The sequence below is a fragment of the Malus sylvestris genome, chromosome 10, assembly GCF_916048215.2.
Source record: "Malus sylvestris chromosome 10, drMalSylv7.2, whole genome shotgun sequence".
In the NCBI taxonomy this organism is placed as follows: domain Eukaryota; kingdom Viridiplantae; phylum Streptophyta; class Magnoliopsida; order Rosales; family Rosaceae; genus Malus; species Malus sylvestris.
In genome coordinates, this window is record NC_062269.1 from 8,503,650 (window position 1) to 8,569,831 (window position 66,182).

Below are 66,182 nucleotides of genomic sequence, written 5' to 3' on the forward strand. Positions count from 1 at the left end.
CACTTATGCCTAACAAGAGCTATAGTCACCAACAAAGTCTTTTTGCAAGCCAACAATGGCTTCAATGCATGGTATACGAAGATCAAGCTCTTCAGCTCTCTTGCATCTGCTTCAGACATTTCTCCTCTGTAACAATGCAAACACTACAACTCATAGAAAGCTTCAAACGCTCTTGATCAAGACTGTTCGAAGCAAATTCAATTTATATGGTTCATCCAAACCTTCGACTACTACAAGATGTGGCTTGCATCACAATCTCTCGCTTAACAGTATGGAAGCAAAATTTGTATACGTTGTCTCTCCCACATTTTCAAATTTCTAGTTTTCCCAAAAAAACAAAAACAAAAAACAAAAAAAACAAAAAAAAAAAAAAAAAAAAAAAAAAAAAAAAAAACAACAAAAAAAAAAAAAAAAAAGAAGAGGAAATTGGAAATTGGGAAATTCAACAAAGCTTCATCAATGGAACACAACTACAATCCTCAAAAGCTTTGCACTATCTTCATCAAGATAGTGTGAAGCAAAATCAATTTATGGTGCCAACAAAAGCTTCATCAATGGAGGACAAATATCAATCTCAAAAGCTTTGCATTATCTTCATCAAGATAGTGTGAAGCAAAATCAATTTATGGTGCCAACAAAAGCTTCATCAATGGAGGTCAAATATCAATCTCAAAAGCTTTGCACTATCTTCATCAAGATAGTGTGAAGCAAAATTAATTTATGGTGCCAACAAAAGCTTCACCTATAAAGCTTCAACCCCAAAGCTTCACCTATAAAGCTTCAACACCAAAGCTTCACCTATAAAGCTTCAAAGCTTCACCTATAAAGCTTCACCTATAAAGCTTCAACACCAAAACTTCACTTATAAACCTTCAACACCAAAGCTTCACCTATCAAGCTTCAACCCCAAAGCTTCACCTATCAAGCTTCAACCCCAAAGCTTCACCTACAATACAAAATTACAACACCAAAACATATAAAAGCTTCACACACTCTTCATCAAGATAGTGTGAAGCAAAATCAATTCATGATGCCCAACAAAGCTTCAACACCAAAACTTCACCTACAATACCAAATTTCAACACCAAAACACATAAAAGCTTCACACACTCTTCATCAAGATAGTGCGAAGCTAATTCCAGTGGAGCTGAATTTTGGACATCTTATAGTTCTTGAGCAGATGAACAACTTTCACGAAGGAAATTTTTCTATTTGAGCGACGGAAGTTAGAGTGTTGAAGCTCCAAACATGACGGTCAGATTTTTGCAAGCTTCAAAGCTGCTGCGGTGTTTCGAAGATCTGGAAATATTAAACCGTTAGTTTGTTCTGAATTTTTGATATGTTATGAAAGAGATGATGAGGAACAACTTCGATGAAGAAAGTATGTTGATCTGAACAAGAGAAAATGGAGTTTCGAAGCTCACAACAAGTCTGACGGGTTAACAGAAAATTGATGAACAATTACTCATCATACTTGAATTTCTGAAGTTGTACTACTCCGATGGATCTCAAATTTGGATATGTTGTAGTTCACAAGATAAGGAACAACTTTCATGAAGATGACTTTGCAATCTGAGCTATAGAGAATGGTGTTATCTTGCATCCACTCAGGCTGATTAGTGGAAACGAAAAGCAATTCCACCAAAGAGAAGATGAAAAAGAGAGAAAAGCTACTAATTGCACTTGATCTTGTCTAGTCAATAGCATGCAGCATCAAACACACAAAAGTTGGAAATATTTTTAGATAAGGCATATACGAATGTGTGACATCGAAACAAGGATGCGTTACTTTGACAAATTAGTAACAAGCGAGACACCTCATTCGGCAACTCTTTTCGCCTGAAGACTTGGGGGACTCCCACCATATGCTACTGCACCTTGATACTCGGCAGTCTCACAACCACTCAGTGACTTGGATTTTTCAAGTCTCAAACCGAGAAGTTTTCCTCACTCGGGAAATTAAGGGAACACTACCTCAAACTACACGCTTCACTCACAAAGCTTCAATAATACAGGTTTCAACAAAAGAAAAAATTCAAAGAACTTTCTGAAGAAGGCTTTGGTGTATTTAACACAATATGTTGAAATGAAGCAAAGCTTATTTATTAATATTTTCGATAAGCCACAAATATGTACATATACATGAGTCAAAATAAACAAACAAAAGGGAGCCTTCACAAAGGTTGCTTAGGGGAAGTCTCAGCAGTCAGTAGAGCCCCAGAAAGAGAAAGCACCGGAGGGTGGTTATCCGGAGCCTCAGTACTTGACAAAACCCCAGAAGAATGAGGCATTGGAGGTTCATCATTTGAAGCTTCATTACCAGGTACAGCCCCAGAGGACGAAGGCAATAAATGCCTTTGGAACAAACCCACAAACTGCTGATGATCAAGTAAAACCTTACCATTAGATTCCTTCATCTAGTCAAGCTTCCTCTTCATGTTTGTAGCATAGTCATGGGCGAGCCGGTGCAACTGTTTATTCTCATGCTTGAGCCCTCTAATCTCCTGTTTGAGACTCATCACTTCAGCAACCAATGATTCAACTTGGCGGGTTCTAGCAAATAGGCGTTGGGCCATATTAGACACAGAACCTGCACACTGAACACTAAGAGCCAGAGAGTCCTTAACAACCAACTCATCAGACCGTTTGGAAAGTAGTCTGTTATCTTTGGGAGTGAGAAGGTTCCTGGCCACCACTGCAGCGGTCATATCATTCTTCATCACAGAATCCCCAACGGTAAGAGGACCAGTAGGGGATATGAAGGATGGGCGCCATATGTTGTCTGGAGAAGGCGTGGCTGTCTCTTCTCCAAGGTTCAAGTCAAAATGACGGTCGGAGGGTCCAGACATTTTCAAATGTGTTGAAGAGGGAAGAGGTCAGACAAATCAAGATCTTAGAAGTGCAAGAAGGGAGCTTCTACTGGTAGAGATTCAAGTGTGTTGTGGAACTTAATGCCAGCCTCTATAAAAATCTGCACTCGACGGAGCTTCAGAAATCGAAGAGGCGTTTGCTTTCTCAAAAGCTGGGCTGCTCAGAGACCACGAGGGCCGATCTCAGAAATCGAAGAAGCACCTACTTTTTCAGCCTTGTCAGCACCTGTCACATGCACACTCAGCTTTGCGGAAATTACGGGCAATCTGTCGAATATCTCTGGTGAAGTAGAAAGCACGTGAATCTTACTGTTCAATCACCGCTCTCCACATGCACCATCAACTCCTCGGGTACCACATATAACTTTGTCAAAGATCTCTGACAAAGTTTAGGCACGAGAATTTCGAAGTTCCAGCTACCCTACTATTACCCACAAGGGTAAAGGAACATCACCACTGCTTGACAACTGGAAAGTCCCTATGTGTGTCGACCTCCGTGTTTTGCGGCAAGACAGGTTGGCAAGAACGTCCAACCTTTACTCACATTCGAGAAAAGACTCCCAACATAATTACTTTCTCAAAAACCGAAGTAACACCGCTTTCCGAATCTCGAGAGTCAGATCCTCAACAGGATTGCTTGTTCGAAAACCGAAGAGGCACAACTCTCAGAACTTCGAGAGCCAGATTTCCTTAGATAAAGCTTGTCTGTAATCTTCACACGTAACATCAGCTTTCTAGATACCACATACCATTTTTTCAAAGTGCTTTGACAAAGTTAAAACACGTGAAGCTGGCAGCTCCCACTACATTGCTGTGACCAAGAAGGGTAAAGGAATAGCATTACTACTTGTTATTGGGAAATCCCTATATACATCGACCTCCCTCCTCAACGGACAGGCAAACCTGCAAAAATGTTCAACCCTTTCTCGCATTCGAGAAGGCACCCTCAACATAACCTCTCGAAATACTCAGCTTTATTTCCCCCCGATAATACCTCAGCAAATAGGCCACACCAAGAACAAGAGTATCTCATATCATCAGGGTCGAAAGCAAGAGTATCCCATATCATGCTTTCTCCCTGTCTTTGTCTTTGTCCTTGTCCACACCTGCAGGACAAGGAGAAAGAGAGCAGTCAGTCGGAACCTGAAATCAAACCTCCAATTTGGAACTGACTGCCTGGAACCTTTGCCTGGTTGCTTACTTAGCATTGCTCTCGAGTACTCATCCTCAACTGCTGTCAAGGTCACGAATTCCACCGGCAAATACCTTATGACAGTTGATCAGATATTGGCTCTTTACACTGAAGCTGCCAAGCGTGGATGAGTCACTATGAAGGAATGTTCTGAAGGACCATTTAAATGCAAAGGTTGCACACCACTTCTGCCATGCAAAAGATTGAAGCAGAATGTTCAACGGTGAGCTGAAACAGATCACTACAGCACGACACCTTTCCATACCACATTCATTATTCCGTCAACAGCAAAAGTATCCCATATCATCAAGGTCGAACGTACTCTAGATTTGATGGACTTGTTTTGACCCTCAAATTCTTGAGTCGGCCTTATACTCTGAAGGGAACCAGAAAACCCTCCAGCACAGTTCAAGAATAAGCCTGTGGAAAGTTACTTCTTCAAAAGCAAAAGTATCTCATATCATCTCTTCTCCATTTGCTTCTCCTTATCCTGGCAGCTGAATAAGAGACAAGGAGAAGGAGAACAATCAACCGGAAGCCGAAGTCGAACCTCCGATCCTGGGTTGCTTGCTTGGAAGTTTGACTGCTTACCTTGTCTGTCACCTCTTTCGGCAGATCTCCTAGCTCAGCGACTTGGGAGACTCCTACTATAGGGTTTGTATCGCACTTGACCAAGCCCGAAACTACAAGTAAGCTTCAAGTGAAATTGATACATTACCTTGTGCATCTTCATCGGTTAAAGATACCACCCATGGATGGAGGAAAAGTACTTCCAGAGAAGATGCCACATCTACATATGAGACAGATAAGGCACGTGAAAATGATACCACACTTCAGTACTTAGAAGTTTCGTGATTACTCAATGGCTTGGATCTTGCAAGTCCCCAACCGAGGAGCTTCCCTCACTCGGGAACTTAAGGGAGTACTGTTTGTACCATACTTGACCAATCCCGAAACTATTGAGCACCGGTCAACGTTATACCGTCAAGGACCTAGAAGAGCTTCCCTTCAACCAGGAGGCCAATCACAATGCGACACGTGTCGACATCAGAAGCCAATCACAGCTCGACACGTGTCAACATCAAAAGCCAATCACAACACGACACGTGTCGATGTTAGAACAAAACTAGAAACTCTCCTCTATAAATAGGGATCATTCTCCCACAATAATCTCTAATGTCATTTTGTACTAAACTATTCACTAGAACTCACTAAACCAGAGCTTGAACCTATGTATTTGTGTAAACCCTTCACAATTAATGAGAACTCCTCTACTCCGTGGACGTAGCCAATCTGGGTGAACCACGTACATCCTGTGTTTGCTTCTCTGTCTCTATTCATTTACGTACTTATCCTCACTAGTGACCGAAGCAACCAAGCGAAGGTCACAAAACCTGATACTTTCTGTTGTACCAAAGTCCTAGCTGATTTTGTGCATCAACAACATGGTTGCATGAGTTTGTAACTAAACATACTAAACATGACATTAAAACCGAAAATTAGAGGTCAAATGGTTGCATGAAGAGAATAAGTCAAGTGGATGAGAGATTCATTATCACTTCATGTAGAGGTCAAATTAAACACGTTCTATTGACCAAAAAAAAAAAAATTAAACACGTTCTAAGCTAACCTCAGATTAGTAGAGAAGAGGAAGACCTCGCCCTCAATAACTGAGGTAGCAAATCACCTTAGGTCCATAACAAAGTAAAACCATTGAAAAAAAAGTTCCCAATAACACAAGTGAAACTTAAGTGCCCAGATGGCCAAATCATTTGATGAGAAAAAAACATTACGTTGTTCGGAAGATCTTGCTTCACTAAGGGCAGCAAATCCCACAAGTAACATAAGCAAAATTGGCCTTGATAACTGCCAAGTATACACATCACCAACAAAATGGCCTTCTATTGCTTTTTTCAAACAAAGAACAAAAACAAAAAAAAAAAGAAGAAAAAAAACCCCTCTAGAGGCAATGTGCACTTCCAACCTCACAGAAAGCATTGGAATGATCCTATGAAAAATCAAGAAGGTCTTCCACATGCCACCCGGGCAGCGTCTCCATCAAGTACTTCGATATGCTGCTTGTCGAACCCGAACCATTGTCACTGAAACAATAATTCTCTTCTATCTTGTTGTATGACGAAGATGACATTGTTTGTTCCATTAACGAAGGAGAAGAAGAACTCAAGATTTCGTTCGACGAAACAGTTCTCTGTCTCTTTGTGGATGACTTTGAGGCTCTTGCATCATTAGTTTTTGCGGTCATAACTTCGGAGAAGTTGGAGCAGGCTGATGAAGTTGGATACAAAGAAGAAGCTGCAGAAAGCTTAACACCGGGGAGCAGAAACCTGCTGTGTTTCTGTGTGTGTTCGTTCGATTTGTGAATCGAAAGGTCACATTCCCTACAGAGAATTGCTCTATCTTCTTGACAAAAGAGAAATCCTCGCCTTTCCTACAAAACCCAACACAAAAAATTTAGGACTCAAGGAGCTAAGAATTGGTATCTTCTTCACCAAAAATTATTAACTAGCTACAACACTTTCTTGTCGCCGAAATATAATTTGGAATTATACAGTGATTTTCAGACTCTCGTTTTCTCCAACTGCGCTCCTCCTTGTACAGTTCCTTTATTATCTTTGGAGTATTCAATTCAAAGGCTAAAAAATAAGGAAAACTAATGAAAAAGGTTTGAAAACTTTGAGTTTTAATGATAAGGACAAAATAAAGGGTAAAGTGAATAGTACCAAGATTAACTTTTTAGTGTAAAAATGTGGTTTTTCGTTAAATTAAACAGTACCGGGTGTTTTTCGTTAAAGTTCCCTAAAAAATAAGGAGTGCATGAGGGAAATGGGAGGGCGAATATCACTTCCCTGTAATTTTATCGTCAATAATATCATAGAGAAAGAATGCATCTAGTACTAACCTGACAGATATCACAAAGAGGGGAGTCCTTGAAAGTTGGGTGGAGAAGAGAGAAGCGCTTGTGTTTGCTGGCAAGCTTGTTTACGTGGTGAATTTGGCGATCGCAGACGTCACAAAGAGCGGCTTCATCGGCAGAGCAGAAGACAGTTGCCTCTTCTTTGTCACACACGTCGCACCGGATCTTCATGATCTCTTTAAAATAATTTTCTCTGGAAGTGCAGCTGCAGGATATAGCTGTGTGTTTGAGTAGTAGTTGTTTTAACTGAGTTGGTGATGGGGTTGGAAGGGGAAATGTTATGGGAGATAATGAATGGAGACAAAGAACAAGTATGGGGTTTTGGGCATTTGGCCGATGAGGGATGGACCAGAGAAAGTCAGATAACAGCTAAGAACAACTTGTTCCACAAAAACTGTGGGCGGATGGGTTCATATTGGATGGATGATGTCTCTTTCTCTCCACTGTATTATCTTTGAAGATGGGAAGGGAGGGGAGGCTTGACAAATATTGATCCTAGCCCTTCTCCTCCTAATATAGCAGAATGAGAGAGAGAGAGAGAGAGAGAGAGAGAGAGAGAGAGAGAGAGAGAGAGAGAGAGAGAGAGAGAGGTTAATCCCTCCCTTTATCTCCAAAGAATATGATCTACAAGAAAAGAGAGGGAGAGGTGATATGGATGGAGCACTATTGTTAACTCATGGGAGACCAGATCACAAATTAATTATCAATTATCAATTAGTTAGAGGGTTGCTTTTCATACTCGTTAATCACGCGTGGAAGATTGTCAGCTTTTGATAATTCAAAGTAGAACTTACGTGCATCAACAATTAATTATGTGTATACTCACTATTTTGAGCATCAATTACAATTTCGTATTCTTGATTAGATTTAATATTTAATGGGTGGACCTACTTGTTCACTCACTTGTAATTTGTTTATGGAGATGATTTTCACACACATTGTTTAGCTTTTCAAGCATTATTTTTTATTTATGGTCATCAAATTAAATAAATTAAACGAAAACAAAAGACATGACTAAGCTGAATGTGTAGGAGAATAAAAATGATGTGTATTTTTCATTTGGGTGATGCTACAGAGACTATCTCTTTAAACCATATTTTATAAACCGCATAATGTTGCGGTTCTTGGTTAGATTCATTCTTTAAATTAAAAACATAATCATTAACCATCATATCATATGATTTAAATAATCTCCTTAGCATTTTCCTTAATTTATTTCAAAGTACATATGTCACAATAAGAGCTATTCACATTCGTTATCATCGTCTAACAATCAACTGTGAAAAAAATATCAAGGTTGGAAAATCATCATTTGGTCTTTTTATTAAGAGAACTTTAACAAAAAGCTCCCAGTATTATTCAGTTTAACGAAAAACCATATTTTTACATTAAAAAGTCAATTCTGATACTATTTACTTTACCCTTTATTATTTTGTCATTGTCGTTAAAACTTAAAGTTTTCAAGCTATTTTTATTAATTTTTATTTTTTATTAAAGTAGGAATATGAACAATTTGATTATGACGTCGATAATAAGTCTATGGACAAGTAGGACGGCAGGAGAAACTTTTAGTGTGTTTCGGAACATGAGGTGATACATTATGTATTTATATATAAGTGATGAGATACTTATATTAAAAAATTAACTGCTTGAAAAATAAATTTTTTTATTTATATAATAACACGTAATATAATACCTTTATTTCGAGCATATTGAAATTTTCTCGACAAGTAGATCCTTGACACAAGTATTTTTATTTTATATTAGCAAAAAGTGCAAAAGGGAAATGAAAGCATAAAGACGCAATATTATATGGGATATAGATGCGCAATTTGGCAAGTAGCATTCAATCAATTGATGAAAGGCTATAAAAGCTTTCGATTAGCAGCATTATGTCATTGTCGGCAGCCAAACCACACCAGCTGCAACCTTCCAAATAATCATGTCAAGGAATGAAAATAGTTTGGAAAACGAAAAGGCATTCCAAACTAGAGGGGAAATGGTATTTTCTTCAACACAATAATTAACAAGGCCTAATTTTAAGCAAAATAGAAGCCTAGTTTTTGTTTTATTTTTCTATCAGCATAGGGAATGAGATGAGCAGAGGAGGATATCAGGGTGGTCCCGAGATTATTCAAAAGCTCGGATAATTGGCTGTGAAGAACTCAAAAGACTAATTAAGTTTGGGATGTGGTGGAGTAGAAGAGTAGCCATGGTTGCGGATCGCAATAAAGGTTTTGCAAACACAAATAGAAAGAAGGCTGTTTTTATTATTATTACTTTTTATTATTTTTATAAATGGTTTGGCCAAAACTATGTCGTATTGAGCCGAATCATTTAAAAAAAAAAACAAAAATATTATTCCTACCATCTATTTGTACCATCATGTGTACCATTTCTATTTATACCATAAATGGGGGTAAGGCTAGCCGACATTCACCTCTTCCAGACCCTGCGTAAAGCGGGAGCCTTGTGCACTGGGTACGACCTTTATGTGTACCATTTCTAATAGAGATGAGACTCACATGTGTTGGTGGGTCATACCTCTAGTAGCATAGGGAATGAGATGAGTGAGATTTTTTTTTTTTAGAACAAACGATATTATTTACACTAAGAGGGTGGAGAAGTGAGCTAAATTTTACAATGGACTAGCAATAATGTGGTTTAAACTTGCCTTTGGTGAGAATCGAATCTAAGACCTCTCACTTACAAGTAAAGAGAAATACCACTAAACAGTAATACTAAGTAGCAAAATGAGTGAGACTTTTAGAACTCGAATATGTTGAGAGGTCGATCCCTCATAATGAAATGACTAAAAAAAACTTAATAAACTCACCAATAAAACTGTAAACCTCTAAAAAGTAAACAAATTTAAATATAAAATCCAAGATTTTCATACAATTGGTTTTCTAAGTCATCAATCATTGGGAAGCATTATGCATAAGAAGCCTTGAAGAGTTGATGAAAGCTATTTTTGTTAAAAATGTCTCAAAATTCATACTACTATTTAAGAGGGATAAATGATCATGACAAATTAGACTAAAAATAACTTTTCTAATTAAATAAAAAAGAAAAAAAGAAATCAACCCTTTTGACGCACAGAAACTCTTTAGTAATTAAGTGTAAACTTTCTCATTCAAAACTTCAAATAATGAAAAAGAGACCATTGCCTTCTGTGTTATGAGCATCTCTAAATAATACCCTAAGTTTTTGGGAAAATGGTGTATCTTTTCTATATGTATTACAATTAGGAAAATGCCTAGAAAACAATACAATACGAATTAGTTGCGTTTTAGAATTTTGACTTATGCCCCCCTCCCCACCACAGGAAATTGCCTTACATGTTGCCTCATTCATTTGGTGGGTGAAATTAATTAATGGTTGAATCGTAAGATAAATTAGGGTGCATTTTTGCTCACCCATATTAACTTGGGTGTATGCTCACCACACATCTTCAAGCTTGCCAAGTGTCCCCTTGCTTTAATCCTGGTTAACATTTTCATTTGTTATTAATATTTTACTATAATAATACATTAATAATCATCTTAACATTTATCTTTAAACTTTTTAATCAATATTTGTATCTCAACCGTCCATCTCCCCTCTTCCTCCCCCCCTCCCATCTCTCTCCTCTGTCGCTTTTCCCCCTTTTCTGTCATTTGGGCGAATATCCCAAATCTAAAATCTAAATTCTAATACAAATTTAAAGGGGAATGGGCGAATTGATTTGACGGGGTGAAGTCCATCGACATCGTGAGAAAGGAGCACATGTTGCCTCCATTCACCCGAAGCAAAGATGCACAGATAAGTGAAGAAAATTTGTATCCAGAAGACTGTTCCAAATTGTGGGTGGTTGGCGTGGGGTGGTGAGAGGTGGGAGGAAGCAGATAACAAGTGAGAAGAATAAAGGGTCGTCATTGCTGCTTCAAATGCTCGAGCAATTTCCAGTAGAATATTATACATACATAAAATTACAATTAGGAGATAATTTCTGTGATTCGAAACGTCATGGATGATTTAGTGGAGGAGGACAATTTCTTTGAAACTGAATAAATGCTTCGGGAGGTGAGTTGTAGACGGTTTATTATTTGTCTATTTTTAGTTTATTTTTATTTCTTTATTAAATTAATAAAGAGTAATTAAATCACAATTAACCAAGGTTAAGGCAAGGGGACACTTGGCAAGCTTGGAGATGTATGGTGAGCATACATCCAAGTTAACGTGGGTGAGCAAAAATGCACCTGATAAATTAGGTTTACCTCTCTTTTGACTTGCGTTCTAAAAACAAGGTTCTAAAACACATTGTTGAACTTAACATGTTAGATGAACTCCCAAACGAGATGACGTAACACGATTGACTAATGTGACTTTGTTAGTAAGTTTCAACTAAAACTTTAGGGATTGAAGACACAAATAAGTGAAATTAAAAAAGGGAATAGGGTTTATGTTCAATTTTTGTCAAAAATAAATTTGAACCACATTATTGTCCGTCCATTGTGAAGCTTAGCGCTCCCCCACCTCCTTAATGTAGTTTGTTAAAAAACAAAAATTGTTATTAATACTTTAAAAATCTCATTTAGCATTCTAAATTTTTTATAATACACCTACAAAATATACAAAATAAACTTTTTAAAGTGCTAATAGCAGTTTTTGTTAAAATTAAACAAAAACAAAGCACGGTGATGGTTGGCAGTTCCCCACCCCCCACCGCCCACTCCCATATGCACGTTATAGCATAACGGGAAAGCAGGGGAAAGCAAGAAAAAAATTCCAAACAAATAAAGAAATGGGAAAACCAGTACATGACAAAACAACACTTTTTTCAGGGTTAGATAGGGATGATCTTGACTGAATCATTCAAACATAAAAGAACGTGAAAGATATGTACGACTCGTATTCCTCTATCACCAAAAGATACGCAATTTGTATGTAAGCGTCAATAAGGTTGAAGGAGATAAGAGGGATCAAGCATCTCCGTCGTATCTTTGGTTATTATAATATTATCGAGTCACGTTTTCTTCATCGTCTGATTGCAAAAAGTTTTAGGTTGCGTTGTTTATATATATATTTTTTATACTTTTTGAACACTTCATATTAATTTTTATTTTTTGATCATTTTTTATTCATTTGAATTGATAGTTGAAAATTAAGAAGCATATGTGAAAGGTAAACAGAAATGTATAGATAACATCATCCAATATTTTAACTATTTTTTATGTTACGTACCAATATGTGGCTTAACAATTAGGCAATCTTTAATCGAGGGCTGGTCAGATGGCTCGTTTTAGCCATCTGGCCCTCCAAGATTCCCCAAGATATTAATATTTTAATGAACAGTATAGGGTCATATTTGCCTCCGTCTCCAATCGAGGGCCAGAGGGCCAGAGGGCTCGTTTTAGCCCTATCACAAAAAATCGTCTCCAACTGAGGGCCATAGGGCCAAACATAATTTATTATTTAAATTTAAAAACTACAACAACTTATATTTAAAAACAACAACTTATATTTAAAAACTACAAATTAATTTTAAAAACTACAAATTAAATTTAAAAACAACATTAACTTAAATTTAAAAATTACAACGACTTAAATTTAATATCCATAATCAACATCATCTTCATCATCCGCCATTATAAGAGTATAGTCAGAGGTAAACAATTGCCGCCGAGACATAATTTCTTTTTTTTCCTATCAAAATAGGCCTTACTCATTGGAGTGTAATTCGAAGTGTTCATTTCCATATTCTTATCATCCATCTCTTTTTGTATTTGTTTGGCCCGTTCTTCATGTCTACACTTCATTTCTTCCGCCTCAAGGGCATTTTGCTCCGCCAGTAATCGCAATGAGGCCACCACTTCATGTTGAGTGGCGTAATCATCATTTTCCTTGCCCTTTTCCCTCATCTTCTTTTCGGGTCCAAGCCCTACCTTTCATTGCAGATGAGGCCTTTTTTTTTGAAAAAAAATGAAGGAAATATTGAAGGAAATTATTGAAAAAATATTGAAGGAAATTATTGAAAAATTGAAACAAATATTATAGATGAAGGAAATATTGGAAAATATATTGAAGGAAATATTGAGAAATATATTGGAGGAAATATTGAAGAAGGAAATATTGCAAATGAAGTGAAGAATTGAAAGAACTTCACCATATTTATAGAAGAAAAGAAATGTTTAAAATTAAAAAAAAAAAAAAAACCCAACGGCCAGCTGAGTCAGCTAGCTGTTATATTAAAAAAAAATTCAAACTATTAGTGTCGGTTATAACCGACACTAATAGTAAAACTATATATAAAAAAGAATTTCTCTTTAATGCTGTCGGTTATAACCGACAGCAATAGGAAAACTATATAAATAAAAAATAGCCAGCCCTTTGGCCCTTTGGCTCTTTGAAATTTCGTGGGGCCCTCCCAGATTCTCGAGCTCTCTGGCCTAGCCCTTGGTTGGAGACGGTTTTAGGACTATTTTCAGCTCTCTGCCATCTCTAACCGAGGGCTAGCCAGAGGGCTTGTTTTAGCCCTCTGGCCCTCCAAGATTCCCCAGGATATTAATATTTTAATGAACAGTACATGACCATATTGGTCTCCGTCTCCAACCGAGGGCCAAAGGGCCAGAGGGCTCGTTTTAGCCCTGTCACAAAAAACTGTCTCCAACCGAGGGCCAAAGGGCCATAGGGCAAAACATAATTTATTATTTAAAAACTACTATTTAAATTCAAATCTAAAGGCTAAGTGACGTCAACATGATGTCAGCTAGCCGTTGGTAGCTGACATCATGCTGACGTCAGCTAGCCGTTGGATTTGAATTTTTTTTTGCTATAAATAGGGTGGATATTGGGCTATAATTCACACAACTTTAAATTCAATCTATTTCAATTCAATCTCTTGCAATTCAATCTCTTTCAATTCAAGTTTGCAATGAATTCCAACTTTGGATCTTCATCCAATTCCAATTGGGGGTCCTCATCCAATTCCAAATTGGAAGCAAAATGGGCACAAATGAGACAAGAAGATGAGGAGTCTGATGGAATAGAATTCCAAATTGAAAAAAAATATGAAACAAATTTTGTGAAATAGAAGTTATAGGAAAAAAATGGAATTTAAAAAAATATGAAACAAATTTTGTAAAATAGAAGTTATATGAAAAAAAATATGAATCAAATTTTGTAAAATAGAAGTTATAGGAAAAAAATAGAATTTTAAAAAAAATTGAAACAAATTTTGTGAAATAAAAGTTATAGGAAAAAAATGGAATTTAAAAAAAAATATGAAACAAATATTGTAAAATAGAAGTTATAGGAAAAAAAAATAGAATTTAAAAAAAAATTGAAACAAATTTTGTAAAATAGAATTGAAAAAAAATATGAAACAAAATTTGATTCATATGAAAAGGAAAAAAAAAGGGAAAAAAAGAAGTTTAAATTCATAAAAAAAAAAGGTTAATACAACGGCTACTAGCCGTTATATTCAAAAAAATTCAAACTATTAGTGTCGGTTATAACTGACAGTATTAAAAAATTCTTCTTTAATGCTGTCGGTTATAACCGGCAGCAATAGGAAAACATTAAAAAAAAAAAATAGCCAGCCCGGGGCTGGCTGGCTGGCCGAAAGCAGCCAGCCCTCCAGCCCTCTCTGATCCCGTGGGGCCCTCCCATATTCCAGAGCCATCTGGCCTAGCCCTCGGTTGTAGACGGTTTTAGGGCTATTTTCGGCCCTCTGGCCCTTTGGACCCTTCGGTTAGAGATGGCCTTAGATCATGCCTAAAGATCTAATGTATCTATACAACAATTAGATTGCATAAAATTTATATCACTGAGTAAGACATTATTGTAGCCAAACTCCAAAGATCCATTCATTGTTAAATTTAGTTTCAAAATCTGAGAAAAGTGCATGCATGCATTCATTTATTCTACATTTTATATCAAATCCAACAACGAATGACAATTCATTTTTTGATCAACATGTGATGATGACAAGATTTCTGTATAATTATTCTTATCGTTTTGATAATTGAATATAATTATGATTATTTGGTTGTAAAGTTCCAATACCATCTCCTTACATGGATGGTATTTTGATAAATAAGGAGATGCCTTGTTTTACAAAATTGTTTTTAAGTTTTTCCCCACTGAAGAGGGTGGGTGAATGACAGAATGTGCATGTGTTTTTGTATGACAGACCATGTGAAAAAGTGCTCACTCACCCACCACTTAATGTCTGGAGAAATTTTTCAGTGTGACCGTCACACGAGATGGTACACCACGTGTTACTATATAAATGGTGGGATGTGTGTTAAAAAATAAAATTTCCTACCACTTACATAAAAATAAGTAATGTGCCACTCGTGTTCCCGTCATAACTAAAAATTTCTTCAATGTCTGCACTACTACTTTTGTGATGCCATATAGTGTTTAAGTTGAGTACAAACTTTATGGATCTCCTAAAACAGTCTTCTATGCAAATTGTCTATTTGGGTTGGCCTGCCGTCAGTTTAGGTTTATACTTAAAAATACAAAGTATTTTGGTGATGAGGAGCACGGTGACGGTATACGAATGCTAAACATGTTCAATCTTTTCAGCTCAAATCTGGCTGCTGTCGTCATTTTATGATATCGACAGTTTAAGTCGAAACTTCTCCTTTTATTTTTTCGGCTTTTTCACCATCTTGTAATGTTGTATAATAATTAAATTAAAAATTGTTTAAAGGTTTCTCAGGAAACAGATCATTTAAATTATCGTGTAACTATACATAATGAAAATAAGAGTCGTGAAAGTTTAAATAAGAAGATTCTAGACCAAATACCTGCCAATTATTAAGTATGAACGCTATGATATGCATGTGCAATAGATTTAGTGGTTGAGCACCGTATGAAGTAAATAAAAAAACTATTATATTAATCTAGTCATATCACTCTATACAATGTTAAAAGAGACTTCAAATCCGAGTTTTTCTTTTCAGACACATAAAGTAGCTAGGTATATATTGTTCTAGCTGTACTGGCAACTTATATGCCGAGGGTGTATAGGAGTGACAAAGACCAAAAGCCATCCAATTTGATAATTATAGTCAATACGATCATACGATTCATTGGTGACAAAGTTGAAAAATTGTGAGTTGTGTTATCATCCTAATGACCATGATTCTGTTGCCATCTATCTCTCAAATTGTTGCGCATTATTATTTCAGTGTGCATTTGATTATAAAACTCACTTCTATTAGACTTCAATTTTTCTGATTTAGTGTGTGAGTTTGATTCCTAAATGTTCTCGTTCATTGTAGGAGAGATTTTTCAATGTGCATTTGAAATTGCTTTGAAAGTCTTTTAGTTATCTTAAAAGCACTTTCAAATAAGCTTCTTATATTGTGGTGTTCTAAGAAGCATCCTATTGTGTCCCGCTCTCGTGCTGAATCGGAGTACCGCTCTCTTGAGCATCCCTGTCCTAAGACAACTTGGTTTTGCTTTTTGCTTAGTGAGCTTGGTGTTCATCTATCTTTCCATGTACTCTTACATTGTGATAACCTGAGTGCCATCTATTTAGCGATTAATCTTGTTCATAATGCTCGCATATTGAACTTGATTACCACTTTGTCTGTGTAAAGGTGGCCCCTGATAATCGAAGGAAATGTGACATCTCCTCTGTTGATTGACCATCTTCTCACCAAAGCTCCATCAGCCTTGTCATCATCAGCTTTGCTTCAAACTCGTTCGATCAGACTCGTCTAGTTTTCCAAGGTGGTGGCAGCAGAGGTGGTGATGGTGTTAGATTGGAGAAACTTAACCCCGAATCGTCTTTGTAATTATAGTATATATTATAGGAAAGTTCCAGTTGTAACTACTTTAGGGTTCTTACCTAAATAGAACTAATATAACCCTATATATTGTCAAATCCTACAGTCATATTCCTATAAGTTAAAATTTCTCTATAAAATAGATAAAAGGACTGGAGATACTCTAAGTGGTCATTTGCTAGTAGATAAAATAGGTATTACACATACTCCTTTTTTTTTTTTTTTAACAAATTATATTATCTAGAGGTCGCACTTGGTGCGATGACAAGTACCTTCGCCCGTGAGCGGTAGGTCTCGGGTTCGAGACTTGGGAGCAGCCTCTCCATAAATGGGGGTAAGGCTAGCCGACATTCACCTCTCCTAGACCCTGCGTAAAGCGGGAGCCTTGTGCACTGGGTACGACCTAACAAATTATATTATCTACACTAAGGAGGTGGAGGAGTAGGCTAGAAATAATATGGTTCAAATTTGCATTTTGACGAGAATCAAATTTAAGACCTCTCACTTACAAGTGAAAAGAAATATCGGTAAACCGTAGTACTAAGTGGCAGGATTTACGCATACTTAAATGCTCTTAAAAATGGGCATATGTTATTATGTCAACTTTGGGGGCCGATCACCACTATTTGTCATCATTGAAAACACCTTCAAGACTTTAGATACTAATTGTACTTTATTTTGCAGCTGATTATACTTAAAGCACAACATAAAAGTTTTTATTTTTATTTTTTTAAAGCACTTCAATCCCACACTAGCCCTTACTATTACGCAATTGTTCTATTTTTTCACCCGTCTTATGTTGACATCCGTTATGAATTTTTTTGTTGATACAAGTATAAAGGGTTGGGGAGAATCAAACCTTTCCCATCACCTGTGAAGTTTCTAAAAGAATTATAATTTCCCCACCCGCCATTATTCCTTTGGCATTCCTTATTATGCAACTACAACGACTTTAAGAATAAACACTTCATAAAGCAATTTATAAACACTATCTATTACCTTGCACACTTTTTTTCGAGTCACATTGAGTAAACTAAAAGAAAATCAATAAATAGAATTAAGAAGGTGCATTCGAAAACTCTACGGGAGTTGATCCTACTAAACTTTCACTTACAATATCAATAACTAGAATTGAAAGAAGGTGCATTCGAAAAACTCTATGGAAGTCAAACCTACTAAACTTTCCACTTACAAATACCGAAGAATACCACTAAACCATCACAATAGTTTTTTTTGGGGAAAATTGGGGAACTTTAACGAAAAGCTCCCGGTACTGTTCACTTTAACGAAAAACCACATTTTTACACTAAAAAGTCAATCCTGATACTATTCATTTTACCCTTTATTTTTTCCTTATCGTTAAAACTCAAAGTTTTCAAGTCATTTTTATTAGTTTTATTGAAAAATTGTTGATTTGGATACGTTGGCACGGACCCTTTTCCAAAGCTAGGGCTTTATTAAAGGGCCGATAAATAAAGCATTCTTTGATGGTATAGGCCCCAAAGCTTCTCATCCATTCATCCCCACAAAGCGATAACAGAAGAAAACTCTTGATATACAAACTTGAACGCCCATTACTATTGGTCCCTCCTCTCCCTCTCCCTCTCTCCCGCCACAGCCCGTACCTATGAGCTTCCCTCCAATGGCTTCCTCATCATTACTCACGCCCGCGCCTCTGTCCGTACAAGTTCACCGGTGCTCCTCTTCACATTCTCACTCCCACCAGGTTCCTTCCTGATACAATTCTTCTTTAATCTCCGTATATAGAAGCTAATGAAGCTCTGAGAAAATGTAGTACAAAAGATACATGAAAACTGACTTCTGAGTGTTTTTGGTAATTTTTGTTGTTTTTGGTAATTTCTCTGTCAATATTTGATGACAGTTTTTGGGTTTTCTTTTTCTGTAATATTCTGAGTAGGTGCTTTGCTGCATTGGTTTAACAACGTCATTTCTCAAGAAATGGGATGTTGCGGGGATGTTGTGGAGGCCAAAGCCGTTCGGTTCGAACAATCATACGGATTGGAAGAAAAGGTAATTACTTTTTCTTCTGGCTTTGAGTAATGATTTTCCTTTTCCTTTGGTTTTCCATCATTCCATTTCCATTTCCATTAGAACTTGCCATTACAAAACCTTCTTGCAAAGGATGTCCAATAATTTATAGCACTTATGCGAAGATGTTCTAATTTTTCATTGTGGGACATTTGTGAGATGATAATTGATTTTACAATGTGGGACATTTGCAAGATGTTGATAATTGATAACCCGCCACACTTTGATATCTGATGTCCTCATCGTCACCGCTGTAGAGATACCGGTTTAATAACCTGATATTAGCCCCTTCCTATCTTTGTGGTAGCTCTGGCATGTCTTTACAAGTAACAAAAATGGGGAAGAAAAAAAAAATCTGCCCTATCCCAAACCAAATATAATGGTCCTATGATACAACACCTGCAAGGAAAGGGTACTAAAGAGCTCATACTCTCTTTCTCTCTCTCACTTCAGAAATATGACACTGATGTGATATCTTTTAGGGGATCACTAGGTGGGTATGACAGTGTTCTGAAGGGAAGGAGCTTACATACATCCCCATTTTCGTACTCTATCTACTCTTGGTCTACTATTATTATTATATTAAGATAGAAAAAAAAAAAAAAAAAACCCAAGAGTTGTCATTTAGTTAGTTAAAATAATGATTCTTGCCTGTTGTTTTCTATTTTATTTTCTTTATTGTTGTTTTTCAGTTGGAAAAAGTTGATTAGTATGGTCAGTTAAAGCCGTTAATAAATAATTGTTTGCCTTTTTATAAAGAAAGACAAAGAAAATCAAGAATGGTCATTTATTCATGTTAAGTATCAGAAAAGAAAAAGAGGATCAGGAATGGTCATCTAGCTAGAGGGACTCTGGAGGACTACTTTTACAAGCGTGTTCTATTTTCGGTTTTTTGGATTTTTCCCTTTTCTTTTCTCTTCAAATGTTATGTTGTGTGTTATTGGTTTATTGTTGGAAAGTTCATTTTCGTAGTCTATGTCTCTATATTCTAACATGTTTTGTTCCATTTTATGGTTCCCCTGTCCATGAATCTGGGTGATGGAGTTTACAATACTCAATAGTAAACTTGTGTGTTTCGATCTAATAAAACAGGAGAACTTTGATCTGTGTAGCAAATCAAGATGCTGAAGAAGCATTCAAAAAGACTGTAGAAGTGGATAGGCTGATAGACAAACTGAGGGATTCAAATCCAATTGAAGTACGTAGATGTCTGATTGACTTACTTCCACCAATTATTTCCTTTTTAGCAGCGAATTAAACTGATTTGGATTTGTTTACTTGATGTTGTCCTGTCTCTGGTAATGAGACTATAAACTAGTTACAGAAGTTATTCTATCATCATCTTAAGTAATACTAGTAGTAAAGAGTATTACTTTATCTGAAAATTTGAAGAGACATGGGATGAGACCAAGTTAATATTATAATTTTAAATACACAAATGGCAGTTGTAAGAACAGGTCTTTGTTTCAATTTGTTTCAAATTTTTAAGATTTGTCAGATAAGACGGTAAAGGCAATTCTTTCAATAGGCCTTTTCTGGTAGTGCCTGTGAAGGACTAGGGTATGTAATTAATGAATTGTTTATATATGATTATGATACGAAAAAAGTAATACCTGTGAATTCTAAAATATTTGAATTTCTTTGCAATAGAGTTTCTAGTTTTAATTTGATGTATGATAATATAAAGTTTCAATCATATGGAGCATGTGGGGGAAAGGGGGTTTTGGGATATGAGTTGTTTGATTAACTATGGATTTCTTTACTGCAGCTTTCATTGACTTCCACCCGTAAAGTTATCACTGAAATTCTTATTGCTGGTTATGATTTGTGAACAGCTTCAGAAGCTTGTTGTTCAAAATGTATTGGCTTTTAATGAGGGGTTTTGGATACGGCTTGCGGCAAGAACTGATACCTGTAAATCGGAGGATGATAAAGCACGGTTTTGAACTTGGTTAATTCTATTATTTTTGATGATATTTTTGTTTTTTGTCTGCCTCCTTTTCGAGTTTGTGAAAGAAGGCTTAATCTTTTCCGTTCTTTCAGAAAGACTACGAGGAGTTGGCAATATCTATTATGAGCATAGTGGATCGCCTTGTCCATAAGACTTATGTATCTCTCTCTCTCTCTCTACACCCCATAATTCAAGGGGGATTATTCTTGTTTTTGGTTCATGTTAAATTGTATTCCCGAGTGTTTCAAGTACAATACAAGTTTACATCCTAGTTTTCCTTTCCTTGTAGGAAAAGATAGATTCAGCTACTGATGTCCTCAAAGGGGTTCTGAAACCTGTAGTGGATGATGTAGAAGAAATTCGATGGCCCCCTAGAGATCCTGAAGCTCTTAAGTTAATGGAGAAAGTGAGTCTTTCTTTCTTCCGTTTTGTTTTAATTTATTGCAGTGTTTTTCTTTTGGGTCGGTACTCACTGTTGAATATATGCAATTTGGTTGGCAGAATTTGAATTTGAATTATTTTTTCATCCTTTTGTGTACCTTTGGAGTAAGTTTTTTTATCAACTTATTTTAGCTTTATTGTTACTTGCTTCTCTTGCATTACTGCTTTGGTTTGATAATGATTGTACAGATGTTTACACTTTTGCCATATGTAGAAGATGTTTTTGAGAACTAAACAAGCCTTCCTGCCTGTTTAAATTTGTCGTCTGCATTTTCTGAAATTGCTAATGTTAGGCCATTGATTTAGTTTCAAATCATGTTTCATCAATTCTATTGTGAATATAAAAAAGGCACGTGGGGTTGCATCTTGATATAAAAATCTTTGGCATCTCCATTTCACCTGGAATCAATTAGTTTAATTTTGTGCTGCAACTCTAACATGGTATTCCATGTCAAATTTTATTGGATTAATAAAATTGATCTACGTCTTTGGCTCTCTCTAGTCACACGTGAGGGGGCGTGTTGAAAATCGTAACCACCCCCGCCCCCCGCCCCGCATTAGGTGTCTTAAACATCAATATGCAAAGTTGTGGATATCTCCACCGGTACCAAATTGGTTGGGAATTCAATGCTCCAACAAAAACAAATTGTAATTTGAAGTTGTTTTTTTTTTCTCTTCATTATATTGTTTGTTCAATTTGTTCATCTTTTTCCTTTTTGATCATCAGGAAATATTCCACAGGGAGCAAGAAGGGCAACTAGATGAAGGCTTTCTTGCAGAAGTTAATGCGCAACTACGACAAGTGAGTATGTTTTAATACTTTAATTGCTACTGCCTGAGTATACTCTTCTTCAAACCATAGGATCTTTCATCCTTGGTGTAGTAATGTGCTAGTATGTTCTCACCTTGCCCTCGAATTGTAGTTTCTTGACAATTTGGATTGTGGGTTTTTGCTTGCATTTTTATATTGCATAAGAAGTTATCTTCAGTATTTTCATACACATATTCTTCTTCTTCATCCGTTTTAACTTAAGTGATGCTACTAGAATATACTCAGCTCCACAGTGTTGTCCTTGATATCTTGTTTTCATGAACAATCTCTTCCATTTGATGCTTTAGACATGCTAATTTATAAAGTTCCATACAAAACTTCAGAATTCAAATTCATACCTATTTTGGAATTCTGCTTGGATGCTATGATTTTTTTTTTTCTTGGTCATTTCATATATGATTCAATTTGTGATGTATTTTGTTAGTTATTTTCAGGCGAAAGGAGATGGGGATAAGCCAGGGTTTGAGGCTATGTTACAAAAGGTTTTGCAGCTCTATGCTTCTACTGTTCTATCCAAACGTAGCTATGCAAAGAAAGGTAATTACAATGGCCACATCGCCTTTGCACATGATATCATTTGCTGGATGCATAAAACCAAATAATATGTGTCATCTCATAAACATGCATTTTCAGTAGTATAATTTATGGGTCTCTGTTTCCAATCCTATGCACGTTGTCCAAACAAAAAGAAAAGGAGGAGGGGGGAAGAGGGAAGGCTTAGAGCCGCCCCCGGGGGGGGACACTTTTGCAAAGGTGGCAAACCAAATTTTGCTATACATGATAGAACAATGTTTATATTTTTAATACGTTGCATTATGTACTGTGCTTGTTTTATCTCAGAGTTCGGATTTCTGAATAACAGTACTATTTGCAGGGGATGAAATTCTGAAGCCCGAGAAGCTTCTTGAAACCATAATCAAAGGTGTCTGCCATCATTTATAAAAGAAAAATTGTCATTATAATCTAAATTATCTCGCAGTGTATATAGTTGTTGAAAGCTTACTGGTTCTTAAGAAAGAGATTGTTCTCCTAACCTTCAGTGTTTACCATTGACTAGTATGTTTTCTGCAGTGGTAGTTACTTTATCTTTATGAATTTGTTGCATTATAAATTGATGGTGTTTCCTTGGCCTTGGAGAATCTGGTGTCTCTAGCTGTTGTCGTCTAAAGGAATATATTTAGGGCTTTGCAACATATTTGTGACTCTAGTATGTTGAAGGAATATCCTGAATGTGGGATCATAATGTTGAAAGAAGTGATTGAGAATCCCGTATAATAGAGACATATAGGGCTTCAGTTAGGTTTCAAGGCCATTGAGGGCACCCAACGTTTGTTTTACCCTAATCATCTTACAAGGGTAATTGGAAGAATTAGCTGTTAAGAGTTTTTAGTATTTGTGCTGGAATTTTGTCGTCAATTATTTATACAATCGGTTGTCAGCTTAACTTATATATGCCTCAGAGCTGTGAACATGACTTTCTCTGTGCATTTTGATCATTTAAACTAAGCATGGGGAGGTTGGTTGACCTTTCTGTTAAATTTATAAACAGTTAACTCAGAAACTCTACTTATTTTGATCTCATGTCTGGTAGATCTGTCTCATTCATGGACATTTCATTTGTTGCAGCTCCTGAGGAAGAATGGAACAAGCTGCTGATCAATGGATTGACAATTGGCAAAGGGGAAGTTTCTCCGCAGGAACTCTATGCTGTCATTAAGAAAAGGGTTGAGCGGACTCTGATCCGAACAGTGAGAAACAACCTTGGTCTTTGGATAACCCGTCAACGTTTCAATTTCTATTTTCCAGATGTTGATTTTTTTGCTTTTTGGTTCTTTTCTCTTCGTCAGGAGGGTGGTTCATACCAGCAGCGTATTCTTACGGAGTATTTGAATGGAATCCAATCCAGAGCGGAGCAAATTGTCCAAGTACTTCAGGGCAATCTGTAGTAGTACATGTTCATGATTTGAAAATATGAACTTGAAGATTGGGCATCACAAGGGATTACTGGTATGCTACATTCCCAAAGTTAAGACGAACGATTAAGTTAGATGTGAATACCATGTCAGGTAATGATCTAATGCATACATAATGGTCACAATACTTGTTCTACTAAGTATCTTTCTATGTTAAAGAAATTTTATCCAATTTAGCACTTTTTCTGTCTGGCAAGAATCCAATGAATACAATTATGAATGCTTTTATCATGAAATTTAACAGAATCAGACGGTAGATATGGTGCAATATATAATATCAACATATGTCCAGTTTAAAAATCTTTCTTTTTTACAATTTTGGAATCATCAAATTAGACCAAGTGCACTTGGAAAATACTCACTTTGTTGTCCAATTACACATACGGCTTACAAGTAATTTTCAAACCATTCACATTTTAAAATAATTAGAAACATCATGTCTTGACTTAAAAAGACTCCCACATTTAGGATCGCTATCAATATCAGATTGGTACAGTTTATAACATGAGAAGCTATGTTGTTCAAGTAGCAGATGAATTCTCAGATTGGTACAGTTTATAACATGAGAAGCTATGTTGTTCAAGTAGCAGATGAATTCTCAGATTGGTACCGTTTATAACATGAGAAGCTATGTTGTTCAAGTAGCAGATGAATTCTCAGATTGGTACAGTTTATAACATGAGAAGCTATGTTGTTCAAGTAGCAGAAGCTATGTTGTTCAAGTAGCAGATAAATTCTGAGATTGTTGTTATTTGCCCACAACCAGCACACTTGATCTTAGTCCATACCTTCAAATCTTTATAGGTTGTGTTATTTGAAATTATATAACTTGTGCATTAAGTTTCACATTTGTAATGAATCCTACCACATTTAAACCTTTCTATATCACATATATTGTGCAAATGTTGTGATTAATGAAATCGAAGTAACAAACATTTACGAAGGAGGAATACAATCAGCCTGTATGAGAGGGGGCAGGGGGAATGAATTGTGGCTCTATGGAAGCTTAGATCAAAATGCAATTTTGCTAAATATTTGTTTTGTAATAAGATTCGGGGACCAGTTATTCTGATCAAAACCCAAAAATTAAACACATTGCTTCTTATAATTCAATTTGATTTTCTCCAATATCTCAATTTGTTGCCCTTTTATGCTACAGTACATCGCATTCTTACCGTCGTGTTTTAACATGTCAAGAACCGCAGTTCTAATAACCCTACGTTATATACCTATTTAAAAGGATTTGTCACGGAAAAGGAATTAGCAGTTCCATGTAAATTAATCGTGGTCATAAGAGAAAGAATGACAAATAATAAGCTTCACTCATTTTGAACTGGATAATTTGGGGTTTCCATAAAAGCTTCATTTGAATTGTACATGACTTGTTCTCTCTCTTTTTTTTAGCTGTTATTGACACTACCAAAGTCATTATGCACTCTTTTAGTGTTATTTTTCTCTTAAATTTTTCTATGGAAAGGGTGGATGTTAATTATTTTGGAGTGACGATAACAACATCCCTAATCCATTGCATACTTTAGAGGGGTGTATTGTATATAAACTTTGATGGACTTTGTTTAACTCCAAGCCTAAGTATAACTTGAGGCTATTTAGTACTACATTATAGTAGTATTACTCTCCACTTTTAAGTTAGAGGTCTTATATTTGATTCTCACCAAGGAGAATTCGACCCAAATTATATGACTAACCCATTGAGAGGCTTAATCTACTTCCTAACCTCTTATTGTGGATAATAAAAGTATAGTAGTATTTCTCTTTACTTTTAGGAGGACCTTAAATCGCTTGGAGTTCTCATACGTTCATGGCATTGGTCCGTCGCCTGGCAAATAATTGGCTAGGAAGCAAATGTTAGGATTTGCAGAAGTTGGGGGGCATAGGAGAGGGAGAGATTTTTTTGTGAAATTGGAACACGGTATGGTACATCATATGTCATTATACAACTGGAGAGACACTTTAGAAAAAAAAAGTTCCTCTAATTATATGTTCGGGCAGGAGATCTGGGTCTGGTCCCTCGCACAACTCCCTGAGGAGGTGGCACGTTCTTGCCTGTCAGGCACGTTCTTGCCTATCAGGCAAGTTCTTGCTGCTTGGTGTGCTGCAATATAAGATGGTAGTTAGTTTAAAAGGTGCCTTTATGGGGCTTTTGGTGTAGGCCTTGAGGCTCGCAAATCAAAGCTAACAAGGGATTGAGCGTGCCACTGTTATCTTTATATTGCAGATTGTTGTATATAAGTGAATTAAGTTGATCACTTGAGCCCTAAGTTACTCAAACTTCTTGGTTATCAAATGGTTGTCATAGATGGGTTAAGTTTGCATTAGGTTCTTTCTCTTGCCTTGTAAACAAGGATTTTTAGTTCACGATCATGTATGCCCAAAACATAGGGAGTTCAAGGCCCTTTCAACCACTTCCTTAATCAAAGTTTACTTTAATGAAAACTGGTTTTATTAACTTAACTGGATCTTGTTGCAGATGAAACTTTTAAGTAGAAAACAGGTGAAAATGACTTAAATACATAAGGGAACATGCATTAAACGATAGATATACTACAGATAAGTACAAACAAAAGAGACTTAGGCAAGATTTAACCTTGTTAGGCAAGGTTGAACTTCTTGCAGCCACTTCTCTTTGTGTTTACAGAGATTCATATGATAAGGTGGATGGAAAGTAAATAGGTTTTACTCGAGGAAATTCATACTACAAACGAAGGGAAGGTAACAAAGCGTTTAAACTAGACCAAAGATGGTTTTTCCTAAGGGAACTACAGTTAAAAGTAACTGCGTCTGAACAAGTTTCAGCTTTCTGGGTACGAACTGGCTTGAGAGCAGAGTTTGTATATCTTTTGATTGGTTGGTTGAGTGTGTTTGTCTCTGGTGTCCCTTTCTCCTTTTATAGACAATTTGGCCCGACCCTTCTTTCCTTGCCTTTAACTGATATCTTTTGGAAGGCAGTGAGTTATCATCTATTTACTTGTCAAGCCATTAGAATTTGCTTTTTGGCTGGTGGTGAGTTGGTCTCTGTCACCCATCACTTCAATCATAGGCATGTGGCCTATGCCTTGGCTGAAATGTCTTCAATTTGCTTTGGGCCTATCGACTAGGTTTCGAGTAGGCTTCCATTTGCTTTGGAGTCCTTAGGCTTCATTATCATAAAGCCCAATGTTGAATATTAACCCAAACAGAGCCTACTCGAATTTGCATTAAAACTTTGGTCAAATTGGATCTTTCGTTGTTGAATAAAAAATTTGCTGAGTATTGGTTGATGAACTTATCGTAGCATGGAGCAATGAATTTCTTGGGGTAACTTTCTTAAAACTTCTGTCCAAAATAAAAGATTTTATGGGGCAAATAATGAACAAAAGTTTAAAAGACCATTTTATAAGTAGTGATAAGTACAGAGACTATTATCCATTTTTTTTGTCTGAATAATAGATGATTTATTAAAAGATAATACAAAGGGATAGCCAAAAAATGACAAACCAAAACCCAACGTGAATATTGGAGGTAAAAACTATATCTGACGTAAGATACGCTGTCCGACAAATATCACGGGAAAAACAACAAAAAGAACCTCTATAAAATAATCTTCCTAAAAAAATCGTATGAGATAAAACTTCGAGATAGGAAAAAGAGTATCACAATCACACAAACTAAGGATAAGTAGTAACCCATAGCCTCTTCCATCCACATTCCACATCCCTGCTTACTATCAGATCCATATCACCTACAAAACAAATAAATAAATAAAACTAGAAATTAAAGGAAGTGGAGATAAGCAGATGTTAGGAGAAAATTAAAAATTCTTCAACTTCTAATTCGTGAACTAAAATTCTTGAGCGAAAATTCAGTGATTAGTGCTTCAATTTTTAAGTAACCCTTGGTTATAATTTAGTTAGCGTAATGCTAGGCCAAAAACTGATAGACTAAATTCAATTTAGTTAAACAAGTGATCATTTACCATAGTGGTGAAAAGATATTGAGTTCTTCTGTTGGTTAAAAGTTTAGTTTCAAAAATTAGTTTATTGGTTTCAAAAATTAGTTTAAGTAGCATATTTATTTAGTTTTTAAAAAAAGTTTTCTGTGGTATGACACGTGGAAGATGCCCATTAGGGGGATTCACGTGCACCAATGGAACGTGATGACTTGTACGCGGGGACACACCATCCTCTCCGTGCACCTGAGATTCCTCGAGAGCCCAGCCTTTTGTATAAAAACTCAACTGACTGTTCCAATCCCATATAATTCATTTCAAAATTCAGAAGAAAAGGGAAAGAAAAGCACCAGGCGGAAATGGATTTGGGAAAAATTTCAAGGGCAAACTCCATGGACGAAGAATTCGAATTCTTGGAAATTGAAGACGGAGAAGAACTCTTGGGTCTCACACACTGGGAATTCATCGACGCCTCCGACGCCGACTCAGAGGAAAACCACCACCACCACCGCTCCGACTCCGAACAAACGGATAAAGACGAAGAAGCAAATCGGTTCGATAGGCTTATCATCGGGCCCGCTTCATTTTCCCCTTCGATCCCTCCGCCGGTGGCCGATCCGATCCCCGCCCAACGTCGTCGCCGCCCCCATCTCGTCCGATTTGTGGATATGGGTCTCAATCTCAAACACCGTAGCGATTGGGACGACGGCAGCGATGAGGATGAGGGTCATGGTGAGGAGGAGGAGGAGGAGGATGGGTATGGATTAGACGACGAGCTGGTGCCGTGGTCGGTGAGCGACAAGTTCGGGCGGCAGAGGATGAGGAAATTGGGGAAGAGGATGATTCCGAAGACGAACAATTCGAAGCGGTCTCCGTACATGGTTGCGAGGCCTGGCTGCGTTCGCGGGAAGCATGGCCTGGGATTGAAGCATATTTACTGACAAAGATTGGAGCTTTGGAGATTTGGGTATCTTTTTATAACTGGGATTAGATGTATTTAATTTAATATGTTAATTTGGTAAATATGGGGGGTTTGGTTTTATGTTGATTCTGTGTCTCTGTCCGACTTATGATGTTTCATCATCATTTAAGAATATAATATATTTTGTTGATGACGTTACTGTCTGTCTATGTTTTGTTATTTGTTGTACATTGGTTCTTTGTCTCTGTGCTTTGTCTTTTTTATGTTTTTCTGGAACTGGTTTGGTTGAGGTTAAAGTTTTGCCTGCTTGTGATGGATGTTGAGGTAATTAGGGAAGGGAAATGGAAATTTAGAAGGGCAACTATTTGGAATTGGGGTCCATTTGTGATGCAATTGCTGCCTTACATTTGATCAGTCTGATAGTCGATGAATATATCCGTTCCTACTCCGGAGCACCTTAGAATTTTCGATCCTCGACTTTACTCTATGATTTATGATTGAATTCTGATTTTCTTTTTCGTAGAATTTTGAAGTTTTGTTGGATTAGATTGATGTAGTTGTCCCTTCATCTTTGGCTTTAGAATTAATCAGAAAGAATACTGCGCCTTGAAGAATACTTCAGATGAAATTGCAAGTTTTTCCTTCATCTGTGATACGAGGGTTTAAGCCGTTAGATTTTGATTTCCACAAGTGCTAGATCTTCTATTTTTAATTTCAGCATCACACGTTGTTACGTACCAGTGAAGGAAACTTGCAATAGTTGGCATTCCCTTTTGTACATTTGTGAATTCAGGCTACCAGTCATCAACATTTCTGGAATTTATGGTTCCATGTCCACATAGCAGTACAAGGAAATCCAAGTGTCAAATGCAAATTATCGCAAATTATGTTCCTCCAAATACAGGCTAGAGGGCTGCGTTCCTCCTCTGCATCCAAGTTCAAATCCTGCATTTCGTATTACAATAGATTAAGATATCGCTACAATCTACACCATTCACCAGTTTTTTGTTTTTCTTGGTTTATCCTTTTGTTTTAACGGGAAATTCTTTGTCGCACATTTTTCTTCATGAAATCCAATACTTTTTCAAGACCAGTGAAGCTTGTTGGGCTTTTGAAGGATGCTTATTTATGATCAATTCCGGAATCTGTATTGTTGCTCGTTCGATACCCAAACATGCCCTTACATGTTTTGGACTAGTTTCAGAGGATGGCCTTTTGTGGTTAAATTCATGATAATGATTTAAAGCCCTAACCAAAAGCATCACTTTTATCGAAAGTAAAAGTCGTCTTTCTTGAAAATCTCGATAAAACAAAAAGAAAATTAATGAAAAGGGTTTAAAAATTTTGAATTTTAATCTAACAATTTACTGACCTCAATTCAATCTTCCAATCTTTGGTGTCTTGCTATTTCATTTGAGCCAATGCCACTCATTTTCGTCTGAATCTGAGAGAGAAAGAGAAGTGAAGGGAGAGGAAGAAGAACCGTGTTTGAATCCTCCTCTTCCGTGCTCCGTCGCCCCAACCGTCACCACCTTCGGCGTCTCACCCGCTCTCAATCATCATCAGGTACTACTCTCACTCATCTCCTCATTGTCTCTGTCCATTGACGTCGAGCAGAACTGCATCAGCTTCTACAACAACGTCGTTGGAGTTCCTGTCGAGATTCACCAGGAGGAGAGGGTCTACATCCCGAAGTTGAACTTTGGACATCTCCTGACTAGTAGCAATTACTATGATATGGTGAAAAAGACCACCGGTGGACGCAACGGCTACGGCCCCAAGCTTACGAACATCTTCTCCACCAAGTGCATCATCGAGACGACGGACGTATAAGCAGGTATAAAATTGTGGATTCTCTAATTTATGTGATATTTGATTTGTGTTTAGGGTTTTAGTGTTTTGTGGAATTTAGGAATTAGCATTTGGTCTTCTATTTTAGGGTTTGATGTGTATAAAATTGTGTATATTACGGTTTCGATGTTTGGTGGAATTGCAGAATTAGGATTTGGTCTTCTGTTTGTGGCTGTTTTGGTCTTCTGTTTGTGATTGTTCATTTGATGTAATTTTGTTTTGTAACCTGTGATTTATTGAGGATTACTATGACTAATTTTTCAATGGGTTTGAAATGGATTTCCGAATTTCGATTGACCAAATATTGCAGATGGAGGTATACATGTATCTACCTATATGGGTTTGAAATGGATTTCCAATCGATGAGAGTTGATGTATACATGTACTCTACCAATAAAATTCACATTCTTTCCCAAATGCTCTTCAATTCACAACATTCGCTGGCATGCTTGTGTAAGTTTTTATAAAGTGATTGCAGTGATGGTAGTTTAGAATGGTTACTTGGATAATTTTTTTGAAAATTTCTGTTGTGATATTTTTGTAGTCTGTTGTTTAATGAAATCTGCATAGTTTGTCCAGTTGGGTTTTGTGTACAGACAAACTGATGAATGCTCAAGACTGTAGGTTAAATCTTAGAAGAACAACTTGAAACGGGTTAACAAACTCATGTAAAAAGTTTGCCTATAGGAAATCCCGAAGACTCACAAGTTTTTCCGCATGCTTGACTCTAGTTCATATAAGTTTCTCCTCGATAGTTAATGATTGTCATTTGTATGATATTTTCCTCACTTTTCACAGGTGGAAGTGGAAGATGCATCTCTTCTTGCATTAGAACACGAAGGTCGTCGAGCATTGTTAGCAGAACCTAAAGTCGACATGTTACGATAGATGGTCTCTTGCGTTTTGGTGAGAGGAATGCAGGAATATGCTTGAACATTGAAGATTTCTTGTAGATATGGCTTTGGGCTCACCTGCTTTCCTCTTGGTATGTGAGATGCAGTATTTGGCATTCTTATAAGTTGATCTAATACGATCGGGTGATTTTGAGCTTACTCAGTCAAATTTTTATTACACATCGCTTGCTTGTTCGCGTAACTGAACAACCATTGATACATTGAAGTGTTTGCTTGTAGTTCATTAGGGATCTCAAGATCGAGCTGAGACAGGCAATGGTGACCCAAAGTATTTGTATTCTCAAATTGAAATGAGACAACTTAGTCAAGACTGCAAATGAGTTGATGCTATAACCTTGAAAACGAGGGTCAACCTTTACCTTATTTGCTCGTTCTTAAACAAACCTGAAATTGGTGCATTACATGAATAATGATATTTGATCAATTTTTTGCTAGGAACAACTTACAAGAGAACAATAACTTGGACTCATGTGTGTTAGAGGCAAGTGAATTTTACAGGTTGTAAATTGAAAAACTCATCGATTGGTCATTCTGCGTTGAATAATGTAAGTGTTTGTTTCCTTGTTTAACAATGCATTGGTAGTTTAACTGTTGTTCCTCACAGTCGGCTTCCTCAAAACCTCAATTGGGAGCTACTGTTCTAAGTATCTCACTAAATGATAGAAAAGTATGAAGTTGGGTTGATCTTTGTTCTCTCAGTGATACATGTGATGATTTAGTAATCTAGTTCTAATTCTGTCAATGCATTAGCAATTAGCTCAAACGAATTGATTTATTTTCTTGCTTGTGTAATCTAATGGTCAAGATAATTGCATAATATCAATGCATATAGATTCAGAGTGCTCAACAACCCAAGATGTAGCCTCACGCACTCCGAATTAGGTTTGTCTATACTCCCATCATATCATTTTAACCATTTAATTGATTACCTTAGACCTCTTGAGCATATAAGGAGGATGCAAGAGACTAAAGCACAATCTTGAAATTTCACGGATTACCAAGATGGGCATTGCTGCATATTTTTGTAGATACTGAAGGCTTAGGCTTAGGCTTCTCATTTTATTAATGCATTGAGTGTTTCCTACATACATTCTCCATTTATATATTCATAACAAAGAAGAACATCATAAATAGTTGGTTAATTATTTTGTTATTAAGTTTTGTATTTTTTGACATTTGAACGAGGTTAGAAATGTATGCATTTTTTATTAAGTTCCGTCACCAAAACTCAAGGCCTTCGTTTCCCAGTGGCATTTTTTATCATGTGGTACTTTCATGCATTTTGTTTATCCTCATAAAATAATACATTGTCTCCATGAAAACTAATTTATCAATTGTGTCAATAAATTAGAGGCAATACAACCCACTATGATGCAGTGGCGAATTCAGCAACATCTGGAGTACTTGCAACCAAATTGAAATCAGATCGGTGCGAAACGATGCCTTGGAAAGACAGTGAAGGTAGAGCTGAATGGAACGAGGGTCCCTGTAAAGTTATTTCTTGATTATGTTGACCCTACTTACAATATGATCAATTATTATCACAATATGTTTGTTGATTAAGATCAAGATGCTTAACTATTATTATTATTGTTCTTTTATTTTCTTCAAACAATATGTTGTCTAAATTGTAAATTCAATGGATTCATAACTTTTTTTTCATCAGCAATGTCCAATTTTGTTGTTTCTTCTTTTCCTTTATTTTAAACTCAATCATTCAATTTCAAATGAAGCAACCATATTTTACTTTTGTATAATAAAGGCATGAGGTTTACATAGAAGGAATGTTGAGAATCGAACCACTTAAGCTACAAGTCAATTTATGTGAGCAAATTATGATTAACGATAACACAGAGTGTGATTAACAATGATGGTAGAACACTATGTAATCAATATAAAAATATTTATGAAACCGAACCAAAATAATCCATATTATTTATGGAAGAGAGCAAAACAAACATTATTTATTGAACTACAACAAAATAACGCACACTATTTCTGAAGTGAACCACTATTTCTTGAACTACAAACAAAATAACCCACACTATTTCTGAAGTGAACCACTATTTTTTGAACTACAACAAAATAACCCACATGTTGTAAACAGTGGGTATGTTTGCCCACATGTATACAGTAAAGATTCATATGCTAAATAGTGAAGTTTTTGTAAGTTTTCAAGGTAGTTGCTCTATAAATATGGCACTACGAGTGTTCAAAACACATGGATACAAAAGCAATAAGAGAAGAAAGATAAGTTAGAATATTTTCTGCATTCTCCTATTTCTCTTTTACCTACAATCATTCTGTTATAGTTAATAAACAAAACAGTGTGATATATTACACCCGCTTAGATATCGCTCTTAGCAAAGGTTATTTCTCTAACTTTTACCTATTTATAACACGTTATCAACACGGCTCTCTAACCCTAAAACATTTCTCATTTCTCTTGGCCGAAAGAAAAAAAGTTGTTTCCTTAAAGGATTTTACTATTCTTCTTCTTCCCCTGCCTCACCTGTTGGATATACCCTCGTGAAGAATTGTTCGCACCATGCCTGCTTTTAGTTCTCAACATAACAGTTACTTATATCTTTGATTTCTTGTTTGGTGCAGTTCCTAATTTCTAACCCAATGTTTATTTATCTTTACTGCGATCAAAGATGATGCGATATCATCGCCCATCTTGGACTGCAGATTTAATTTTACTGCAAATTTTAGGTGGAGCGGTATAATCGTCCACCCTACCCGGCATATTTAAATTTGTCTGCTCTACATATTTAAATTTCTACTGCTTGAGTGGTGCGGAACAATCGCCCATCATATACTATTCAATGAGAATGGTACGGTACAATCGCCCTCCTCATTCATCATGTAAATCTCAAGCCTAAAGTTTCGAGTGCTTATCATTTTGGCCTGAAGATCAAAATGAAAAATTTGTAAGAACCAAAAGTTCTAACAATATATTCCTCCAGAATACACATTATTGCAAGTTCTTACACACCTCAATTTTCTTTCAGAAAAGAAAATGGCGAACTTGGCAAAACTTGATTTTGTTGCCCTGGATATTACTAGGAAGAATTACCTTACCTGGGTAATGGATGCCAAGATTCATCTGGAGGCAACGAATCTTGGAAAAACTATTAAGGAGGATAATGGTGCATCCTCTCAAGATCGGGTAAAGGTCATGATCTTTATTCCTCACCACCTTGATGAGGGACTGAAGAACGAGTACCTCACGGTTGAAGATCCACTAACCCTCTGGAAGGCACTGAAAAATAGATACAATCACCAGAAAATGGTGATTCTTCCAAAGGCTCGTTATGAGTAGACTCATCTAAGGATCTAGGATTTTAAGATGGCGGCTGAGTACAATTATGCTATGTTCAGAATTACCTCTCAGTTGAAGCTCTGTGGAGAAACCATTACTGAGGAAGACATGCTGGAAATGATTTTTAGCACTTTTCATGCCTCCAACGTGCTCATGCAGCAACAGTATAGAGAGCGATGCTTGACTTAGTACAACCAGTTGATATCTGTGCTCCAAAACAATGAGCTTTTGATGAAGAATCATCAGTCCCGGCTTATTGGATCAACATCATTCTCAGAAGTGAGTGTTGCTTCCCATGAAGGGAATACCACATCCTTTCATGGCAATAATTACAAACGAGGACGTGGCCACAAGTGAGGTCGAAAGGGCAAGAACTATGGTGTCCAGTTTCACAACCAGGTTCCAAGGCATAATATAGACCCGACCTTTAAAAATGCAAATCGCTAGAAAGGCAAAGCTCATATGAACACTTCTAGAAATCTTGAAGGAGTTTGTCATAGGTGTGGTGGCAATGGGCACTGGGCACGTACATGTCGTACCCCAAAACATCTAGTGGATCTGTATCAAGCCTCCCTCAAGAAGAAAGGTGTCGAAACCAATTTCCTCGACCAGGCTAAACAGATGGATATACCTGATCCAGTGTTTAATTTATCAGGACAATTGAACACAACCCACCTGGATGTTTCAGACTTCATTATTGAAAGAGGGAATGAAGTGTTTGGGTCCGATTAAATCATTTATGTTTGATGTACTCTTGTTATTTGCACTAGTGATTTAATGCTTGAACTTTCAATTCAATAAAAGTAGTATTCCAGTATGAATAAACTGTTTTTAATTGTAATTTCCATTACTCAGAGATCATGGATAAAAATTATGGTTATTCTCAAAACAAGAGCAATAGTGGAGATTTTTGTCTTGCAGACAGCGCAACTATGCATACAATACTTCGAGATCGAAAGTATTTCTCAAACTTGATACTTGCAAAAGCAAAAGGTAACAACAATATCAGGCAATCAGATGTAATTGAAGGCTCAGGAAAAGCCCAGATCATGTTACCAAATGGTACAATATTGTTCATACAAAATGCGTTGTACGCTACTCGATCTATTCGAAATTTGTTGAGTTTTAAAGACATACGTCTAAATGGATATCACATTGAAACAAAAAATACAGAAAATGTGGAATATCTATGCATTACCTCCAATGATACCCAGAAACGTATATTGGAGAAGTTGCATGGTTTATCGAGTGGATTGTATTATACATACATAAGGACAATTGAGGCATATACTATCATGAACCAGAAGTTCATTGATTCAAATTTATATGCTTTGGCATGACCATCTGGGTCATCCAGGATTTACCATGATGCGTAGAATCATTACCAACTCTAATGGACATCCATTATTGAGCAAACACATTGATGTCTTAAATGATAACCCTTGCAAGGCTTGTTCCCAAGAGAAGTTGGTAATTAGACCATCATAACTAAAGGTTGATGCTGAATCCCTATCATTTTTGCAAAAAAATTCAAGGGGATATCTGTGGGCCTATTCAACCACCTTGTGGACCATTTTGATATTTTTTGGTTTTGGTTGATGCAACTACCCGATGGCCATATGTTTGCCTATTGTCTACTCGAAATGTAGCGTTTGCAAGATTTCTTGCTCAGATAATTAAGTTGCGAGCACAATTCCCAGATTATCTTATTAAGTCAATCCGACTTGATAACGTTTGTGAATTTACGTCTCAAACCCTTGATGATTACTGCATAACACTGGGCATTGATGTTGAACACTATGTTCCTCGTGTCCATACTCAAAATGGCTTAGCAGAGGCATTTATCAAGCGGCTTCAATTAATAGCTCGCACTCTACTCATGAAAACAAAATTGCCAGTCTCTGCATGGGGACATGCCATTTTACATGCTGCATCATTGGTTCGGTTGAGACCTATAGCCAACCACCAATACTTATCAATACAACTCATGTTTGGGCATCAGCCAAACATTTCACATTTACGGGTTTTTGGTTGTGTTGTTTATGTGCCTATTGCACCGCCACAACGCACTAAAATAGAACCTCAGCGCAGACTGGGAATTTATGTGGGTTTTGATTCATCATCTATCATTAGATATTTGGAACCATTAACAGGTGATATGTTTACAGCTCATTTTGCTGATTGTCACTTTGATGAAATAGTCTTCCCGTTGTTAGAGGGAGAAAAGACTGTTCCAGAAGAACGGCAAGAGCTGACATGGGTTGTTCCCACTTTATCTCATTTTGATCCACGAAGCACTCAATGTGAAGATGAAGTGAAAAGGATTGTTCATCTTCAAAGTATTGCTAATCAAATGCCAGATGCATTTAATGATGCTTCGAAAGTGACAAAGTCACATTCACCAGCTGCAAATGCACCTGTAAGAATTGATGTCGCTGTTGGACAAAATAAAGTGGTAACGAATGATTCATCTGGTGCACGCCTGAAGCATGGTAGACCACCAGATTCAAAAGATTAAACCCCTCGAAAGAGAAAGATGAGGGCACAACTGAATCCATATGAAATCATTCATGAAAATAAAGCGAATGATAAATCCACAATTCATGATTCTAAATTTTCTGAAAAAAAAAATGTCCTTGATGAGACATATGTCCCTGAAGAGACAGAAGTACATGAAAGTAAAGAAATCTCCATAAATTATGCATGTACTAATGAATTATGGGATCGAAATGAAGTAATCATCAACGATATGTTCGCTTTCGCAGTAGCCACTAAAATCATATTAAGCGATGACATTGAGCCCTGCTCTGTTGATGAATGCAAACAGAGACATGATTGGCCTAAATGGAAAGATGCAATCCAGACAGAATTAAATTCCTTGGAAAGGCGAAGTGTTTTTGGACCAGTAGTCCAAACCCTGCCTGGTGTGAACCCCGTATGTTACAAATGGGTATTCACAAGGAAATGCAACGAGAAAAACGAGATTGCAAGATATAAAGCAAGGCTCGTTGCACAAGGTTTTTCACAAAGACCTGGAATTAATTATGAAAAGACATACTCTCCTGTAATGGACGCAATTACGTTCCGTTACTTAATAAGTTTAATGGTTTCAAAGAAACTTGATATGCGACTTATGGATGTCATTACTGCGTATCTATATGGAGAATTAGATGCTAACATATATATAAAAGTCCCATAAGGACTTAAGTTGCATGAAACAACTAACAAACCACGAAGTATGTTCTCAATCAAATTAAGGCGATCGTTATATGGGCTGAAACAATCTGGGTGAATGTGGTATAATCATCTCAGAGAGTATTTGATCAAAGAAGGATATGCCAACAATGTCATATGCCCTTGTGTGTTCATTAAGAAATCAAATACTGGCTTCGCTATAGTGGCAATATATGTTGATGATATGAACCTAGTTGGAACTCCTAAAGGGCTCGATAAAACTGATGAGTATCTAAAAAGCGAATTTGAAATGAAAAACCTTGGGAAAACAAAATATTGTCTCGGCCTGCAGATCGAGCATTGTGCTATTGAAATTTTGGTCCATCAATCAGCTTACATTGAAAAAATACTGAAGCGATTTGGCATGGATAAGGCTTATCCACTTAGCACCCAAATGGTCGTTCGTTCTTGGGACATTAAGAAAGATCTTTTCCGTCCAAAAAAAAAAAAGATGATGAACTGGTCCTTGGTCCAGAAGTACCATATTTGAGTGCAATAGGTGCTTTATTGTATTTAGCACAATGTACTAGACCAGATATAGCTCTACTCCAACAATTCATCATTGGAAGGGAGTCAAAGATGTCTACGATACCTTCATTCGTAGGACAACAGACATGGGTCTTTTCTACTTAGACAAGTCCACAATTGACCAGATCCTTGTTGGATACGCAGATGCTAGTTTTCTCTCCGATCCGCATAAAGCCCGCTCACAAACTGGATATGTGTTCATTAATGGAGATACATCAATTTCATGGCGCTCAACGAAGCAAACATTAGTTGCTACATCTTCCAATCACTTGGAAATACTTGTTTTACATGAAGCAAGTCGTGAATGTTCTTGGTTAAGATCAATGATCCACCACATCTGGAATTCATGTGGTCTACCTTCAAAGACAGACACTCTAACTGTTATTCGTGAAGATAATGCAGTCTGTGTTGCCCAGATGAAGGAAGGATTCATCAAGGGCGATAAAACTAAACACATATCTCCAAGGTTTTTCAGTGCATATGAGCTTGAGAAGGCTAAAGTTATTGAAGTCAGACAAATCCGTTCCAATGAAAATTTGGCAAACTTGTTCACCAAATCTATACCAAAGTGCACATTTCAGAAGTTAGTGCAGGGAATCGGATTATTTCGGCTTACAAATTTGAAGAATGCGGAATCAAGGGAGATACAATTCAGGGGAGCATCCATGATACATGCATGTTGTACTCTTTTTCCTTCAATTAGGATTTTTCCCACTGGGTTTTTCCTATCAAGGTTTTAACGCGGCAACATAAACATGCTTAACACCATATATCAACAATCTAAGTAAAGTTGTACTCTTTTTCCTTCGCTATGGTTTTTTCCCACTGAGTTTTTCCAAGCAAGGTTTTAACGAGGCAACTTGTGTTGATATGTGGGCATCCAAGGGAGAGTGTTGTAAAGAGTGGGTATGTTTGCCCACATGTCTACAGTAAAGATTCATATGCTGAATAATGAAGTTTTTGTAAGTTTTCAAGGTAATTGCTCTATAAATGGAGCACTACGAGTGTTCAAAACACACGGATACAAAAGCAATAAGAGAAGAAAGATAAATTAGAATATTTTCTGCATTCTCCTATTTCTCTTTTACCTACAATCATTCTGTTATAGGTAATAAACAAAACAGTGTGATATATTACACCCTCTTCGATCTCGCTCTTAGCAAAGGTTATTTATCTAACTTTTGTCTATTTATAACACCACACTATTTTTAAAACAATAGTATAATCACCCACACTATTTCTGAAAGTGAATCAAAATAACTTACACTATTTCTGGAACTACAACATAATAATCCACACTATTTATGTATCTATAGCATATAACCCACACTATTTATCAAAGTGAACCAAAATAACCCACATTATTTCTAGAACTACAATGCAATAACCCACACTATTTCTAAAAATAAACCAAAATAACATATACTATTGCTAGAACTACAACATAATATTTCACACTATTTCTAAAACTACAGTATAATCACACACATTATTTTTGAAAGTGAACCAAAATAACTTACACTATTTATGAAACTACAACATAATAACCCACAATATTTATGGATCTACAGTATAATAACACACATTATTTTTGAAAGTGAACCAAAATAACCCACATTATTTCTGGAACTACAATGTAATAACCCACACTATTTCTAAAGTAAACCAAAATAATATACACTATTACTGGAACTACAACATAATAATCCACACTATTCTGAAACTACAGTATAATCACCCACACTCTTTTTGAAAGTGAACCAAAATAACTTACATTATTTCTGAAACTACTGCATAATAACCTACACTTTTTCTAGAATTACAACATAATAATCCAAAATCTTTTTTAAAGTGAACCAAAATAACCTACATTATTTCTGAAACTACAACATAAAAACCCACACTTTTTCTGGAATTACAGCATATGAACCCACACTATTTCTGAAACTACAACATAATAACCACACTATTTGTGGAAAGTGAACCAAAATACCCATACTATTTCTAAAACTACAACATAACAACCCACACTATTTCTGAAATTGATCCAAAATAACTCACACTATTTATTAAAGGTAACAAAATAAACACCATTTATGGAATTAAAACTAAATAACTCAAACTAATTCTAGTTTTGAACAAAAAATAACGCACACTATTCCTGGAACTATAGCAAAATTATACATTATTTATGAAACTGAAGAAAACACACTTTCTCATGGTTATAAAAGATGTTAGGTGCTAATCAGGTGACAAAATGAGGTTTAGGAAGATTAGGCAGATGTAAAGTAAACTTATCTATCTTTGGTGCCTTGGTAATTTTCATAGAATAAGATGAAAGTTTAAATAATTACAACTCCGTAATACTTTACAAAATATTTATCAGAAATCATATGAATTTATTGTAAATTTAAAACAAAAAAAAAGCATTTGAATGTGACAAAAAAAAAGCATTTGAATGTGAAAAGCATTTCAACAACAATTTAAAAAAAATTAAATAAAAAATGAAGGGAGCACTGAGATGCGACGCCTGGAGGGAGGTGGGGCCCCACACCATTTCTTAAGCATGTTGGGATGCTAGCTGTTCAAATTACATTGGAAAGCGAATTACTAAAACATTAAATATGAAAGAGTGACAGCAAATGGGATGGAAATGAAGACAGAAACTTTTATTCTTCCTCTCTTTCCGTTAGCGGTAATTATCGAAAGTTATATTTGAGTGTGTTGGGCTTTGTATTCCAGCCCGGGTATAATTTTATGACCTTTGTCCTTATGGTTAAATTTTAGAAGCTTTTGGTTAAACAATATTTTAGGCTGGTTTTTGGTTAAAATTGTTTTATTCCAGGTTATTTTCATTAAAATTTTCTAAAATAAACTACAAATACCGAGACTTTTTAAAATAAAATCCCACACTTGGCTCCTCTAACAAGTGATTAAGTTGTGGATGATAATAGCAATGTTAGACCACTGACCGTCTTTCTGAAATTTAATTGTCTTTAAACAAATGTTCTCTCTCCTTTTTATGTGTGCTTAGCTTGTTTTGTAATTGACAAGTCGTATTTTGTTGTGTCGTGCGCTAAATGAGCTAGAAACTTGTGTCATGCAGCATTTCATTTTACACATCTTCAGCTCGTATTTTGTGTGTCACTTTTGAAGGTCGAGCCTACTCAAATTTGCATGAAATGACACCATTTGGCGCTGAAAGTTGGCCAATTCTATAATCACATAATTATGTCCTACCGCCACAAATTTTTATTCATTTTGTCACTTACTAGAAGCAGTGCCCTCAGCCATCAATTCGTTTTCAATGGCAAAGCATTCTTTAGAGCAGTAAATCAACAATCCCAATTTGTTTTGAGTCAAGGTGTCAGTGATTAGATTTGTGTGATCACCAATAACAAGCTATTACTATGAGAGCAAATTTTCGCCTTAGATTGAATTGACGAAAACCCACACACACAAGAAAAGAGACAAACGTAGCTAGACTAACACTGGTGTGTAAGGCATAAAGACTGTATGAAGTAATAAAAGTGTGAGTGAGAATTCTTAATTACCGGAATAAAATTGTTGGCATTCACTATTTATAGAGAATTGAGGAGTTAACCCTAGCGTCCAGTTTCGTTCTCTACACACCGAGGAATATTCCTTTGAGATTCTTGGAATATGCTTTGTAAAGTCTAGCCATGCTAAGAGATTGATAAGCAAGCCCATTACATATCAGGGTGATCTGCATAAGTCAAGTGGCGATCGACATAGACTGTTTGCGATGAATTGGACTGGGGGGCCTGTTGATTTTGGGCTTCTAGGACCTTCGTAGAGAATGTGACATGTTACTCCGTTGGAGTTCAACTAATGGTCTGCGTATTCCGTCAAGGACAAAGTAGATATATTTGATAAGTTGTACACATGATGTGTTCCTATTGGTCGGAATTTATTCCCACAATCATGTTGTTACATGTGAGAGTAATTTGAAGTTGGACATACCAAAATACAAAGATGTTGGTGTGTGAGAGTAAGTTGAGATTATCAAGTAAGTGGAGTCACCTGCCTCACTGAAGTTTTCCTACCTTAGCACATACGGGTGACAACAATGAACCAAATGAAATCGGTTTGTCAGGACAATTTAAATAGCAGCAGCCAAAACCACACCAATTCCATCTCCTTTCGTAGATAACTTGATTGAATTTAACTTTTGGGAGGCGTTTAATTCACCGGACTAGGACTTGATTAGGCTATTCACCAATTCTAACTTGGATTAACCATGGGTCTAATTAACAATTGGGTAAGTTGGAATTATACCTTTTCCATGTGGGCTTATTTTAGATCATTTAACATGAAAGGACTAAATAGAACCAACCTAACCCAAATCAATCAGTCAATTAGTCCAAGCCTTTGGAGTATTTTGTAGTAAACTAATTTGGAGAGTTCTAGAGTGACTTAATTTGATTGCGTAATGGTTGTGAAAAAAGGAATTAATGCCGTTATATACTTTAAACTGCCTTTTTACTCTTATAGTTGGACCTCGTTTTCATCCCTAATTTGAAGAGACCTCTTACTTAAATATATACATTACAAACTTTTTTTCTTGAGATTATATTGTCAAATCATTATTTAACTGTAAATTTGAACAACACATTTAGACAAAAATAAAATGAATTAATGAAAAAAAAAACTCACAATTGTGACAACTTGAGTTATCTCATTGCAATAGGTAAATACTGAGAGAAAATAAAATGCAAAAGGATTAATGTTTTGGACGAGTGGTGTGTTCAACAGTACTTGGTAGGTCACTAAGGTACCGTTTGGTACGTGGGACGGGACAGGACGGAACGGGACGTGCCGTTCCGTCCCACGTTTGGTACGCCTAAAAACTGTGGAACGGGTTGTCCCATGGGACGAAATTTGGCTGATTTTTCGTTCCAACTCTTCCCCTGGAATGACTCGTTCCACATCCGTGGAACACAAATTTATAATATTTTATGACAAAATTTCTCCTTATCTTTTTCAATATTTACATCATCTGTTCCGTCCTGTTCCGTCTCGTCCGGTCCCGTCCTGTCCCGTTCCGTCCCGTCTGCGTACCAAACGGTACCTAAGGGTGCGTTTGGTACGCAGACGGGACGGAACGGGACGGAACGAAGGTGTAATTTTTGAAAAAGACATGGGGTATATTTGTCTTAAAATGGTAAAACATTGTGTTCCATAGACGTGGAACAAACCCGTTCCATGGGGGAGGTGGGACGCAAAAACACCCAAAATCTGTCCCGTGGAACAGCCCGTTCCACCCATTTTTGGAGCACCAAACGCGGGACGGAACGCCTCGTCCCGTTCCGTCCCGTCCCGTCCCACGTACCAAACGCACCCTAAGAGTAAGCTCAAACACAGTTGGTGGAAGATCTTTCTGCTGGTACTTACTGTTCATATAATGCGCGCACTCAAACTCCAGAAACACCTGACGCCCCATCTGCCCGGCCCCTACAACAAATTGGCCATACTACCACGAGATGAAGACATGTATGTAAAACCATAAATTATTGCAAAATTTTAGAAGAAGATAAAAGATAAATCAAGACAAAAGAGAAATGCAAAGTTGAGGAGGAAGGAGGTCAGAAATCATTGCGAGTTTTCGGGTGCAAGGACGAATATATGTAAAAGCTGAAATACTTGTAGGCTGTGTATAGTTGCATATAGTACCTTGGCTTAGATGAATGAGAAAATTTGTGGCTCTAGGCAAGTTAGCTGTAGCAATATTTACTATTGGTACTGTTTATATTAAACTGATTGACATCAGATACTATTCCTTGATGCTTTGGCTTAAAGGAAAGGAGAAACAGAAAGAAATATGTGCGCGTGTTGTATATGTAGTGCAAAAAATGTCTTCTCTTATCATACAACCTAGCAACGTAAGCATCCTATGTTAACTGTCAGCAGTGTGGAACTTGATTGGTTTATAGGTTGTGAGATAAAGTTACATACGAATTATATTTAGAAGGAAAAAAAATTCTGTTGGGATTCTATTCTATATAGCCTTCTACATATTACAATGTCAGAGCTAACATAATCAATAATTCATATTCACAGTTGACAACTTTACATTGTCAAGTCGTCTTTCAACTTAAAGTATGTAGTAGAGTTTTAGAGTTCTAACACATATAGACTTAAAAGGAAGATTAACTCGATACATAAATCTAAAGTAACTAGTTAGATATAGACAAAACATTCTAATAAGTAACTGACGTGGCTTTGATTCGTAGTGGTAGTCATGGTTTAGGGTTATAGGTTTACATTAGGGTTTTGATTATTGCGGGTTGTACGAACTTGGCTTTGAGTCTTGCTTATATGGTGGGAGTAGGATTCTCTCCTCTTTTTTTTCTCCTTCTCTTCTATTTGAACGGTTATGGTTAAAACACGTCAATATCTTATATTAATTTTATATAAAAAGAGAAAGACAAAAGATAGAATGTGAGAGGATGTGAGAGAAATGGATGAAAAGATGAGAAGAGAAAATTCTAGTCCTATATGGTGTGACATGGGCTTTCCTTTTTCGAGTTTATTACTTAGTGTCTGTAGACGTCTTGTGGGGTCAAAGTTTTTCTAATGCAATATTATTTCTTCTAACAAAAATTAAAATATTAGCTCTCGAAACTCTAGCATAGTCTTCAAGTTCATTTTCGACATAAACCTTAACTTCGATAAAACATTGTATCTATACTGAGAATAATATATTTTTGTTGGACTTACATCGCTAGACGAATACTATTGTTTATGATGAATCTAAGCATCACATGTTACGTTTGGATCAACATGATCAATGGATCGGATCCACAATACGAAAACATATGAACTCATGTTGTCGATAAAAGAACATTTCCTCAAGCATGCATTATTTATTATTTAAAATTATAATTTGGTAGTGAACCAAAGGTAATCTGGTAGGGAAAATGGTTTCCCTACACCATTTTTCTATATTTTTGTTATTTCTGACATTTAAATTGAATAACGCTCATAAAAACAAAAAACAAAAATAATAAATAACTTTGTGAGAATCCGGAAGAATGGTGGGCATAAACTTTTTCTCCTTAATTAACTTCACAACAAGACAAAGATACACTTCCAAAACACAACCATGCTTTTGAATTATCATCAATGTTATCTTTAAAGTTTAAAGAAGCACCGACCTTTTCCACATCTCTTTGATCTCTCTCTCTCTCTCTCTCTCTAGTATCTTTTTTTTCTTGCAACTGCCAGGTAAGACTTTGCTGAAAGACACAGTGAAGAGGGAGTGAGAACAAGAGTTTGCTTCAAAGCTAGAATTGATGGGGGCGTCAACTTGCATTACTTTTAATGGTGCAATTCTACTACTTTCCAACTATTGATCTCCTTTTGAACTACACAACTCCTATTAATTGTCTACCACTTAACAAGCAAAAAAGCTGCTGGCCTCACACAACCCACAAACACAAATTAAACCCAAAACCCCCAAACACTCAGATTGAAAATCATCAAAACTATATATCGAAATTCCAATGATTTTATTATACAATTAAGGGTTACAACTCTTAATTATAGATAGACATGAAGAAATTAAGATGGTGAGGCAAGGAAGAGGAGGAAGAGAAGAAGAAATAATGGGTTCCAGATGCCAAGACTGTGGGAATCAATCAAAGAAGGAGTGTGTGTACATGAGATGCAGGACTTGCTGTAAGAGCAAAGGGTTTCACTGCCAAACTCACTTCAAAAGTACTTGGGTTCCTGTCCACAGAAGGCGCCACGCTCATCACCAACAGCTTCCTTCTATTGATCCACAGCACCCACCTCACCTTCATCAAGGGCACAACTACAACCCTAGGAGGACAGCAGCTGGACACGTCATCACCAATCCCTCTTCATCTGGTACTTGTATTACTATTTAATTCATATGTATAGATCATGATTTTTTCTTGAGGAGGTTGACGAATGTGATCTCCGTGTACTAACCCTAACAGTGTTCTTTCCCTTTACTCTTATACTAGCTAGTACTATACCACTGTTTAGGAATATTGTAATTCTTTCTTCAGACAAACACATCGATATAATTTTTCCTTGATTCTTTGTATAAAATGAACATCAATTTTAATATAAATATTATTTTTCATCTTGCTAATATGGGTTGTGTATTTTAGGGCAAAATCAACAGGTTAACAATTTTCCAGCAGAAGTGAATTCCATGGCCAATTTTCGCTGTGTTCGAGTGCGCTCCGTGGAGGATACGGTCAATCAGCAGGCTTATCAGACAAGTATGGTAATCGGGGGGCATGTGTTCAAAGGTATACTTTATGATCAAGGCCCTGATTACACCACTGCAGCTGGCCAAAGTTCCAGCTCCCAGCATGTAATGAATAAGCAAACTAGTAATTTTATTAATGCTGCTGCTTCTGCTTCAAATATTACTGCTTCCACTCCATCAGCTGCTGCAGATCATCAAGTGCCACATCATCATCAACTTCCTTCTTCTTATCCGTTGATTCCTTTTAATGCATTCATGCCTGGTACGCAATTTTTCCTTTAACCCAAAATAATGATGAGCCTTAACTAGGTTCTCTGTAATTGGTTCTTGTATTTAAAAAATAAGGATACATGATTAATTATGTAATAATAATAGTTTTCATACGATCATCCTAACCATTTTTATTTATACAGTAAAGCCTCTATATATACATAATGTTTGGTCAAATCAATTTTATAACTTTTTGGGGGTTATTACTTAATAGAGGTGCAGCTAAAAAGTTTAATTTTACTTGGTTTTTGTTAACGAAATTTGTATGGATACAAAGAGCTACTAATGGAACACGTCAATTTCCAAGATGTAACATTGGAAAAAGAATGACACCCAATCTTAGAAATCTATTGCATATATGTATGTAGTACTCTCTTTAATGTTTCTCTATAAACATGTTTGAGAAGCTGAGAACTTTATGGTTTCACCAAGAACTTGTCTATGTTGATGGGTATTACGTACCAGCAAGCTCAAAGGTGTGATATCAACTCTAAAAAATAAATTTGTCTCAAACAATTATACAATTTTTTTTTAGTTCATCTTAAACTTTTATTCGTGACATGTCATATTTTTGCACTTACTGACAATAATTATTATATGGAAGTGAATTTTCTTAATACAGGACCTAGAAAAATTATTACTTATTATAATGTGGAGTTTATTCCTATATATAACTAGTCTAAATTTTTTAAACTAAATTTGCAAACCAAATGATGTGGTTGTAGATGACTGGATTACTAATTAAGTGTTGATTAACACACTTGTTTTTTATTGGTAACACATCATTTAGTTTGCAATTTGATTTAAAATATTTGGTCTCCCTAACATTACCCGTATACTATATATATGTTCCACCAAATATTGGAGTGTAAATAATGAAGGAGACCAAAGATCAAATCCCCTCCTTATTAAGTTATATAAATAGCAAGATACATAGTATGTGTCATTGTAGATTTATATACAGCACATTCATATATACCAAAGTAAGAAACACATAAATTAAAAAAATGAAGAAGCTAGATGAGCTTTAATTAATTAATTACATATACTTATGTTTGTTTCAAAATTCAATGTTTACATTATGTGATGGTGTTCTCTGTGATATTCTCTCTGTGAAATGTTGTTGTATGTATATCTGCATACAAGAAAATTTTGAAATTTGTCTTCTTGCATAGTTTTTTATGGTTAATTCTCATCTTCAAGGCTAATATACTTGTAAAGTATAATTGTTTATGAACTTCGAAACCACTTTTCTCCAGCATTTCCGTTTCTTTGCCGGTTTGATGCAATGTCTGGAGCAGTGAAGCATGTTTTTGTTTTATAAAAATCTCAAGTACTTTGCATGTGCATCAAACTACATATATTTACAATTAACCAAAACATCCAAGAAAATGTATACATACAGAGACACGATCTCAGAGGCCTGAAGCAGTGAAGCATGGCCCATATAGAATTCAAGGAATTGCTGCTCATCAAAAGCTGGTTTTGTTTATTTTAATAATTTGGATCGATATTATACAAAATTCAAAAACGTTAATTGTTATTCATTTTGCACATAATGTTTGTTATTTTTCTTGAAAAAACGTTTTTTTTTTGCTAGAAAATAAAATTTATTTATTGATAAAACATGTGTCTACAAGTTTCAATATAAAGTTTCTAACAAAAAAAAAAAATCTCTATAAAGTGTAGCACTAACATGCATACTTAATAATTATTCAAAGTGGGTATCATATAATTATATTCTAATTTTTTCACAGTTAGGGGAATCATAAGGTTTGGATATTTTATTATTAAAAGTACAAAAAAAAAAAAAAAAACTCATATAATTGGAGCATCTTTTTGTGAACTGAAACTTTAAGCACTAATTAATTAAACAAATCCCCATGCCTAATTTTTTTTTTAATCTTTTATGCTAAAAAGACATTCACACATTTATTATATACAGGAAAAGATATATATATACACTTCTAAATGCCACTAGCTCTGGAATATATCCTTAGTGCTGGAAAAAGATAGAGACATTGCAGGAGTATAAACGATAAAAGTTATTTTTTATCATTGTAGTGTATTTTCGTAGTGTAGGAATCCATACTGGATTACTTGCCAATTGTAGTCATATGAAATTGAAAAAGTTGGACAAAAGGCTTCAATTCGAAGACATGTTGGCAAGTTTGGATGGAGGAAGGAGGGAAAAAAAAAACAAATATATGCATGAGGTACGGCAATCTTTATAGCTTTCGATTAAAAGGGTTTGTAAAGAACAATGCTTGTCTATTCAAAGATGAGTAGGAACTTCTACTCAAAACTCTTCTTGTTCAAATCACAGAGCTTTGTGCTTATGATCAGAACCGTTTATATTATAAATCACATTGTAAAGATCATTTATATAAAAAATGAATAAAACTAAGGTTGTTTAGTTAATCTATTCTAGCAAATACATAGACGGTTTGTAATGCTTTTACCAATTCCGTCCATTTTTTTTTTTTTACAGTTCGATGACTAAACGACCTTAGTTTTAGTTGATTTTTTACAAGGGGGATATTTATAGAGTGATTTATAATATGAACGGTTCTGATTATAAAAATAGAGTTCTATAAATCGACAACGAATAATTTTGAGTAAGAACTTATGCTTTGAGTAGCCAATTGTTCGTTTGTAAATTATGATTGTTTATTTTTATTCTTTTATTCTTTTTTAGGTGTTAATAAACTTTGTCATCCTGAAAGCAAATGATACATTGAAATGCGTCATGAACCATATGCAAGCACCAAATGAACTAAATTACCAACCAAAAGACGCTTGAAAGCATATGATATATTGCTCTTATTCTTTAATTTTACATACACATGGAGGAGAAACTATCATTTTGTTTAGTATAGGGGATTGAGTTTGAATGGATAACATTCTAAATTCAAGACATATTGAAGGTAGATGAGAATGATTCTTCATTTTGAGAGGAGACATGAAGAAAACTTCTCCCTTCCAATCCTCCCGAATGATTGGAATGGATAAGTTTTTTTCTTGACTAATCATTATTCTACCTCTAAGTTGGTCACAGTTTCATTTCTTCTTTAAAACATATCTTGAATTAGTATCTTATCTATCCCAATTCAATCATGTATACCAAACGAGTCCAATGAGAAGTGATAAATGCTGGATACGACTTCTCTTTTAACCCAATTTCCTCCTAATCTATCTAATTAATCTGTTTTTAATGACTACTGACTAACCTAGCTAGATGAACATATATTAAAAGACGTTTTTTAATTTCCTTCATGTAAATAGTAGATTTTCACAATGAAAAATTGTATATAAATATGTGTATATATATTAATGTACTGTTTTTTCAATGAAAAACCATATATTACAGAGAGGCTGCTTTAATCTGTGCTTCAATTAGAAGTATAGAAAAATGTTTGACCTTGTTAATTAAACTACCAAAGTCTTTCATAAATTATGTTGGAAAACATCAGCATAAAGTTGTAAATCCACAAACTAGTTAGCATATCCTTTTTTAAAGGTCTCATATTTATATAAACACTGTATACATGATCATTAAGATATTCTTATCTCTACTAGTAGCTACTGTGGAATAAAACCTAATTAATTACAAAACAGAATGTTAAGCTTTGCAATTTCAACGAATAATATGAATATTTCTGTAACCAAAACCTAGAAATGGCATATATAAGTAAAATATAAATACAAACCATTCAAGTGGTGCTGTACATGTACGATGATCAATTTGCATACCCTGTCATGGTTTTTTGCACTGCCGGCGACAATCGAGCCAACAAAACAGATTGTGAGCTTAATTTAGGTTTTACAAGATCTTGAATCAAAACCTCCAACTCCCATCCCCGATTTGCTTTTAGCTAATTTATGTCGGATGGGTTCATTTCTGACAGTTTAATGGGATGAGTTAAAAGATTTTGAAAGATTTTGAGTTAACAATTCTAGAGTAGTATGCAATGTTTGAACTTTATCCTAGCTATGCATATAATACCATGAAGAAGTACCCATCGTTCGTAAATTGCGAAACAGATTTTCATATTTTATTTTATTGATTAAGCAAATTTCACCTCCTTTTGCCAATTATATGTGGCTTTATCCTGACTCCTCTTTTATTTAGTTATTAGATTATTTAGACCATCTCCAATCCTTGGGCTAAAAGCCAAATTTTTTAGCCCGAAAAATTTGGTTTTTAGCCCAGAAACATCTTTTCTGCTCCAACCCTTCTACCCTAAAATTTTAGCCCTGAATTATTAAAGAATGAATTTAGGCTAATTTTTTTCTTAAATAAATATGTAGATTATTGTAAATTAATTTTATGAACATTTTAATCTAAAAAAAATTAAATTCCGATAAACATTTGGCATTTAGCCCGGGGGGAAAGCTGGGGGGAATTTGGCCTAGAAATAACATTTGGCATTTAGCCTAAAATTTTAGCATGGGTTGGAGAGTGTTTGGGGGGGGTAATTTGGCTTTTAGCCCAGGTTTGGAGATGGTCTTAAGAGCTTAGTATGGTTACGTAGTTCATATATGATCAAATATTATATATTTTTTCTTTTTGGTTGCATATCTGATCGTTAATGATAAATGTATTAAGTAAATGCATGTATTGTTGTCATTCTCGCAAATTGGATAGCAGATTTGAATTTTTAGAATGGTAAAAAAAACCACAAGCATGCATTTCACATACTAAGGGCCAGTTTGGGCTTTTTTGTTTTTTATAAGAAAAAAAAAACTGGGTATATTATCTTTTAAGCACAATCAACTGTAAAATCAAATATATGTTGAGGTCTCTTGCTATTCGAGATTTGGGTATTAGATGGCTTCCGTGGGCTCTTGCAAAATCTTTGAGTTGTGAAACTGGAATAATCCATGAACACGAGCACTCGAGAAAGACGATCGCCATGGTAAACATTCGATGAGGAATGTGGTTGTTAGGAATTTTTGTTGGGAAAAAGTCATAATACACATAATTTGAGGTTTACAGAAATGATCATTTTGAGTAACGACACAACGATGACATAATGATAATACAACAATGATATAATAATGAAATAATAAACACTGATCATTTCTGCAACATAATGTTAAAATATGTTTATTGTGGTAATTGCCCCTTTTTTTATATTAATTTTAGAGTTTATTTTTGCAAGGCAAAAGTGAACTAAAAATGATAAAAAAATTTGGGTTTCAAAAGTTTGTGTTTTAGTCCGGCAATGCACCGAACCCTTTACTATTTTCATATTACTTAGGACATGACAAGTCAATACAACTTAGTCCTGAAGCTAGTCCACTTCGTGGCGATATGCCGTAACAAACAAAGCGTAAAAGCCCAAGTAACCGTACACTTTGATGAAGAACTTATTTTTATGAATAATAGTATATAGTATACATAGTGTGTGATTTAAAATTTAAAAAAATAAATTAAATTAATGTCAATTTACGTAAAAAATTAGTGGAATGGAAGTTTTTTTTTTTTTTTTGACAAACGATATTATCTACACAAAAGGGAATGGGTGTGTTTTGTCTCACAATGGACTAGCAATAATGTGGTTCAAATTCGTCTTTGGTGAGAATTGAACCTAAGACATTCTCACTTACAAGTGAAAAGGAATACCACTAAACCGTAGTACTAAGTGAGTAATGGATTGGAAGTTAGAAAAAGTAGAAAAAAGTTGAAGATGAAAGAGAGAAAGAGAGAAGAGTTTAGGGCATTGACAGGATGACATAGCTGTGAGGTTCAAGAAAAAAAAAAAGCAAAAACTTGTTTTGCGAAATTACTTTAATGCTCACATTTTTGTCTTTTTAAGTTTATTTTTTATTTTTTTTTCAATTATGTATAAAAGGATATATAGTAGTAATTCCATTGGTTTGGTTCCCAAACAAGGTTCTATTAATACGTAGTTTAGATAATTCGAAGTTTACATAAATGATAATTTTTCTGTAACGACAACATATTAATCATATAATTGAAGACATAACGACAACACAACAATGATATAACGATAACATAATAAACATTAATTATTTCTGCAACAAAATGACAAAATATGTTTATTGTGGCTAAGTGCCCTTTTTTTAAATTTATTAAATTTTATATTTTATTTATTTATTAAGGCAAAAGTGAACTAAAAATGATAAAAATTTGGATCTCAATAGTTTGTGGTTTAGTTCGGCAATGCACCATACCTTTACTTTTACTATATTACTTAGTCCATGACAAGTTAATACAACTTAGTTCTTAAGTTAGTCCATTCGAGACAATATGATGTAACAAACAAAGCGTAAAAGACCAAGTAACCGTATATTTTGATGACAAATTTAGTTTTATGAATACTAAATGTAGCATACACACTCCGTCTGTGATTTATTTTTTTTTTAAATTAAATTAAATTTATGTCATTTATGTAAAATACTAGTGGATTGGAAGTTAGAAAAAGTGGAAAAAGTAGATGTGGGTGCAGGAGAGAGAGAGAGAGAGAGAGAGAGAGAGAGAGAGAGAGAGAGAGAGAGAGAGAGAGAGAGAGAGAGAGAGAGAGAAAAGAGAGTTAGATAAGGATATTTGAATATGAGGTTCAGAAATAAACAGCAAAAATTTGTTTTGCAGAATTACTTTTAACTCACATTTTTGTCTTTTTTGATATTTTCTTTCAGTTATGTATAAAAATGTATAATAATAATTTTATTGGTTTTGGTTGACAAACATAATTATATTAATATGTAGTTTAGGTATCATTCCGATACGAGAGTAGTTTGCCTAAATTACGTGATCGTTGAACTAATTTCTCAACTAAAAGGTAAGTGTTTTCAGTAGAGTGTTTACGAATTTTGAGATAAATAAATAAAATAAAACAAGAGAAGAGAGAGATGGACATAAACTGATTAAAGTTAAAGCCCCCTTCTCATTTAACTGGAAAACATCCAATAGTTTCACAGCTCAAAACTCTAATTTTCAGAATTTGGATTGCACCCACACTCACACAGACCTCAATCGGCCTTTTGGTTCTTTATTCATTTTTATTTACCTCCTCTGGACGTACAATTTTAGGTGAAATGTTAATTTAGTCTTTGAATTATCACCTAAGTGAAAATTAGGTTCCTAAATTTTTTTTAATAGAAAAAGCAGTCCGTAAATTATAAAAATCTGCCAATTATATCCCTAATATTGACACACCCCGTCCCGAAAGAGGGCATGCTGGCCGTCACGTGAGAGTGACGTAACCATTTACATAGTTTGGAAGCTTTAAAAATACAATTACTAAGATGAAACACCTGAGGGTGAGTCCTACTTTTGTGAATTCTGTCAGAATACCGTTGGATTCCTCGTGGCCACCAAAGCTCTGCTATCTAGAACCTGGAGGGGTGCAAAACAAAATTGAGTGGGTCAGTAAAACAAAGTTTTTCAAAAACATTTAATGTAAAACATTTCTAACCCCTCGCTGTAAAACCTGTATACTTTCCCAGAAAATAACATAATAGCATATACCTTCAAATATCTCAAATCATCAATCTTTATCAAAACCAGAAAGCATGCCATGCCATAATGTCAAAAACAGAATATGGATGCATCAATATAACAGGTGAAATAAGGAATTAACCGATTGGATGTTTTTGAAATTATCACATTGGAAATGTGTGGTTTGGGTCGAAATGGAAGACAAGTTAAATCCTAAGTACATCAGGCCGTCTTTAACTATTGAAGGAATCGGTGTTCTGACATAATTCACAAAAGTAAGACTCACCCTCGGGTGTTTCATCTTTGTAATTGTATTTTTAAAGCTTCTAAACTGTGTAAATGGTTACGTCACTCTTACGTGACGGCCAGCATGCCCTCCTTCGGGACGGGGTGTGTCAAATATTATATTCAACGCTACTATATTCAATTTTCCGTCAATTTAAGTCATATTACTTGCATGTGATACACATGGAAGGTTAGATTTGTTGATGCACAAAATCAGCGAGGACTTTGGTACAACAGAAAGTGTCAGGTTTGTGACCTTCGCTTGGTTGCTTCGATCACTAGTGAAGATAAGTACGTAAATGAATAGGGACAGGGGAACAAACACAAGATGTACGTGGTTCACCCAGATCGGCTACGTCCACGGAGTAGAGGAGTTCTCATTAATTGTGAAGGGTTTACACAAATACATAGGTTCAAGCTCTCATTTTGTGAGTTCTAGTGAATAGTTTAGTACAAAATGACATTAGAGATTATTGTGGGAGAATGATCCCTATTTATAGAAGAGAGTTTCTAGTTTTGTTCTAACATTGACACGTGTCGTGTTGTGATTGGCTTCTGATGTTGACACGTGTCGAGCTGTGATTGGCTTCTGATGTCGACACGTGTCGCATTGTGATTGGCTTCTGATGTCGACACGTGTCGCATTGTGATTGGCCTCCTGGTTGAAGGGATGCTCTTCTGGGTCCTTGACGGTATAACGTTGACCGGTGCTCAGTAGTTTCGGGATTGGTCAAGTATGGTACAAACAGTGCTCCCCTAAGTTCTCGAGTAAGGGAAACTCCTCGGTTGGGGACTTGCAAGATCCAAGCCATTGAGTAATCACGAAACTTCTAAGTACTGAAGTGTGGTATCATTTTCACGTGCCTTATCTGTCTCATATGTAGATGTGGCATCTTCTTTGGAAGTACTTTTCCTCCATCCATGGGTGGTATCTTTAACCGATGAAGATGCACAAGGTAATGTATCAATTTCACTTGAAGCTTACTTGTAGTTTCGGGCTTGGTTAAGTGCGATACAAACCCTATAGTAGGAGTCCCCCAAGTCGCCGAGCTAGGAGATCTGCCAAAAGAGGTGACAGACAAGGTAAGCAGTCAAACTTCCAAGCAAGCAACCCAGGATCGGAGGTTCGACTTCGGCTTCCGGTTGATTGTTCTCCTTCTCCTTGTCTCTCATTCAGCTGCTAGGATAAGGAGAAGCAAATGGAGAAGAGATGATATGAGATACTTTTGCTTTTGAAGAAGTAACTTTCCACAGGCTTATTCTTGAACTGTGCTGGAGGGTTTTCTGGTTCCCTTCAGAGTATAAGGCCGACTCAAGAATTTGAGGGTCAAAACAAGTCCATTAAATCTAGAGTACGTTCGACCTTGATGATATGGGATACTTTTGCTGTTGACGGAATAATGAATGTGGTATGGAAATGTGTCGTGCTGTAGTGATCTGTTTCAGCTCACCGTTGAACCTTCTGCTTCAATCTTTTGCATGGCAGAAGTGGTGTGCAACCTTTGCATTTAAATGGTCCTTCAGAACATTCCTTCATAGTGACTCATCCACGTTTGGCAGCTTCAGTGTAAAGAGCCAATATCTGATCAACTGTCATGAGGTATGTGCCGGTGGAATTCATGACCTTGACAGCAGTTGAGGATGAGTTCTCGAGAGCAATGCTAAGTAAGCAACCAGGCAAAGGTCTCAGGCATTCAGTTCCAGATTGGAGGTTTGATTTCAGGTTCCGACTGACTGCTCTCTTTCTCTTTGTCCTGCAGGTGTGGACAAGGACGAAGACAAGGACATGGAGAAAGCATGATATGGGATACTCTTGCTTTCGACCCTGATGATATGATATACTCTTGTTCTTGGTGTGGCTTATTTGCTGAGGTATTATCGGGGGGAAATAAAGCTGAGTATTTCGAGAGGTTATGTTGAGGGTGCATTCTCGAATGCGAGAAAGGGTTGAGCATTTTTGCAGGTTTGCCTGTCCGTTGAGGAGGGAGGTCGATGTATTTAGGGATTTCCCAATAACAAGTAGTAATGCTATTCCTTTACCCTTCTTGGTCACAACAATGTAGTGGGATTTGCCAGCTTCACGTGTTTTAACTTTGTCAGAGCACTTTGAAAAAGTGGTATATGGTATCTGGAAAGCTAATGTTGCGTGTGAAGATTACATACAAGCTTTATCTAAGGAAATCTGGCTCTCGAAGTTCTGAGAGCTGTGCCTCTTCGGTTTTCGAACAAGCAATCCCGTCGGGGATCTGGCTCTCGAGATTCGGAAAGCGGTGCCGCTTCAGTTTTTGAGAAATTATGTTGGGAGTCTTTTCTCGAATGTGAGTAAAGGTTGGACGTTCTTGTCAGCCTGTCTTGCCACAGAACACGGAGGTCGACACACATAGGGACTTTCCAGTTGTCAAGCAGTGGTGATGTTCCTTTACCCTTGTGGGTAATAGTAGGGTAGCTGGAACTTTGAAATTCTCGCGCCTAAACTTTGTCAGAGATCTTTGGCAAAGTTATATGTGGTACCCGATGAGTTGATGGTGCGTGTGGAGAGTGGTGATTGAACAGCAAGATTCGCGTGCTTTCTACTTCACCAGAAATCTTCGACAGATTGCCCGTAATTTCATCAAAGCTGAGTGTGCATGTGACAGGTGCTGAAGAGGCTGAAAAAGCAGGTGCTTCTTCGATTTCTGAGATCGGCCCTCGTGGTCTTTGAGTAGCCCAGCTTTTGAGAAAGGAAGCGCCTCTTTGATTTTTAAGATCGGCCCTCGTGGTCTCTGAGCAGCCCAGCTTTTGAGAAAACAAACGCCTCTTCGATTTCTGAAGCTCCGTCGAGTGCAGATTTTTATAGAGGCTGGCATTAAGTTCCACATCACACTTGAATCTCCACCAGTAGAAGCTCCCTTCTTGCACTTCTAAGATCTTGATTTGTCTGACCTCTTCCCTCTTCAACACCTTTGAAAATGTCTGGCCCCTCCGACCGTCGTTTTGACTTGAACCTTGGAGAAGAGACAGCCACACCTTCTCCAGACAACATATGGCGGCCATCCTTCATATTCCCTACTGGTCCTCTTACCGTTGGGGATTCTGTGATGAAGAATGATATGACCGCTGCGGTGGTGGCCAGGAACCTTCTCACTCCCAAAGATAACAGACTACTTTCCAAACAGTCTGATGAGTTGGCTGTTAAGGATTCTCTGGCTCTTAATGTTCAGTGTGCAGCTTCTGTGTCTAATATGGCCCAACGCCTATTTGCTAGAACCCGCCAAGTTGAATCATTGGCTGCTGAAGTGATGAGTCTCAAACAGGAGATTAGAGGGCTCAAGCATGAGAATAAACAGTTGCACCGGCTCGCACATGACTATGCTACAAACATGAAGAGGAAGCTTGACCAGATGAAGGAATCTGATGGTCAGGTTTTACTTGATCATCAGTGGTTTGTGGGTTTATTCCAAAGGCATTTATTGCCTTCGTCTTCTGGGGCTGTACCGCATAATGAAGCTCCAAATGATCAACCTCTAATGCCTCCTCCTTCTGGGGTTCTTTCCAGTACTGAGGCTCCGGATAACCACCCTCCGGTGTTTTCTCTTTCTGGGGCTCTACCGAGTGCTGAGACTTCCTCTAAGCAACCTTTGTGAAGGCTCCCTCTTGTTTGTTTATTTTGATTCATGTATATGTACATATTTGTAACTTATCGGGAATATCAATACACAAGATTTGCTTCATTTCAACGTATTGTGTTAAATACACCAAGGCCTTCTTCACTAAGTTCTTTGAATTTTTCCTTTTGTTGAAGCTTGTATGTTGAAACTTTGTGAGTGAAGCATGTAGGTTGAGGTAGTGCTCCCTTAATTTCCCGAGTGAGGAAAACTTCTCGTTTGGAGACTTGAAAAATCCAAGTCACTAAGTGGTCGTGAGACTTCCGAGTATCAAGGTGCAGTAGCATATGGTAGGAGTCCCCCAAGTCTCTGGTCGAGGGAGTTGACGAATGAGGCATTTCCTTTCTAAGTGGTAGCCCAAAACTCCTTCTTCATATATATTTGTTATGAAAGTTGTTACGCCTAAAGAAGAGGAGGCCTAGGCAATTTTTTTTTATTTTTTTTATTTTTTTTTATTTTTGATTTATTTATTTATTTTTTGATTTTTTTTTTTTTGAATTTTCAAATTTCCGGATTTTTGAATTTTCGAATTTCCGAAAAAATAAAAATTAAAAATAATATATATATATATATATATATATTTATTTATTTATTTATTTAAAAGCTTTGTTGGTGAAGCTTTGGTGTTGAAGCTTTGTAGGTGAAGCTTTGAGGTTGAAGCTTTGTTGGGCATCATGAATTGATTTTGCTTCACACTATCTTGATGAAGAGTGTGTGAAGCTTTTATATGTTTTGGTGTTGAAATTTTGTATTGTAGGTGAAGCTTTGGGGTTGAAGCTTGATAGGTGAAGCTTTGGTGTTGAAGCTTTATAGGTGAAGCTTTGGTGTTGAAGCTTTATAAGTGAAGCTTTGGTGTTGAAGCTTTATAGGTGAAGCTTTGGTGTTGAAGGGTTGAAGCTTTATAGGTGAAGCTTTGGTGTTGAAGCTTTATAGGTGAAGCTTTGGGGTTGAAGCTTTATAGGTGAAGTTTTTGTTGGCACCATAAATTAATTTTGCTTCACACTATCTTGATGAAGATAGTGCAAAGCTTTTGAGATTGATATTTGTCCTCCATTGATGAAGCTTTTGTTGGCACCATAAATTGATTTTGCTTCACACTATCTTGATGAAGATAGTGCAAAGCTTTTGAGATTGATATTTGTCCTCCATTGATGAAGCTTTTGTTGGCACCATAAATTGATTTTGCTTCACACTATCTTGATGAAGATAGTGCAAAGCTTTTGAGGATTGTAGTTGTGTTCCATTGATGAAGCTTTGTTGAATTTCCCAATTTCCAATTTCCTCTTTTTTTTTTGTTTTTGTTTTTTTTGTTTTTTTTTTGTTTTTTGTTTTTGTTTTTGTTTTTTTTTTTTGGAAAACTAGAAATTTGAAAATGTGGGAGAGACAACGTATACAAATTTTGCTTCCATACTGTTAAGTGAGAGATTGTGATGCAAGCCACATCTTGTAGTAGTCGAAGGTTTGGATGAACCATATAAATTGAATTTGCTTCGAACAGTCTTGATCAAGAGCGTTTGAAGCTTTCTATGAGTTGTAGTGTTTGCATTGTTACAGAGGAGAAATGTCTGAAGCAGATGCAAGAGGGCTGAAGAGCTTGATCTTCGTATACCATGCACTGAAGCCATTGTTGGCTTGCAATAAGACTTTGTTGGTGACTATAGCTCTTGTTAGGCATAAGTGATCTCCTAGTTGAGTTGTAAAGCTTGATGGTTTTTGATTATTTGTGAATGCTAGGAGTTCACATGTACAAGTTGTACCACTCGTCTTCTGGTTAGTGGAATGAATGGTGGGTTGCTTTCATCACTTGGTTGGTGGTACGAATGTGAATTCCTTAATCACCTTTCATCACATTTCATCACCTGGTTGGTGACATGAAGGAGAGTACGCGTTGTACATTTCATCACCTGGTTGGTGGCATGAAGGAAAGTACGCGTTGTACATTTCATCACCTGGTTGGTGGCATGAAGATGAGTTCCTTCTTCACCTGATTGGTTATAAGGGTGGCAAGTTTCCAAATAATATTATAGTACGGGTTGTACATTTCATCACCTAGTTGGTGGTACGAAGGTGAGTTCCTTCATCACCTAGTTGGTGAGAATAAGGGCAAGGTGTCGAGGCACATTGTGGCAAATGTCGAATGACACAAAGTGTGTTGAACCCTTTCGAAGCACAGTTGGCTTATGTATGGATGTGTTGGAATGTATGATGTTTATGCATGAATGTGTTGGAATGTATGATGTTTATGTATGAATGTGTTGGAATGTATGATGTTTATGTATGAATGTGTTGGAATGTATGATGTAGATCCTTTGTATAGTCTTATTGACACATACTTAGATTTTGTTTTGTATTGGAAACATTTGCGTTGAAGCTTCAACACTTGAGTGTTTCATTGCTCAGAATGTAAAAGAGTTTATGGCCGAGTTGGCTAAATCACCTCTTTATTGAATTCATACCAAATGGTCTTTGTTACATAGGATGCCGAACGGCTGTAGCTTAACACTTGTACAATGTGAGTCTATTTGTAATAGTACTTCAAGTGGTCAGCATTGCATGGATGGCCAAGGGTCTTGCCGTCGGAGTTTCTGAGCTTGTAGGAGCCAGGGCGACTAATGCCGACGACCTCGAATGGTCCGTCCCAGTTAGGACTGAGTGTTCCTTCACTCGGGACCCTATCACAGAGTAATCTTTTCTTCAGTACCTAGTCTCTCACTTTGAAAGAGCGAGGTTTGACCCTTGAGTCGTAGTAGTTGGAAATGCGCTGCTTGTAGGCGACATTCCTCAGGTGAGCCTGATTTCTGTGTTCCTCGACTAGATCCAGGTTGAGGGTGAGTTGTTTGTCGTTCTCACTCTGCATGTAATTCTGGATTCGGTATGTTGCTTGCTCAAGCTCAACCGGGACAACTGCTTCTGTACCAAAAGCAAGTGAGAATGGAGTTTCTCTTGTGGAAGTCCGATATGAAGTGCGGTATGACCAAAGAACTTAGGGTACGAATTCTGGCCAACAACCTTTAGCTTTGTCCAAGCTAGTTTTCAGAGTGCGCTTGATTATTTTGTTAACGGCCTCGACTTGTCCATTAGACTGGGGATGGGCTGGAGAGGCAAAACATAAGTTGATGTTGAACTTAGAGCAGAACATCTTGAACTTCTTGTTGTCGAACTGCCGCCCATTGTCCGTGACTATCGCATTGGGAATGCCGAATCTACAGAGGATGTTCTTCCATACGAAGTCTTCTATTTTTCCCTCAGTAATGGTTGCCAAGGGTTCTACTTCAGCCCACTTTGTGAAGTAGTCAACTGCAACGATTGCATAGCGGACCTTGCCCTTCCCTGCAGGCATTGGGCCGATCAAATCAAGTCCCCATTGGGCGAAGGGCCAAGGGCTGATCATAGGAGTGAGCGGCTCGGGAGGGGAGTGAGGGATAGTTGCGTAGAGTTGACACTTATCACATGAGCGAGATATTCTGATGGCATCTTGGTGGAGTGTTGGCCAATAGTATCCTTGGCGAAAAGTCTTGTGTGCTAGGGATCGAGACCCAGCATGATCTCCGCAGACTCCTTCATGTATTTCCCGAAGGACAATTTCCGCCTCCGCAGGTGTAAGGCATCTTAGGTAGGGCAGGGTAAAACCGCGCTTGTAGAGTTGGTCATTAATGATCAGGTAACGAGCAGACTTGTATCGAATTTGCTTAGCTTGGACTTTGTCATTTGGGAGGGTACCATGGGCAAGGAATTTATAAATTGGGGTGATCCAACTATCTCCTTGTTGTAAATTGCACACTTCCGCGACCATGGTGCTTGGTGCTGCCAACAATTCGACATGAATTTTTCTCCCAATCTTGTCTTCCACTGCCGAGGCGAGGCGGGCCAAAGCGTCTGCATGACTGTTTGCCGCTCGAGGAACTTGGGTGATCTGGTAGTGGAAGTGTTTGAGCAAAAGTCGTGTTTGCGCAAGATATGCTGCCATTGAGCTATCCTTAGCATCAAAGTTGTTCGTGACTTGGTTGACCACTAATTGGGAGTCACTGAAGATATCAATTTGTTTAACTCCAAGATGCTTGGCCAAACGTAAGCCTGCTAGAAGGGCTTCGAATTCGGCCTCGTTGTTCGATGCCTTGAATTTGAAACGAAGAGCGTATTCTATCGCCACTTTGTCAGGGGTAGTGAGGACTAATCCTGCTCCGCAGCCCTGTTGGTTGGATGAGCCATCAACATACAGACTTCATGCTGGGGTTGTTGATTCTATCTTCTGAGCTTCCGATGGTAATGAAGCTATTGCTTCAGGTGTAGAAGCAATGTCAACAGGATATGTGAAGTCGGCGATGAAATCTGCTACTGCTTGACCCTTTTCGGCTGGTTTTGGTTGGTAGGAGATGTTAAACTCACCCAATGCTATCGCCCATTTGATCATTCGCCCAGATGTGTCAGGACTCTGGAGTATCTGTTGAAGAGGGTGATTGGTAAGCACGATGATGGTGTGTGCTTGGAAATGAGGGCGAAGTTTTCGAGTAGACATGACCAATGCTAGAGCTAATTTCTCAATGTTGGAGTATCGTGTCTCCGCATCTTGTAGGGCCTTGCTAGCATAGTAGACGGGCCGTTCGACACCACTGTCATTTCGAATAAGAACAGAACTGACTGCTGAAGCCGAAACCGATAGATAGATAATGAGAGTGTCACCAACTTCTGGTTTGGAGAGCAGAGGGGCTTTACTCATGTACTCTTTGAGGTTCCTGAATGCCTTGGCACATTCCTCCGTCCATGTAATGTACTTCTTATTTCCCTTGAGTGCTTTGAAGAAAGGAGCACATCTGTCTGTGGCCTTAGAGATGAATTTGGTTAAGGCTGCCACCTTGCCAGTAAGGCTTTGGATGTCTTTTGAAGTTACTGGCTCTTTCATGTCAAGGATTGCTTTGATCTTTTCGGGGTTAGCTTCAATGCCTCGTTGGCTAATCATGAAGCCTAAGAATTTGCCAGAGCCCACGCCGAAGGCACATTTGTTGGGGTTCAACCTTATTCGATACCTCTTTAGAATGGTGAAAGTTTCAGATAGGTTGGTGATGTGTTGGTCAGCATGTTTGCTCCTGACTAACATATCATCAACGTAAACTTTCATGGTCTTCCCAATCTGTTCGGCGAACATTGAATTGACCAGTATCTGATAAGTTGCTCCTGCATTCTTTAGACCGAAGGGCATGGCTTTGTAGCAATATAGTCCCCTGTCAGTAGTGAAGGCTGTGTGTTCTTGGTCTGAGGGGTTCATGAGGATTTGGTTGTGTCCTGAATAAGCGTCCATGAAGCTCAAGAGCTTACACCCTGCCGTAGAATCTATAAGTCTATCAATGAGAAGAAGGGGGAAACTATCCTTCGGGCATCTTTTGTTTAGGTCGGTGTAGTCGACCCACATTCTCCACAAGACCTTTTGAAGCAGGAGACTTTCCTTGGTTGGATTTTTCTTAACAAGGACAACATTTGCTACCCATGTTGGGTAATTGACTTCACGGACGAAGCCTATGTCCTTGAGTTTTTCAACTTCTGCTTTCATCGCCTCGTATCGTTCAACATCATAAGATATTCGCTTCTGTTTTACTGGTTTGGTCTTGGGATCAATACTCAAGTGGTGACAGATGATATCGGGAGAGATGCCCAACATATCTTTATATGACCAAGCGAAGACCTCGGCGTTCTCTTGTAAAAAGGAGATCAGCGACAACCGAAGGGGTGGTGACAAAGTGGTGCCAATCTTCACCATGCGATCTCGATGGTCTTTGGAGATAGAGACATTCTCTAACTCTTCAGTGGGTTGTGCTTGCTGGGTGAATGAGTCATCTCGAGGGTCGTCGGGTTGACTGTTGCCATCATAAAGATCCGAGTTGGCTTCATCTGGACTGGTCTTTACTACCTGGTTATGTATAGAGAGGGTCTCCTTGGGGACAGGCAGGTGTTGTTGCTTAACTGAAGTGTTGTAACATGATCGAGCACTAAGTTGATCTCCCCTGATGTATCCATTGCCGAAAGGGGTTGGAAACTTCATCAACAACATATGTGTGGATACCATGGCCTTGAGATCATTGATGCCTGTGCGCCCAAAGATGACATTGTATGCCGTCGGGCAATTGACCACTAGGAAGTTAGTGGTAATAGTAGCTGTGTAGGGGCCTGTACCAATGGTGAAGGGTAAGTGTATACTCCCTAAAGGTTGCACGATATCGCCAGAGAAGCTTATTAGAGGAGAAATCGAGCTATCGAGCAAGTGTTCAGCTACATTAAGTGCCTTGAAAGCTTCAGCAAACATGATATTGACTGAAGCACCTGTGTCTATCAGGATTCGTTTCATATCAAAATTTGCTATGTGAGCCTTCACGATCAGCGGGTCGTTGTGAGGGTAGATGATACCTCTTTCTTCCTCAGGGTAGAAACATATTGGATCCTAGTTAGGCTTTTGATACTTGCCTCCCCTGATGTCTTCCACGTGAAACACTTGATGGCCAGGTCTCAAAGTTCGTTCACTGTTTTTCATGGCCCTATTGGAAGATTCAGACATAGGTGTGCCGCCGCTTATAGAATATATCACATTCACCTGGCGTTGGTTACGGTTATCCCTTGGAGGGTGAAGGAGGAACTGATCAATTTTTCCTTCACGTGCCAAAGCTTCAATATGATCACGGAGGATGACGCATTCCTCGCCATCATGGCCATTATACTCGTGGTAGCAGCAAAACATGCCCGTGTTTTTCTTGGACTTGTAATCTGGCTGTCTTGGCTTTGGCTTTGGTATCAGATGAGCTATACTGGGGTAGATGGCCGCGCATGTAGCCTTCAAAGGTGTGTATGTCTCATACCTCGGGGTAGGGCCTGTCTTGACACGTGATTGGCCCACTGCATTGACTGCCTGGGGACGGGCGTTATTGTGACGATATCCTGAGTTATCGCGATAGTGCCCCCTATTCTTTTTATTAAAATGAGATTGGTGAGGATGGAAATCTTTCCTTTTGCCCTGGGATTGATATGTCTGCTGACTTGGCGAAGCATTAAATGAGGCAGGGGGTGTGCTGCTACCGTTTGGAAGGTTGAGGTCTTCTCATTCAGTTGGATCTGGCCTCCACTCCCTACTTGCTGATAAGGGGTGACTGTAGGGGGTTTCCCTTGATATGTCCTTGCCTCGGCGGAGGCATGGTTGTAAGCTTGTGCCATCACCTCAGAGTAAGTTTTCCAAGTGTTGGCATTGATCATGTACTTGAAGAAACAGTCACGTAAGCCTGCCGTGAAAGCCTTGAGGGCGGTCTTGTCATCTGCCTCAGCGCAACGAGAATACTCATGGCTGAAGCGGCCAGCATACTTTCGTAATGACTCGTCTGGCTTCTGGCGAATAGTGTACAAGTCATCTGCGGAATGCAAGCGATCGGTCTGGAAGATGTGTTGAGAGACAAACAGCTTCCTCAACTTTTCAAATGAGTCTACTGTCTCAGGCGGAAGACGGCAATACCAGTTTAAAGCT

At 37.0% G+C, this 66,182-nt stretch overlaps 4 protein-coding genes and 1 long non-coding RNA gene across 6 annotated transcripts; 4 read left to right on the forward strand and 1 right to left on the reverse strand.

Annotated features, from left to right (window-relative positions):
• Positions 1-5,594: 5,594 nt before the first annotated feature.
• On the reverse strand, positions 5,595-7,579 carry LOC126584782 (B-box zinc finger protein 20-like). Its single transcript, XM_050249124.1, has 2 exons — positions 6,983-7,579; positions 5,595-6,511 (listed from the first exon to the last, which is right to left on the reverse strand). The coding sequence occupies exons 1-2, from the start codon at positions 7,166-7,168 to the stop codon at positions 6,071-6,073; spliced, it is 627 nt and encodes a 208-aa protein (XP_050105081.1). The 5' UTR covers positions 7,169-7,579; the 3' UTR covers positions 5,595-6,070.
• A 10,733-nt stretch (positions 7,580-18,312) lies between these two features.
• Positions 18,313-24,267, forward strand: LOC126584778 (uncharacterized). Of its 2 annotated transcripts, XM_050249121.1 has the most exons (11): positions 18,315-18,511; positions 18,704-18,816; positions 19,927-20,032; positions 20,670-20,768; positions 20,878-20,943; positions 21,075-21,191; positions 21,954-22,028; positions 22,493-22,595; positions 22,933-22,980; positions 23,685-23,806; positions 23,906-24,267. In XM_050249121.1, exons 1-11 carry the CDS (start codon positions 18,413-18,415, stop codon positions 24,002-24,004), a joined length of 1,047 nt encoding a protein of 348 aa, XP_050105078.1. In that variant the 5' UTR covers positions 18,315-18,412; the 3' UTR covers positions 24,005-24,267. The 2 variants fall into 2 exon arrangements, with proteins under 2 accessions (XP_050105079.1, XP_050105078.1); XM_050249122.1 differs by lacking the exon at positions 22,933-22,980 and having other exon boundaries at positions 18,313-18,511.
• A 3,986-nt stretch (positions 24,268-28,253) lies between these two features.
• Positions 28,254-29,092, forward strand: LOC126584783 (uncharacterized). The gene has a single exon (XM_050249125.1). It carries the CDS (start codon positions 28,337-28,339, stop codon positions 28,916-28,918), a length of 582 nt encoding a protein of 193 aa, XP_050105082.1. The 5' UTR covers positions 28,254-28,336; the 3' UTR covers positions 28,919-29,092.
• Positions 29,093-32,337: 3,245 nt separating this feature from the next.
• Positions 32,338-33,326, forward strand: LOC126584784 (uncharacterized). The gene is made up of 2 exons (XR_007610110.1): positions 32,338-32,546; positions 33,016-33,326. It is a non-coding gene; the product is annotated as an uncharacterized LOC126584784 (long non-coding RNA).
• A 12,621-nt stretch (positions 33,327-45,947) lies between these two features.
• Positions 45,948-47,434, forward strand: LOC126584781 (protein SHI RELATED SEQUENCE 3). Its single transcript, XM_050249123.1, has 2 exons — positions 45,948-46,644; positions 46,914-47,434. Exons 1-2 carry the CDS (start codon positions 46,341-46,343, stop codon positions 47,297-47,299), a joined length of 690 nt encoding a protein of 229 aa, XP_050105080.1. The 5' UTR covers positions 45,948-46,340; the 3' UTR covers positions 47,300-47,434.
• Positions 47,435-66,182: the final 18,748 nt, after the last annotated feature.

What these genes read in the sequence shown, in the direction of transcription:
- LOC126584783 (XM_050249125.1), top strand. Translation starts at nt 28,337, where the DNA reads ATGGATTTGGGAAAAATTTCAAGGGCAAACTCCATGGACGAAGAATTC.
- LOC126584782 (XM_050249124.1), bottom strand. Translation starts at nt 7,168, where the DNA reads ATGAAGATCCGGTGCGACGTGTGTGACAAAGAAGAGGCAACTGTCTTC. An exon ending in CTCTTTGTGATATCTGTCAG is followed by an intron (nt 6,512 to 6,982) that starts GTTAGTACTAGA and finishes TGGGTTTTGTAG; the next exon opens with GAAAGGCGAGGATTTCTCTT.
- LOC126584781 (XM_050249123.1), top strand. Translation starts at nt 46,341, where the DNA reads ATGGTGAGGCAAGGAAGAGGAGGAAGAGAAGAAGAAATAATGGGTTCC. An exon ending in CACCAATCCCTCTTCATCTG is followed by an intron (nt 46,645 to 46,913) that starts GTACTTGTATTA and finishes TGTGTATTTTAG; the next exon opens with GGCAAAATCAACAGGTTAAC.
- LOC126584778 (XM_050249121.1), top strand. Translation starts at nt 18,413, where the DNA reads ATGAGCTTCCCTCCAATGGCTTCCTCATCATTACTCACGCCCGCGCCT. An exon ending in CACATTCTCACTCCCACCAG is followed by an intron (nt 18,512 to 18,703) that starts GTTCCTTCCTGA and finishes TATTCTGAGTAG; the next exon opens with GTGCTTTGCTGCATTGGTTT. An exon ending in TCTTGAAACCATAATCAAAG is followed by an intron (nt 22,981 to 23,684) that starts GTGTCTGCCATC and finishes CATTTGTTGCAG; the next exon opens with CTCCTGAGGAAGAATGGAAC.